General features: G+C 58.4%; 2 protein-coding genes across 5 annotated transcripts; one reads left to right on the top strand and one right to left on the bottom strand.

The window, feature by feature from the left end:
- The first annotated feature begins 524 nt into the window (after window positions 1–524).
- Window positions 525–1,726, top strand: LOC142073661 (twist-related protein 2-like). Its single transcript, XM_075133678.1, has one exon. The coding sequence runs from the start codon at window positions 1,239–1,241 to the stop codon at window positions 1,722–1,724; it is 486 nt and encodes a 161-aa protein (XP_074989779.1). The 5' UTR covers window positions 525–1,238; the 3' UTR covers window positions 1,725–1,726.
- Window positions 1,727–12,406: 10,680 nt separating this feature from the next.
- On the bottom strand, window positions 12,407–68,025 carry HDAC7 (histone deacetylase 7). 4 transcript variants are annotated; one of them, XM_075133977.1, is made up of 25 exons: window positions 67,968–68,025; window positions 28,481–28,677; window positions 26,687–26,777; window positions 24,492–24,603; window positions 23,916–24,031; window positions 23,623–23,745; window positions 23,020–23,129; window positions 22,507–22,623; window positions 22,089–22,287; window positions 21,012–21,220; window positions 20,495–20,704; window positions 19,514–19,739; window positions 18,900–19,033; window positions 18,140–18,260; window positions 17,840–17,889; window positions 16,590–16,697; window positions 16,306–16,361; window positions 15,984–16,071; window positions 15,548–15,667; window positions 15,015–15,112; window positions 14,802–14,920; window positions 14,479–14,612; window positions 14,286–14,370; window positions 13,900–14,038; window positions 12,407–13,284 (listed from the first exon to the last, which is right to left on the bottom strand). In XM_075133977.1, the coding sequence occupies exons 2-25, from the start codon at window positions 28,628–28,630 to the stop codon at window positions 13,239–13,241; spliced, it is 2,961 nt and encodes a 986-aa protein (XP_074990078.1). In that variant the 5' UTR covers window positions 28,631–28,677; window positions 67,968–68,025; the 3' UTR covers window positions 12,407–13,238. The 4 variants fall into 4 exon arrangements, with proteins under 4 accessions (XP_074990078.1, XP_074990074.1, XP_074990075.1 ...); XM_075133973.1 differs by lacking the exon at window positions 67,968–68,025 and adding an exon at window positions 59,146–59,690; XM_075133974.1 differs by lacking the exon at window positions 67,968–68,025 and adding an exon at window positions 35,611–35,750.
- Between the last annotated feature and the right edge of the window lie 965 nt (window positions 68,026–68,990).

Below are 68,990 nucleotides of genomic sequence, written 5' to 3'. Positions count from 1 at the left end.
GAGGCTTGAAAACTATCCAATATAGTTTTTTGGGCAGAATATTTTATGCCTTGGTAGTCCGACTCTGGACCTCCAGCCTTGGCTAAAAGAGGATGCAGCTCTCCCAGCATTTCTGCAGGGAGGAGAAAGTGGGTTTATTTGTAGGCAAGCTCAGGAGTGGTGTAAGGAAGCAAGAGTGGTTATAGTGCTTGATTTCCCAGGGAAATCAGGGGCAGGACTGGCGGTGGATCCACCCTCTCTACCTGCAATAGCTGCCATATTTATTTGAGAGGAATTTGATGGTGGATGAGGATCGGCTTCTATCTGTATAATGAGGGTTATTGTAGACTGCCAGAAATGTAGACAGAGGAGGAGAGATGGACGGATGGATGGATGGAGGAAGGGATGGATGGAGGAAGGGGTGGAGGGATGGATGGATGGAGGAAGGGATGGATGGAGGAAGGAGTGGAGGGATGGATGGAGGAAGGGATGGATGGAGGGATGGGTGGATGGAGGGATGGGTGACTGGGTGACTGGGCGGGTGGATGAATGGATGCAATCTCAAGTTCATACTGCCATTTCTCAAGAGCAGGATGGATGCCTATCACTGTTGCTTCTTCCTTTGGACTCAGAGAATACCCTGTATTGCTCATCGAAACATCCATTGCTCCACATTTCCACTTCAATCTCTCATAGATAAAAGTCTCCTATTCCAAACTGGACAAGTGAGTATTTCTGGCTGGTTTTTGCAGGGTCAACTGGGCATAAAAAAAAGAAAAAAAAGACTAAACCCCAAAAAAGCCTCCTCTGAACTCCATGGCTGGTGCTCACATTAGCATAGGCAATGTCCCCTGACATCCGGGCAGCAGGCAGGAGCATCTGTGCCGGAGGGCTTGGGGGTGTCGGTGGAGGAGGGAGGGAGGAAATCTGGAACCCATAAGCTCCACTGATGTTTGCGTTACCTTGCACGGCTGCATTGGTCTGTGTCTGGTCCGCCCACGGTCCTCCTCGCCCTATCAGCAAGAGCCATTCCCCAAAGTTATTCGAACGCCCTCCTCTCCGTAGCCCAAAGGAAAAACCAACCGAGCTCCTTGGAGGGCTCCGCAAGGCTTGGGAAGTTTGGGGAAGCTGAAGGGTGGATGCTCCGGGCTGCACCTCTTGAGCGGGCGCTGGCTGCTCTCCAGGCCGCCTTGCCCATGTGCTGTGGCCGTCGCATCTCGTGAGACCCCAGAGCCCTTCGCCTGCAAGGTGCCGAGAAGATGAAGGAGGAAAGCATGTGCCCGGACTCCCCCGAAGGCAGCCTGGTCACCAGCGAGGAGGAAGGCGAGCGGCTGCACAAGAAATGCCTCCGCAAGCGTGGCCAGGGGGGCAAGCCGGCGGAGGACTGCGGTGCCCCCTCGCCGCAGGGCAAGCGGAGCAAGCGCAGCCCCGTCCCGCAATCCTTCGAGGACGTGCACACGCAGCGCGTGATCGCCAACGTGCGGGAACGCCAGCGGACCCAGTCGCTCAACGACGCCTTCGCGGAGCTGCGGAAGATCATCCCGACGCTGCCTTCCGACAAGCTGAGCAAGATCCAAACCCTCAAGCTGGCCGCCCGCTACATAGACTTCTTGTACCAGGTCCTGCAGAGCGATGAGCTGGACCACAAGATCACCAGCTGCAACTACCTGGCCCATGAGAGGCTCAGCTACGCCTTCTCTGTCTGGAGGATGGAAGGGGCTTGGTCCATGTCCGCGTCCCACTGAGCCGGGGTACGTATCGCCACCTCCCCGCCGACACCTCCGCACATCCCTCGCTCCGGCATCCTCCACGCATCTCCCCAGCTCGGTCCCGCGGGGGAAAACGCACAGCAGCCGCCCCCTCCTCACGCTCCACGTGCAAGCGATTTGCTTTAACGAACCCCAGACGCTGCCAAGGCCGGCGGTCGGAGGAGGTGGCGGTTCCCAGCCTCGCCGGGGCCGGTAGGACGTTGCAGGGGGCCGAGCCGCGGAGCCCTAAGGCAACCGATCTCATTTAGCGGGGTCTGGTCCGGGGCAGGCTAGTGAAAGGTTTAAAACGAGGGCTTAAAAATCTGATTTATCCTCCCAGGGTAAGCCGGGAGGGCGCGTAAATCAGCAGACACCCTCCTGAATGTGCTGGGGTTACCGAGGTGTCAAAACCACACGAGCGAGACCAGCGGCAGCCCCGCAGCCGCCGCTGCTGCCGCCCCCACCGTGCGAAGAGCCCAGCCCTGTCCTCGCCGCCCCGGCGACACCCGGCAGCCGTTCCCCGGCGCCGTTGGGTGGCCCTGGGGCCTCCGGCCCGCCGGGCTTCCTCCCATCCCTCTCCCAAAGCGCTGCAGGTACGATGGGATCCGTCATCCCTTCAGATCTGCAGGCATCCTGCGCTGCAGGGAATAAAATATTGAGTGAGGATGCTGGGGCAGCGAGGTTTGCACCCCTTGTTTGGTGTGCTCAGCACCATCCAGCCACCGCCTGAGCACCCTTTCAATCGCTGGCAAAGCTGCTGAGAGGGGGATAATCCTGTTTTCAGTCCCTTCGGTCTCGTTGGGCTGGGGAAAGGGGGAACGGCGGGAGAAGGGTCAGCTACGTGCTAAGGTTTCCTGCAGCCCATGAGCAGGAGCAGAACGCTCCGGAGGACATTCCCAAGCCGTGGAGTTTGGGGACGCTTCATGGGAGCCCAGCCCAGCTCCCAAGAGTCCCCGTGTCCCCTAAACAGGGTGAGGGTTTCTGGCTTTCCTCGGGCACTGACTCTAACCCTTGCCTTGTGCCGGCCCCCGCGCTGGGGGTCAGAGACCGCCGGGTCCTCGGGGGAAGCCGACGGCAAAAGGACTCTCATTTTTCTTGCACCCACCACTAAGGGCTGCAATGTGGAAAACCCTTTGATTCTTATTTTCTGCCAGCTGTTGGGGTCAGCCTCGTGCAACCTCCTTACGTGCCATTTCTCCTCCTGGCCGGTCTTACTGAAGTCCCGATTCAGTGCAGGGACCCACGTGCCCGTGCCCACCCGTGGTCTCCCTGCAGGCAGAAGCAGCATATTTATAACACGAGACAGTCCAGACCCTGTGATGAGCAGTGCTGAGCGGGTGCAAGACCCTAATTAAAGCCGCGCTGAGCCCAGCTGGGGCAGCGAGCCGGTGCGATGCTGCAGCCCGACGTGCGACCCCCGGTCCCCGCCTCCTCGTGGGTGCAGCCTGGCGAGGACGAGGGGCTGCCGGTGCCTTCGCCTTCAGGGTATGTCTAGGGGGAAGCCATAGCGTAAAAAACAAATCTGCTCTCCACCCTGGTCTTATGTTTCGAAAAGCCAGAGGGAGTGGGAAAAGGAGGAAAGTGGCCTTTCTGAGACAAAATAAATCACAGCAAATCCCTGCAAAGTGGCCCGAGTGATGCCCGGGCAGGCAGGGACCCTCTGCCGTGGCCGGTGTCCCCCCCCGAGCACCGCTGACCCTCCTGCCTTTGGGTTTTGCCACTTCACAGCCCTGAATTTCAGGCCAGATCTGCAGATGTAGGTGCAGCCGCCGGCTAAAGATGTTGACCAGCTCCCAGGGGGATTTCATTTAAGGAGGTGCCACATTTAAACTCTTGTTTTCCTGCAAACCTTGCCAAGATCTCTTCTAACCAACAGAAAACCTGCCAGTTTTCTAAATCCGTGTACAGATTTCAATTATCTGGGGCAGACCCGGTTGTTTAAAAACTGATGAGAAAGACTTTCCTTGCGGGCAGCAGGGTTGCTGCCCCCGAGCCGTGGCTGGGTGCTGCCAGGGACACCTTCCCCTTCGGCACAGCCAGAAGCGAAGCGTGTGGTTACTTGTTCTCGCTTTGAGAAGCCAAAAAGCTGCCAGGGACAGTCGGGTTGCTGACCCCCCCGAGCAGAGCAAGCCCGTATCCCCCCCCGAACCCCCCGAACCCTCTTCTGGGCATCACATTTTTGCAGCCCTGTGAGTTTTGCGGTTTGCAGCTGGGTTACCTCTTTCGGGGGATGCGGGTGCTCCGTGCATGCTCCCAAAAGACGGGGGCTGCTCGGCACGGCTTTGCCCCGCTCCTAGGATCGCAAGAGAGGTGGAATCAGCCCGGCAGGAGCGTGGGTTTCCTTGGTGGATGGTTTTTAAGAGCTTCAGGACTGCGCTGACGAAGTCCGTGCTGACGAGCTGTGCACTTCGTTAAAGCCCCGCTGAAGGCATTGTCACCTTGGGGAGGTGTGAGGGTTTTGAGCCCCCTCCCCATCGCCCCCAGACTCGGGGCCGTTGCTCTCGGCGCGCGCGCGTCTGCTCCCGGGTGCGTGTGTGGGCTGACGCGCGGCTCTGCGTCCGGCCATTGACTTGTAGACCTGTTTATTTAAGCTGAGTGCTTGGCAGAAACTGTGTTCTCATGATAAACAGAGGAATTAAAGACCCTTAGCGATCTTAAAGACCTCTCTACTAAATGAAAAAGCCTCCGCGTAAAACCCCTCATGTCCTGTGAGCGTGGTACTCCCAGCGTGCTCATCTTTGCTGGTTAATATTCATCCCAAGCGGCTCTGGTGCTTGCCTGGAGGCAAAGCATCCTTCAGCTGAATAGATAATAATCTGCTTTGTGCCAACCTGCAGCGGTATTCGGTACCAATTAGCAACTCCCAGTTGGGCAGGGAAGTAATGGGAGGAGGATTTGCTAAGCAAAGACCAAAAAGAGGGAACAGCCACAGGGGAAGTGATGCCGGCGTTGGAAAGGCTGCGTCCCTCTCCCGTAAGTGAATTAACCCAGCGCTTGCAATGGGACTGTAATTTTATAATGTAAAGCAGCTAATGGCTGCTGCGAGCGCCGGCATACTGGTCTCCACTGGAACCCAGCCTATTAAATATCAAAGGGCGCTGGAATAGCTGGATGTGGATATGCCCTTGTTAACCAGGAGACATCATCCGGGGAAAGAGGGATTGAGCCCTCAGGCAAGAAAAATAATGTTTGAAGTCCCCCAAGCTCACGGTTTTTCAGCACAGTCTTGAGCACATTAAAATGGTTTCTTTTCCTGCTGGAGGAGAAAATGAGGCTGGAAGCTGAAACTGCTGGGGGGGGAAGACTGGTGGAGTTGTAAGGGGTGATATTCCTTGCCCTTCATTTGTCTCCCTGGATTTATTGTCTTTCTCGCGTTGCCCTCACTTAATTGTCTATCCTGAAAGACCTTGGATAAATCTTCCCTTTGGGGACTGTTGCTCTTGCTTGGAGTCTGCTTTGTCGGGTGGATGTTTCATTTTCTTTTATTTATAAATACGTCTCATTGCACAGTATTAAAGCACCAGGGTATTAAAGGAGCTTGGGGAGACCTCCCTTCCCTATTCAGATCTGCTCAGAAAATGCATTTAAAGCAGCATCTGCTTCAAAAAACTGAGATCCCTCTGCAGACTGGCAAGAAAGCACAGTCCCGTCTGGCTGAGCTGCCTTGCCAGCCCGGATCGGTCCTTCAAAAGCACCGAGAAGTGGGGCCATTCGCTCACTGCTGGTTAAACTGGTGGCCCAGGACCCCCGGGCTGGGTTAGGGCGAGCCCAGGCGCTGGGCTCCTCCTCAGCCAGGTCCAGCGGGCGAGGAGTTGCTGCAGGAACCACCTGGCTTTCACTTTTGGTTTGAGCTCCCAGAAGAGACGAGGAGTTGCCCAAATCCTGGGAAATCAGTGCCTGGGTGATTTTCCTGCTTTCCATTCGGGTCAAGGGCTAAGTACCAGCCCTGCTCCGTGCTCCCATCCACGCGCACTAGCAGGATTCTTCTGGGATTTGCTCCTGGCTCTGCCGTGGAGCAGGTTTAGGGGCCAGAAGTTTCCTCCAAAGGCTGCTGTCTTCCCCCACTGAGCTGGGGTGGCATTGGCCACGGCGTCTGTAGGGTGGACAGGCAGAAGAAGAGATGTTTGGTGCCTTGAAGGCTCCAGCTTTGGTGCCCCGGGGCAGGAGGAGCTGCCCTGGATGAGGGATGCGGGACGTTCCCCAAAATCCCAGGGCTGATCTCACGCGCTGGCTCTGGGTAAGGACGCGGGACCATCGGGGCTGGGGATGCTCAGCCCACCCCGTGCCGGGGGTGCAAGGGGTGGCATCACCTTGATGTCCCGGAGCTGCAGTTCCCGGAGCCCAGCCCGGAGCAGGGAGAGCCGCAGGCCCAGCCACCCCTCTCCAGGTCCCTTGGCTCGAGAGCATCAGGCACAAGGACGTGTCAAAGGGCGACTGGGGCTGCCGTTAATTTTGCTGTTAGAAAAGCCTTTTTCCAGCAAAAACTTCCACTTTTCTATTAAAGAGAGAAGAACTCAACACCGAACCTGCCCGGGGGGAGCGGGTTCTTCTCCATCGCAGGCAGGCAGGTTCTCAGCACTACCCAGGATTAGTTAAAATTAAAACAGAGATAAAATTACAGAGCCGGCCCTCGCGAGCATTAAAATGTCTGCCGGTTTACGATCCCCGCGAGGAGACGGGCTCGCTGGATCTCAGCTGCGTTCGGTTAGCCCAGAGGAATGCCTTTGAAACGAGCCTGTATTTCATCGCCGAATGTCACGGGAATGCACCTGGGAGCTGCGGGGGAACGAAGGAGATGCGTTAACGAGACGGGCTTTGCATTTAATTTCCTTTTATAGGGCTGTACCTGAGCAGAGGCGAGGGTGTTAATGCAGCGGAGGGAGGGGAGGGCCGCTGCCAGCCGGGGCGGTGAGGACGGGCTCGCAGAGCGATGCCTCTCCCCGGCTCCGTGGTCGGGTCCACGCCAGCCCCGTGGGCGTCCGTCCCCAAGCCCTGCACGCTCGGAGCAGGGCTGCGCTCCTCTGGAGGCTCCCGCAGCCCTTCGGCAGCCGACGAAATGGTGCCGCGAGGGCGTTATTTGGCGTTAGACCTCGTTGGCTTGAGACATGGCTGTGCCGTGAGGCAAGGGGAGGTGATTAACTTGTATACGGGCTGGGTGGGGATGCTCGTGCCTGTGCTTCCCCCAAGCCAGGACGTCCCCGTGCCATGCCGGTTGGACGCCAGCCTTTTTGGTTGCCCTTTGTGCCAGGCACCGTTGCCCTTGAGCACTGTGGATGTGCACAGCGCCCATCACAGACCTTTCGGACCACGGTCCCAAAGGGACAGCGATGGGACACATCGGGCTTTGGGGACTTTTTCCCTCGGGCAGGCTCTGTCCTGCCTGCAGGGAGGGTGGGCAGGGGCTGCCCCCAGCAGCCTGCGGCCCCCGTCTGCATTACCTCAGCCGGTGCCCAGGGATGAATTATTGGAGGGTTTGATTTATTCCTCTCCAGGCTCCTCTCCAGAGAGTTAAAGGTCTCGGCTATTGCGCAAGGAAGGACTAGAAACGCAGGAGGCAAAGCAGGGGGGGATGAAATAAAACCAGAGACCTGGGGGTGATGGGGAGGAAGCCCAGAGAGCACCAGGGCCTGCAAAATGAAGGCATTGCCCCACAGGGCTTGGTTCCCCTCGGCCCCCCCGTGCCCGGTCCCTCAAGACCTGCTGGAGCCGTTTCTAATCTCCTCCAGCCCTTGCAGGAGACGTTTCCCCCTGCCCAAGGTCCGGCTCAGGCTGCCGGCTCGGCTGGCCCCGCTCTTGGCTCGGTTCACCCGCACCGCGGCCCCCGGCTCCAGGCTGGCGTCCGGCGTCGGCTGGAGGCGCCCGGCGGCTCCGCGGGGTCCCCTCCAGCGTCACCCCCCTGGGGACAGCCTGGCGTGCTCCGGGCTGGAGAGGGACAGTTCATCACAGGATAACGCAGGGGAGGGAAGGAGAGACGAGCGGTTCGGCTGCTTTCCTTCTCCATCCTCCCAGAGAAGCGTATTTGGGGTAAAAGCTGTGATTTTTTTCCATGCTCAACGGTCCCGGGCTCAGGTGCGGGGCCGTTTCCCAGCGCGTCCCATGCAAAGTCTTGCGGCTACGGGGAAGTCTGCGAATGCGAAGCACGAAGGCTCAGGAGCCAGCGACCGAACACGCTCTTCCCCCCGCTGGCTTCCCAGCCGAGCGCCGGATTTTACATGATTTTGGGAAGCCTGGACTGGCCGTGCCGAGCCAAAACCTCGGTGACTTGGCAGCCGGGCTGACCCTGCCTGTCTCCCCTTAGGTCTTACGCCTCCGCCTCGATGGAAACAAGCAGCAGCTCGCCAGCGCCCGGGCACCCAGACCCAGCCACCCCGCTCTCCTCCAGCACCCGAAAAACGACAGCAGCCTCCCCGGCGAGCAGGAGAGCACGAGCCCCGTCCCATCCCACCAGCCCGGGGCTGCTCTGACCCCCTCCAAACCCCGGGGCTGGGGCAGACGGACCCGAACCGGGTGGTTTTGCTTGGAACGAGCTTGGTTGGATGCTGCGTATGAAACTCTTTAGGGTGTAATTTATTTTTGACTCGCAGGTAAGAAATAGTCGAGTTCTCTACGCGGGTACCAGCCGCCTGCTTCCCGAGCCTGCAGGGAACCCGATGTCCCCGGCTCAGCGGGCTCGGTCCTCCCCACATCCCCCCGCAGCCAGGACGTGCAGGCAGCTGCCTCTGCCAGGACCAGGCAGGACAATTGGGAAGGGGGGATGGGAAGGGCTCGAGCCGACCCTCGCTGGGCTCCTCACTGCTTCCTACAGCCCCCCCCGGGGATGCAGCGACCAAGGGTTTGGCCAAGGACCCAGCACGGCTCCGCTTTTATCCTGCTCTGGAGGTCTGCAGCGTAACGGCACCACGGTTTGCACCGCTGCCCGGCACGCAGGGCGGATTTTGGGGGGCTGCTGAAGCCCTCAACGCACCCCGAGGCTCACGACGCCCTCCGCTCACTCGTATCCCATGGACGTGCCTCAAAATCACCCGCTTTGTTGGAACAACCCAATTTCTTCGAAATTGTTGGAAAATAAGGCTGGAGAGGATGGACGCAGCCCTTCCCTCTTCCCCGCAAGAGTGGGAGAGTTTGGGGACGTCTCGGGAGCGGTGCTGCTCTGGGGGGGGTTCAGGCTCTTTTGGGGGGACGCAGAGATGCTGGGGGGATGACGGAGGGGTATCGGGGTTTCCGGACGATCCCAATAAAGTCCAGGGGGAATTTTCCAAGGTTCAATCCTTTTGTTTCCTAAGGAAATGGTGCTGTCGTAAGCACGAGGCGGCGCGGCCGCGTGCCCACCCCTGCACCCTCCGTCAGCGCTGGTGCTCGGCCAGTTTTATTTAAATTGGGCAAAAAAGAATCAGGTTTTTTTGCTCATTATAGCAGAGAAAGGGAGGAAAAAAGTCCCTGTAAGTGAGGCTGCAACAAGCGTGCAACCCAAAATAATCCACGTGGGAGAGAAGTGTTACGAATGACTCAACAGCAGAGTTTCAATTAGTGATCACGCTTTATTACACACCAGAGAATCCAACGAGAAGCGACAGCAAGGCTCAGACTACCTTTTTCTATATAATCCTCAATTTTTATGTACACCGTGAGTGGATTCCCTGCTCCGGGGAGCTGACCGCAGCCTTTAAAAAGACCTGAACGTGCTTAAAAAAATAAAAATTCCATTAAAATAGGGTTGTGGATGGCTTCGTTAACTGCATCAGAGGAAGTATTTTACACGTGAAAAATGAAACCACCTTTAGAAATATAAATTTTCTTTCAAAAAAATAAAATGTGCTTTAAAAATAAAGGGGAAATACCTCTTTGTGGAGACTCAGGCTTCCAACCCCAATTTTAAAAAAAGGGTGAAGTATCTTTTAAAAAATGATTTTAAAAGTAACATTTTGTTGAGTCTTTTTTAAAAAATCCTTATATTGACTTTTTTAAAATGAGCAAAACACCAGCCTGAAGGAAAGAACAAGAATTGGAACCAAGGCCCTGGGGTTTTTCAACGCTCACAGCCATGATCGTGGTGGTTGTTACCAAAGACACAGAAGGGGGGGGGGCAAGGAGGGATGGATCTGGAGCTGTTCTGGCCCTCAGCACCTTCACCAGTCTTGGGGGAAAACCCCCACTAAGCCCCGTCCCGAGGGACGGCCGCCCCAGCACGGCGTCGGGCGTCCCCCGGCGTCCTCTGCCGCAGGCAGCCGCGGTGCCGCGGCTTCCCTTGCCCTGCCAACGAACCATCCCATCAGCTGGAGAGCACGAGGGACTTCTGCGGGACCCGGTGCCCGTTTTGGAGGTCCCATCCTCCCCGTGCCACTGGCTGGAGCGTGCCTCACGGGGTGCACGGGCGCGGCAGCAGGGGTGGCTGCAGAGGGGAGCTCCTCCCCGGAGCTAGAGGAGGTGTCCACCATCAGCTTCCCGGTGGGACTCCTCTGCGTGATGTTCAGCTGTTAAAATCAGGCCGATGGGAGCTCGGTGAGGTCCCTCCCTCCACCCTAACCAAGAAGCAGTGGGAGCACCCGGGCAGCGACGCACCCACCCAGACCTGGGCTTCAGCATCACCATGGTAGGACCTCCACCCATGGGACCCCCCACCGCCTCCAGCCTCCGCGCTCAGCAGACACCACTGAAAGGGGTGCTTAGGGGGGACCTGGGGATGGGGGGGAGGATGCTTCCAAGCAAGCACATAACTCTGCTAGAAAAAAAGGTACTCGCAGGAACGCCCACGCGTCGCTGCCGCGTTGTTTGGCCCCGTCTTCGGGGTTGAAACCACAAGCGACCGGTTGGCAAATGGGGCCGGCGCTTCCGTGAGCCGTGCGGGGTGATGCACCCGGGGAGCGAAGGCAGAGGGGCTGTTCGGGGTTTTGGCTCCAGTTTGGGCTGACCTACCACGTGGGGTGCAAAGGATGATGACCCACCCGGGCTGGGGGTGCTCAAGGTCTTGCTGGGTGCTCCTAGCCAGACCTGCTAGGCTGGGAAGGGCCAGCCCTTGAATTCATGAGCTTTATTCATCACAGCTTTTTTTCCTTTGGTATCTTGCCCTGGTAGACCCGGAGATAACCTGAAAACGTTAAATACTGCAGAAGTTAAGAAAGAAGCCGTTTGCTTGGGGCACGTCCCTCTGTAGCAGCCACCACAGCTGAGCTCGCCCAGCTGCAACCACAGCTTTCTCCTGGAGGAAACTGGGGCACAAACCCTCCTTCGATGTGGAGCTTTGGGCTTCCTCGGAGGTGAGGAGCAGCCGTGGGCCACGTCGCATCAGGACAGCTCCTGCGTGGCATGAGTCCAGCTGGGACCCACTGGGAGAAATGGGAGTGAGGTTGGGACTGAGCAGGGAAGGGAAACTGAGGCCGACGGAGGGAGAGGTGGTGGCACCGGAGGAGCCATGGCATGGGGGCCGCGGGGTGGCCGGCTCAGCCGAGGGAAGGGGCCGCAGGGGTTGGCACTGGGGGAAGGGCTGGCAGCACCAGCCTCGGCTCAGGAACCCAGAAACGCTCAAGCACCCCAAGGCTGGAGGAGCAGCAGGTCCGTCCCACCACCCCCCAGCCCACCTGGGGGGGACCCACAGGATGGAGGGACAGCACCTACAAATGCCAGGCTCTGGAGAAGACAGAGAGACAGGTTTTGGGGTGCTTTTTAACCCCTTTGTGCCCAAGCCGTCCCACTGCAATGTGATGCCCTCTCCTGTCCAGCAAGAGGCTGCTGGGGAGGGTGCCCACCCCAGGACCAGCTGCAGGGCGAGCGGGGTACCCGAGCCCCGGGAGCAGGGAGGCAGCCATCAGGGGGGTGCGGGCAGCGCTGCAGCGTGGCCACGACTTCTCCTCTGCGTGTCACCCGGCCGTAAAGGAACTCACCCCCTCCCCGGTCTCTGTGCCGCTGGCCGGCGCTGCTGGACCCCAGCTCTGGGCAGTCTGAGACACAGAAATGCTTTATTCTTCCAAGGTCCTTTTTTTTTTTTTTTTTTTTCTCCTTTGTTACGTTTGGGTTTTTTTTGTTGTTTTTGTTTTTTTGTACAAAATCTCCTCCCTGTGCCTGCAGAGGGACCTGGCCACCTCCCGAGCTCAGCCAGGTCTCAGTGTCCCGTCCATCCCCTCCGCCCCAGCCTGGCTGTCCCCAAATCCCGCTGCAGCCCAGCACCGTGACACCCGAGCGGGGGGACCTGTCCTTGCGGGGCACCCACGGGACACAGGGAAGACACGGGGAAGGCTCTCGGGGTGAGGAGCCACACGATGCCCTGTTGCAGTATGAGATGGGAAGAAGGCAAATCTAGACGGACACCTCATTTTGGGGGACCTGACCCTGCCTCTGGCACCCCAAGAGAGCCTGGACAGAGACAGGCACCGTACTGCTGGGGCTTTGGGCATCCCCTGGGGGAGCCGAGCACCAAGCAGGGGGCAACAGCACTCGATTTGATCTCATCTGGAGAAGAGGAGCCCATCGGGGTGCTGGGGGGGGCTGGGGTGCAGCCGCAGGGTGGGCGCAGGGGGGTGACTGGAAGAGAGCTGGGCTGCCCCTGCTTTAGGGATTACGGGGGTCTACAGCGACACGGATCCTCAGGTCAGCGGGTGGCTGGAAAGGGCTCAAGGCACCTTGGTAACGTCCACACGAAGAGGTGTTTGTTCCCGAGGTTCCCATGGAAAGAAGAGTACGTAAGGTTCACATTAGCACACGTCAATTGTATATAGTGCAAATCAGAGCCCCGGACCAGAGGGTTCACGCTCTGGTTAGTGGTTAGGATGTCCCACGGGTGCAATCCGGGCACTGCAGACGCTCCAGCCCTTGCTCTTCCCCGACTGCAAGGCGACGGGCGCATCACGCACAGCCGTCCAAACCCTTCTCGTGCGGAACGAGGTCAGACCCCACCTCGCTGTCGCGCTCACTCCCTCCTTGTGCCCCTCCAGAGGAAGGGGAGCCAGGAAACCTTCGCGAGAAGGCACAGAGAGCCTGTCCCTCCCGAGCAAAACACAGGGCTGCTTCTCAAAGGCATCGCTGCCTGGCCGGAGGGGAGCTCTGGGTGCAGTCCCGAAGGCGGCTCTAACCACCCGCAGCACGGCCACAACACCCACCCCAACACCCACCCCCTTCCCCAAGGGTGAGGAAGATCCCAGGAGAAGGGCAGGTCTGCGTCTGGCCGCCAGCGCAGCAGGGGGGCGGAGGCCTCTCACGCATGTCCCCGGAGGGGTTTCAGGTCCCGAAGGTCGGGGACTGATTGCAGGCACGGTCTAGGGTTGCAAGGCCAGGCCGTGCAGAGGGAGTTTGTGGTTTTCCATCGGTCCCGAGCAGGAGGACGTCTTCCAGGTGGCTGCAGGAGCATCCTTTCTGGGAGACCTGCAGAGGCGGCAGCCAAAGGTCCAGGCCATTTCAGGACCGTTCTCAGGGAGTGAGGATGACGTGGCAAACGGGAAGCCAGGAGTGAAGAGCGAGCGCTGGGCTCAGCGGAGTCCAGCCACGTCCTGGAAGGGGGGGAGCAGAGAACGTCACCGCTCATCACTGGTTCATGGGCTCCTCTTCCTCCATCGGCTCGTCTTGTGGCCTGAAATGGAGAAATACGACACATGAGATGAGGAGAAGACCCGTGTGACAGAACGCATCCCTCTCAGCATCGAGGGGCCTTCTGGCAAGTCCAGCATCTACACAAGAAGCCTCCCAGTGCTTCCTGCTCCACCAAGACCTACGTAGACTCTGGCTGAGTCCTGGTGAGGATGAGAAAAGGTGGTGGGCAGGTGGGACCCTGCTGAAAGGAGGTGATGAACCCCCACACCTCCAGCCTCCAAGGAAGGAAAGAGGATTTGGTCTCGGTTTCATCTTGTTTGGGAAGAGCCCAGCACTGAATCCCCCAGAAGTCAATCCAGATCCTGACCACGTGGATGCACGACCTCATCCCACCACCCACCGATGCCGAACGCCGGGGCCAAGTCTGCCGGGAGGTGAGGGTTGCAGGACCAGAGCTCTCGGTGGGGAGGACGGTTGTATTTTCTATCTCCCACAGCCCAAGACCTGCTTAAAGCCAGCACCGTCCTGACCTCCCAGAAGCTCATCTGGCTGTGGGACATGGCCCTTGTCTGCTGCCACCCCCAGCAAGGCTCGGACCCAGGCACACAGGGAGCGAGGGGCACCCACATCTCCCAGGATCAATTAAGAGCATCACCTCTTCTCCACCATCACGGCCACCGAAAGGGAGGCCAAGGCTGTGACCGTCTCCACCTCTTCTGCCTCGTGGTGCTGTGCCTCCAGGAAGGAGCAGCCCAGCTTGGAGGCAAAGCGCTGCACGGCCACCCAGTATTTACCTGCAGGAGAAGCAAAAATCAGGAGGTGCCAGGATAGGGGTGCCCCAGGTCTCCGGGCTTCCCTTGCAGCGAGTGCACACGTAGGGAATCACCCTCCCATGAGGAGGATGATGATGGCGGGCTCCACTGGGGTCTTTTATGCCAAGTGTCCCCGTGGAGGTCACGGGGTTTACTGGAGAGGGGAGGAAATGCTAACGCTTGGCCCTTCCATGTTAATTAACTGAGCCCCCGGCCCTGGGACACTCACTCTGGACCTGGATCACCGTTTCCAAGGAGCGCACAGCGTTGGGGTTTGGTTTCTGCCTCATGCTTTCTTCTGGGAGAGGGTCCAGCTGCCGAAGGAAGACGCAGGGGGTCAACAGGAGGGAGCCGTGCCCAGGGCTCGGCTCGCAGCATCAGTACGGCCCCACAGCCGCAACCCGCCGGCCCCCAGCTCTCACCTCGTTGCCCAGCAAGGCGGACACGCAGGCCTCGGATGCATCGCAGATGGCCGTAAGGTCATGGCCACCTTCTAGCGCGAGGACGATGGCTCCGCCAGCCAGGCTCATCAGCTGCTTTGTCATGTAGCCAAAGCCTGGAGGAGAAGCCCGAGGGGTGGTTGTCAGCCTCCCCGCCCAAAACGCTGGCCCTTGATGGGCTGGCACAACCCCAAAGATCTCCCCCAGCTCCCTGGAGAGCTGCCACCCCTACGCCACCGTCCCAGCCTGGGTGGGCAGCAGGAACAACCCGCCCGGAGCCAGCGGTGCTGCTTCCACCTCCTTACATTTAGCAGAGACTTTGTAGCCGCCCAGGGGTGGCGGGTGGCCGTCAGCCGCGTCGAAGCCGGCCGACACCAGCACCACATCGGGGGAGAATTCGTGTGCAATCGGCATCACCACCGTCCTGCGTGGGTAAAAAACAATTAAGAGGTGTTAAGTGCTGGCTCAGCCTGACTCCGAGGGAAAGAGGAGATGAGCAGAAACACAAGGAACAGTACCTGAAAGCAGCCAGATACTCAGGGTCACCCATGGGGGGGTCGAGCCCTCCAGTCCAGGCTACGTTGACATTAAATCCCTCGCCAGGGCCAGCACCAACCTGTGAGAGAGCAAGGACAGCAGTGAAGGCCTGGATGTGGCCTGCAGGGATGCTGGGGCAGTGCCCTGAGCAGGCTCCATCGCCGCCAGGCTCCGCGGAGGCAGGGCTGGTGTCCCAGACCCCTTGCCCTGCGTCAGGGAGATGGGAGCCAGGGGGGCTCGCAAGGCTTGCTGAAGAGCAGCAGAAGCCGCGGCGTTTTCCTGACGTCTCCCAAACGTCCCCGTGCCGCTGGCTGCAGGCTGGGACGAAGCCTCGGCTCTGCAGGCAGCTGGGTGAACCAGGCAGGATCAGGCGTCAACGGGCAAGGCACCGAGACAAAACTATCCTCTGCTCAAACCCGGCAGTGCCCTGTTCTGCTGGCTGTCGCCTTCGCCACCAGCGCTGCCGTCCCCGGGCAGAGCTGCACAGACTTCGCAGCCTGTTGGTGCTTTTTACCTCGTCAGCGGCCCCGCTGCCGGGGAAGAAGTTGCCATCATCGTGACGATGCAAAGAGATGTAGAGAACGTCAGGGTCTCTGTAGAAGATCTGCTGGGTCCCATTGCCGTGGTGAACATCCTAGAGGGAGGGCGAGATTGGGAGAGCGCTCTTTTTTTCGGCCTTGAGGGTGGCCCAATGGCCTAACGGAGCTAAAAGCAACTGGATCTCTACCCTGCTCCAGGGCTTGGTCGCCCATTCCCAGGCTCTGCTCCTGCTCCCCCATCCTGACATGCCGGGGGGTTCCCAGCCGTGCTCCTGCAGCTGGTCCCCAAAGGAGGAGGTTTCGCTGCTCTCTGGTCAGCTCCAAGCCAGAGCTGGGAGGAGGCGCAGACACCCGCTTTTGGGGACGTCCTGGGGAGGAGCTGGGACACGCTGGGGGACAAAGGGGACTTACCCAGTCCACAATGAGGATCTTGCCGAGTTTCCCTTTCTGCTGCAGCTGCCTGGCGGCAATGGCCACCGAGTTAAAGAAGCAGAATCCCCTGCAAAGAGGGAGTTGGAGCTGGTTAACGCTCGGGCCCTTCCTGAGCACCCTTTCCTCCTGGCTCACGTGTTCCCCAAAGGGCAGGCTCTCCCTCCCCTCCCCCTCTGGCCTGGATACAGGGGATCCGGGGGAGGTTAGTCTGGAGCGATCCGTGATTTTGAGCCAAGGAGATGTTTTCTGGGGCTTCCCACGTGCCAGCCCAAAGCCCTGCGGCTTGGGAAGGGGCCCTTACATGGCGGTGGAAGGATCCGCGTGATGTCCGGGTGGCCGCACCACAGCGAAGCCGTTCTGGGGACAAAACAAAGGTGAGGTGATCAGAGCTGCTGCCCCCAGCGTCACGCACCACCTCCACACCCCAGCTGGCCGGTCCTGCCGCGCGGGGAGAGCCGGGGATGGAGCCCGCAGCAGCGCAGGGCTGGGAGCACCCAGTGCCAGCTGGCGAGACCCCACAGCCCCGCTCCTTGCCGGCCACGGGGCGACGCACGGCTCTGGGACCTCCACGAGAAGCCAGCCTACCTTCAGCTCCCTGGTGGCCACCTTGAAGGCCAGCTCGGTGACGCTGCCCGCGGCCCAGCGGGCAGCGTTGGAGGAATGCAGCTCGTTCCAGATGGTATCGCTGTCCACCTGGAAGCAAGGAGAACGGTCAGACGGGGACAAGGCACCGGTGGAGGGGATCTCAGTCACGGGCCCCACGCTCTCTGCCAGCCACCCTGCTCGGGGCCGGGGGTTGAAGTCCTGCGCAGGCTGGGCACCGTGGAGCCGGACCACCTTGCACGCAATGGGGCAAGCTCCCCAGCGGCTCCTGGTGCTGCTGGCCAGGGTGGCAGCTCCTCCGCCTGCCGTCAGCCCCAGCCCCCAGCCGCAGAGAGCATCTCACCCTGCACCCAGGGGCTGGAAGGAGTGACTGAGAAAACGCTCGTTACCTTCTTTATCTTATTTTATTGTTTAACCAAACATCTTGGTTTGATCAGGATCACGTCAAGGGCCGAGCCAGAGCCGGAAAACTCAAGTCTCTTCTGATCAACGCCATGTGTGCAACTCAAAGGCTCCCCTCTGCCCACGGAGAGGGGCAGCTCCGGCCCCCCCGCCTTCGGGGCACGGGCGAGAGGAGGGCAGGGAGGGGGAGGCAGAGCGGGGAAAGTAGATGCAAACGGGGCTGAGAAGAGCTGGTGCCCAGCAGCGGGGGCAAGGAGAGGAGAAGAACCAGAAGAGGCAGCAGGAAGGCATGGAGTGAGACCCTTCCTGAAAGAGAGAGAGAAGGACAGAGACAGGGGGGAGAGAAGAAGAGAGGAGAACGCAATGAATGGAGAGAAACCAGGACGGCAAGCTGTGAAAGGAGAGGGCACAGAAGTGTCTGGAGAGGAGTGGCGAGCTGCTGTCCCCACGACACGGCTCCCCTCCCTCAACGGAGACCACGGCTTGCGGCTTCCCCCAGCCGCCCGTCAGCTCGCTCCCTTCTAACATCCCGGGCTCTTAAAAATGGCTGTGAGGGGCTTCTGGTTCAGGGGCCCCTTGGAGTAAGGAGGCATAAAGGATCCCCTCTCAGGGGTGGGATGCTTAGGACCGTCCCAAGGACAGGGGGAAGCTCCGATACGATGACACCTTGCCCACAGATGGAGTGCTCCCACCTGAGGCTACCCAACCTGGGCAGCCCAAAGGCTTCGGGAGCTCCCTGTCCACTCAAGCCCATGAGGAGACCCTCGCTGGGGACAGAAGAAAGCAACAACCCCGTCCAAAACCGGCCAGAGCTGAGATCGAGCACTTACCCCCACGCCTCCGCAGGGCAGCATGACAAACATCCGCTGCGACAGGATCCCTGCAGAGAGAGGGGACAGCGAGGACTTCAGAGCTGAGGAACTGGGGACTGGTGGGGGACAGGGCGCACGGCACAGGGGTCCCACGGAGGGAGGTTTGGCCTGGCTGCTCGGCCAGAATTAGGACCAGCCTCCAGGGGAGCCGCTTGGTGCGGTCGAGGCTGCTTCAAGACCCGGTGTGGATGCGCGGGCAGGGACAGGCAGAAGGCGAGGGCACTGCTGCCCGAGGGAGCGGTGTGGATGTGGACTCACCTGCCAGCTTCCCGTTGTCCAGTTTCAGGCGGTTGAGGGGATTGGTGCCGTAGAGGAAGACGTGGCGCTCGGTGTGGACACACTGCAGCTCTTCCAGGGTGGCCTTGCGTCCCCGCAGACACTGTGGCAGACAGGGGCTGTGAGCAAGCTGCTCCAGGAGGGAGACGCGGGCTCTCCCACCCACGCACACCAGCCTCCGAGGGCGGAGGGGGCACGTCTTGATGTACGAGCACAGCCAGACCTCACGTCACAGCTGGGGAGGCAGCTGCAAGGCTGAGCGTTGTGCTTCTTGCATTGGATTTGAACTTGAGCACGCCTCATTTGCGGGCAGAGATCAGGCAGGACATGCCAGCACCACCTTCCTACAACTGCAGAGCCCTGCGTGGACCAGTCAGCCCAGCTAGACCAGAGCAAGGTTTCTAACAGACTGGAACTGACACTGATGTTCCCCAAGTTGGCCAAACACCCTGTTTCAGCAGGGATCCCGCCTCTCCCTATTGCCCATCTTCCAGCACAGCGGACTCCTGCTGCCACCCGAAGCTGGAGATGGTCCCACCAGCATGCTCTGCCTTGGCGCTGCCAGCAACGGACAAGTCCGAGCCCTCTGGATAATGGTGGTTAACAGGCTCAGAAGATCTGGGAGCAAAAGGGACGGAAGTGGGAGCAGGATACCCTATCACACCATTAGCACGAGATCTGCTCATACCAGCATCCCCCGCCCGGACAGGCGTCCGGCTCCCACCCTGCCGCTCGCGCTCACCTCGCACTGGCTGCGCAGCCCTCTCTCCTGCAGACGGGACCAGATGCTCTGGATCCTGCCCGCGTGCTCTGGGTGGTTGCTGTTGTCACCGCAGGAACACTGGTGTTTGAGCATCACCGAGTCGTAAACCAGCCCTGCAACGCACAAGGAGAGCTGCTGTCCCGAGACTGGACTGGACCCCAGGTCTCGACGGTGCTGACCCTAATTCAGCTCCTTTTCAGGGGCTGGACGAGAACCTAAACGCCCGTAACTATTTGGTTTGACCGAAATGCCTCCCTCAAACCATGGGAACCTCTGTCCCAACGTGCTTGAAGCAAATCCTGCCTTAGATATGTAAGAGAGCTGAACCTTGCCAGCATCACTGGACCAGGATGGCAGACAAGGGGCCAGATGGGCAAGTCCTGCTTGGAAAAGCCACCTTAGATAAGGAGAAGGGGCTCCTCATGGCTTGCTCTGCTCTTTTTGCAGCCAGCCAGAGCACTCCCAAGCGTTTATGAGTCCGGGAGTGACTGGGACTGATGCTAAGCTGCCCCTGGGCATCCCCACCTCCCTTCCAGCTCTCGTCCCCAGTCCCTGCTGCTGCTCCAGCGGCGACAGCCCCGCACAGGCCGTACCTGTTGTGAAGTGCGGCTTGGCTGGCTGCTCCTGCACAGGCAGGGAGAGCGTCTTGGAGGCCGTGTCCTGGGCAGGAAGGGAGACGGTCGCGGTGGCAGGAGATGACTGGGCCCTGGAGAGGGGCCTGTGCCCCGCATGGATGGTGGGGACCATGGGGGAGTCGGCCAAGGGCTGCCGCTTGAGGAGCTGCTGCTGCACGCGCTGGTAGGAATCCCAGAGATAGGCCTGATGGAGAGAGGCGGCGGTGAGCACGGCATCCAGAGCAAGGCACCAGGGCGGTGGAAGCAGCATCACCTTGGCCCAGGGAAGGGAGCTCTGCACTGTGCACCCTCCCAGGGTCTGGACACGACAGCCCCCTCCACGCTGGGGGGCTCGGAGGCGGTTTGCAGGAGCTGGGACACGTCACGCAGCATCTGCTGCTCTCTGCTGGCTCAGCCCCGCAGTGCTGGGCAGCCCTGCTGCAAGGCGCAGCGATTTGGGGACGATGCCCAGCCTTGCTGACACCAGGGGTGGCTGCAGCTCTCGACCCTGTCCTAACAAACTGGCCCAGGCCGGAGGAAGGTACAGACGTGGTGTCTTTATGGAGGTCTGATCTGAATCCTCCCAGGCTCAGAATGCTACCAGCTTTGCTGGGTTTGTGCAAAGCCTCAAACAGGAGACACCAAGAGATGAATTAAAAATTGCTCCAAATCGCAGGGCAGGGATCTCTGCACGCTGCCTGCACAGAACTAATGCTCAAAGCAATTAAGCCACGACTGGAGACAGGGAAAAGGCTGGGAACTCCACCTCTTACAGCCCACACCTGAGCCTGTATGAAGGCTCCAAATCACCCCAAGGGCTCCGTGCAGCTTGTGACAGCCGGAGAAGCCATCGTCCCTTTTCCCCATGGGCTCCTTGCGCCCAGAAGGGAGAGGGCTGCTTCAGGCTGGCAGCCCGCACCCCTCCCCAGGGCTCTCCCATCCCTGCCAGCCCTCGGGTACCTGCTGTAGGACAAGCTCCTCTTGAGGCTGCATCATCTTCTGCGTCCTCTCGGGCTCCTTCACGCTGCTCCCCGGCCGTGTGGGCTCCACGCGTGCCCTCGCTGGGTCACTGCTCTCAGCCCCGGCCTCTGGAAGCGTCCCCTCAGCCTCCATGTCCTCCGAGGAGGGGATCTGCCGCAGACGGGGCTTCTCGCTGGATTTAGCCATGCGCTGCAGCCGGAGGGGTCACAAATGAGCACAGAGAGGTGGCAGGGGACAGGCCAGGCTGAGGAGGTCATGGGGGGTGGCAGGGGATCTCAGGGCAGAAGCAGGACGGATGTGGGAGCCAAGGAAGCCACGCAGGTACCCTCAGCTCGCTGCTACGAGTCTGGGGAAGGCAGCATCTCGCATGCCTGCCTCTGGCTTTGCCCTGGACATCTGGTACTCTCTGCCCAGCAGGGCGGGTGCCATCTTGCACCCTTCTGGCATCTGTCTCCCATTGCCTCCTACACGCCTGTGCCGGGCCTCCACGACTCACCTTGCCCAGATGCGTCTGCTGCTTGAGCCTCTCCAGGAACTGAGTGTGGTGCTGCTGGAACACCAGTTGCTGCTGGATGGCCTTGGGGTTCTGGGGCAGGGGCTCCGAGCGGGTCCTGCCCAGCGGTTTATGGTGGCCTGGGAGCGACAGGCGCTCTGCCGAGATGAGCGAGGGGGCGAAGGAGAAGGGGACCGTTCCCAGACCTGGCACTGCAGGGGAGATGAAGGAGAGGTGAGGGGTGGCACTGTCTGCTGGGCAGACGTGACACGCTGCAGAGCTGGGCATGGCAAGCAGCGGTGCTGTCTGTACCCACGCAGACTATCTCCAGACAGCCCTAAAAATGACACTGAGCCAGCCCTGGAGCCCAGTATCTGGTAGGCTAGGATGGACAGGCTGTGTCTTTACGGCTCCCCTCCTTCTGTCCCCATGGCTTTGGCATCACACAGCCCACAGGGGCCTGGGGACAGGATCTGGCCGATCCTCAATCATCTCAGCTTCATCCTTACTGGGAGAAGCTTCCTTCTCTGCAGGTATCACAGGGTAGGGAGAGATGGAGCCAGGAACCAGCACAAATTCTTCTGCTACAATTAGAGTGGATTACCTAGAGGGTTTGGGGGAGTAAGGCAGCTAGAGGCACAACCAAGAGGTCTGAGCTGCCCTGCTCAACACAGGGTCTGTAGTGAAATCTGCTGGAACAAGAGCCTAGGAAGAGGCAGGAAAGACCCCGTGGAGGGGGGCTTCTGGGCTGCAGGAAAGGTGAACGGCTCCGTACCAGCCCAGCTCAGGCCGGGCAAGGGGCAGCTGGAGGGAAGAGCCAAAGCTGTGGCTCTCTCTGCATGGCTGAGGCCATGGTGCATGCAGAACTCTGGTTTCACCCCTGGCAAGGACATGCTTACTGGCTAGCCAGAACCAGGGTCAAGATCTTCCATTCCCTCGGTCCCAGCTCACAGAAGAGTCATGGAAAAATCAAGGCCACTGGGCTTTCCTGGCACCCAATAAACCTGCCAGCCCCGAGCGGAGCTCCACGCTGAGCCCTGCCTGCCTGCCTCAGTGCCTGTCACCGAGCTCGACGCTTACCTGCCACCAGCGGAGCGTGGGTGACCGAGGGCTCGAGGATGATGACAGGCTGGAGCCGAGGGGACAAGGGGCTCCCAGCCTCGTGCTGCTCCAAGCCAGCTGGTATGAACATGGGCGAGTGTGTGCCCGTGAGGACAGGTCCGTTCAGCACGGGCACCCGGTGTGCCAGGCTGGAGAGGGGACGGCGATCTGCCTCTCCCTGCAGAGAGGAGGGGGACTGGGTTAGCAACCCCCCGGGACACAGCACGGGGAGGGGACGGCACGTCCTCCCCATGCCCACGGGCAGCGCCTGTGAATACTCAGAGCCGGTGCACGCCTGGCATTACCCCAGGAACCCCAGGCCCAAAGGAGAGGGCTTCCCCTGCCCCGCGGGAACCCTCTGCCCAGTTCTGGGACCACCTACAACCTGGCTACCTACCCTGGCGCTAGTGGTAGCCGGCAATCCCAGCGTGATGGCCGGAAGGGAGGCTGCACTCTGCAGGGCAAACTGGGCCAGTGAGCTCTCCTGCATCATCAGGCGCTGGGCCAGGGGCGTCTGCACCAAACACAATTCATTAGTCTCCTGCTCTGGCAGCGGCAGAGCTCAGCGCGGGACAAGCAGCTTGGGCGCGGGCAGCAGAAGAGGGTGGCTGAGCCCCAGCTGCCTGGAGGAACACCTCGGGCCAGGGCAAGGGGCACGGGGGCCCAGTGGGGAGTAGGAGACAAGAAAGGCACAACTGCAAAGGAAGGCAGTGTGTCAGGAGCAGCGCTGGGCCGGACAGAAGATCCCAGCGTGCAGGGAGAGCAGGGCTAAGGGCAGTTCCTGGGCAGCGGGGTTCAGGGCTGGGGTCCCCGGGGGTGGATGCTACCTTTGCCTGAGCCTAGGGTGGGAGTGGGAGATCAGGAAGCCCCAACCCAGGAGACCTCTGGCTGCGAGGCCGTCGGAGCTCACCTCGTGGGCCATGCCGGAGGCAGCGGGGAGGGCTCCGTGCTCGGCGGGGAGGCTGTCGTTGGGAGAGCTGCAGCCGGACACAGGAGTGCTGCTACTGCTCGGGGAGGAGTCTGCACAAGGAAGAGAAATGGGGGTGATGGGCACAAGCACCCAGAGAAGGGCTGCACAGCCCCTGCCCCAGCCCTTCATAGCCCTCCCTCCCTCTAACAGCCGCCCACCGCCCTCCGAGGGCCAAACCTCCCTCTGGCTGCTCGGCACGGTGGAGACGGAGCCGCCCTGCCAGCATGGCACCACACCACAGCGAGGAAGCCTGACCAGCCGCATTTGCTCAGGGCCTTGGACCCTTTCAGCCTTGTAGGTTCATCCTGGGCCCGAAAAGCAGCAGCAACATCCTTTCCTGGCTCATCTACCCCTGCACCATCATGGCAGAGCGCTCCCTCCATGGGCTGTGCCCCGAGGAGGGCACCGATAACGCGCTGAGCCCCGCAGACACGACCCCCAAGCAGATGCGGCGCAGGATCCTGGGCAGACCGTAGCTGCTCCAGCCTGGCCCCAAGGTCTCTCCAAACCCCCGAGGTATCACCGTCCAGGCAAAGTCCTCACCGATCGCCTCGGGCGGCCGCCTCTTCAGCGAGGGGGGAGCGCTCTCCTTCCGCGTCAGGGGATTCTTGCGTCGGTCAAGGCACTTCCTGGGCTTGCAACGCACCTTCAGGTTGGGCTCAGACGCTGGAGCGGACAAGGTGGTTAGTCCCGGCCCCACTGCCGACAGGGGCAAAGCTGGACTGGCTTCGTGGGGCCAGGCCGCCCCGCGTCTCAGCTCCAGCCATCCCCTGCGAGCGGGCTGCGAGGGCGTCACGGCGGGAGGGAGACGGCGTTATCCCCAAGTATTTCCTTACCTGTCTTCCGCAGCGGAAAATGCTCTGGGGGATCAAGAGAAGTGCTGGGGACAGGGGGCAGGAAGGTGCTGAGCACAGGAGGGGAAGGGCCCTCGGGATCCAGAGGCTCCAGAGACCTACGGGGAGAAGCCACCTTGTTAGAGACCTCTCCCCGTTGGCAGCCATACGCCACCCACGCTACGCCCTCCAACGCAAGGGTGACCCATGGGGCATTGCCTTTCCTGAGCGTGTGCTAGCTCCTCTGCCAGTGGCCAGAAAGGCTTGTCCTGTCCACTACCACAAGCACCTATAGAAGGGATCCAGCTGCTGGTTTTGCCTTGTCTTGGGACAAAAGACAAGAAGCCTGACAGTACTTTTTGGGTCAGGAGTGGGACAAGCCATCAAAGTCCAACAAGGTCAGGGAAAACTATGTGGGAGCTTCATCCGCCTCCTGCAAGCACTTAACAGAACCGAGTTACCTCACCCCAACAGGCGTTAGCTAAACAATATCTGTAAAGACCAGGAAGCAGAAGAGAACAGCAAGATCCTGCCCAAGATAAACAGCTCGGGGCAGGCCAAAGAATGCCCTTGTTTTACCTGTACGGCATGGCTGAAGGGTTGGGATTGCTGGTCCTCTCCAAAGCTGCCTGCTGCTTCTTCAGGATGACCTCAGCCAGCTTCTGCTTCACCACTGTGCTGGCCACAGCACCTGCAGAAAGACCAGCAGTGACCACACAGGGCTGGGAGCTGACACAGAGCACTTTAATGGATCCCTGCAGACATGAGCGTGGCCCCACGGCTCCGCGAGTAATGCCAGGACGGCTGGAGACCCCCTGCAAGCACACAGACACTGAGAAAACCCTGCAGAGGTGCTTGGTGCAGTTCTCAGGTCAAGGTTGGCTCAGGGAGAGAAAGGCCAGCTGGGGCAACCGGAGTTTCCGAGACGGTCAAGGAAGCATCCCTCTCCCACCCTCAGCTCTCCCACATCATCTCAGGAGCCTGATCTTTTTGCGTGCGCCTCGTTGAGCATTGGGAGCGTGGCTGGTGAGAGGCAGAGCATCGCCAGAGGCGATTCTCAGCTGCAGATCTGCCTGCTTCATCCGAGCCAGAGAGAGCAGGTATAAGCCGACACCCACAGAATAAAGAGGGCATGAAAGCACAACGTGACTCGTACAGCAGCGACAAAACTCCCACGGGTGCATGGGATCCTTCTGAAGCCTCTCCAGAGGCACCATGCCCTGGGGCTCTAAGCCCGTGTTACGTACTGATAATTCCAGTCGATGGCATACAGCTCAGCCTGTCCTGCACCTCAGCCCCCCACGCAGCCACACTCTGCCCCCAAAACAGAGCTTGCATGAGAGACAGCAAGAAAAAGAAAGCACCTCCAAACAGTTCAGGCGATAGCTTTGAGGCTCCTGAATCTCCCGATGGAGCTGCGCTCTTCCAGAAGGGCCTGAGACTTACCACAACCCGCTGGCAAACAAACAGCAGCGACCCACGTTCAACACCTGGCTCCACCGCGGTGGTGAAACACCCCCACGCAGAGGTCTGACTGCTGCAGGGTGCTGCAATCCCCAGCCCCCGGCTGCCGTGAGCCGCCCATGTGGTTTCCCACCTCGGACTAGGGCCCGTTCCCATGCTCCTACTCATGCCAGGCCATATCCCCCTTCGTCCGCTCCAGCAGGAACGCTCTGTGGTTACAACGGGGATGCTCCACGCTTCTGTGCCAGCGTTCGGCACCTCTGAGCACAAGTTACTTAATTAGTTTATATGATTAACTCCCCGATTGCATAAAGGGGCTGTGTGTAGGCTGTCACGCTTAGCCATGCCAAGCTGACCGTGTTTGCAGGAGCTGTTTGCTCAGGAATGGCACGGAAAGGGCACGCACCGTGGTTTCAGCATTGCAATTAGCCCCATCAACCCTGTGCTCCGCAGCCACGTGGGAGCTAAGGGAAAATACCAGCACCCCGGCAGAGCTCAGACTGGACGGGCAGGCGGCCGGTAGGCTCACGGACACTGGGACGGGCGCATCCGATGCACGCTGCAGCTGCATCTTTGGGTTGTGATGCAGAGCTCTGCAGATCCAAAAGCTCAGAGCAAGCTCCCTGCGAGCTCCCTGCAGCGACTGGCACTAGATGGCGCAGGGAGATCGCAGCCGGACAGGGTTTGCAAACCTTTCTGCCCAGCCTGGGGGGACCCACTAACCTCTCCCCACTGCCACGGGTGCTCCAGCCTGGGGCTTGCAAGTTCAAGAGACAAATTCATACCCTGCCCCGTGCAGTCACAAGCACCGTCAGCTCGGGTAACACCGCTGCAGCGGCCTTAGGGCACGATGCAACGTTAGCATGGAGATCTGCTGTGACCACCTGGTTGGCATCGCTAGGAAGGACATGAAGGACAAACACCAGCCAGGCCAGGGCCAACAAATCTCTTGCCAGCTGCTAAGTGCAACTTACTGGCATCGCTGCTCGCTGCTCAGAAGGATCGGACTTCCCCGCGGACACTAAGCTGTTCTCTTGGCCCCAGGCAGGCACAGAGCACGGCTCAGTGTGATGCACAGGACAGAGATGCTCAGTGGCGTGGCTGCTATCACACGCCTTTAGACCACGAGAAGGCAGAGCTTGGTCTGGATAAGGGCGCAACCACCTGCTGAGCGCCCTTCTAAAAGCCACTCTGATCTCACTCCCTCTGTGAGTCCCTCCCTCTCTGTGTCCCCGGTTTTGGGGACGTGGCTCCTCGGGCAGAGATGCACACCCAGTGCCACGTGCCGGCAGACGCACGGAGGCTCTTACTTCGCTTGCTCTTGTCCTTGTTGAGGATCTGCCGCAGCTCCTGCTCCTGCTGCCCAGGCTCAGCTTCGCGGTGTGGGGACTCCATGGTGACCTGCGAGAGGAGAGGGACATCAGCACCAGGAGACCCCAGCCTCGCCCAACACAGACTGAAGCCCTCTTACCTCCTCCCCAAGCCCAAGGCACGACTACGCAGCGGTGGAGCGTGTCTGAAACGGCCCTTTCTGTCATTTTTGGAAACCTGATGGGCAGCCCTGGCCGACAAGAACGCGTTAAGTTGTTTCATCACGGCAAACCGGATGCGTCTTTGTCTCCAGAGATGCTCTCCCCAGGGACATTGTAAAACTCAAACCAGTCTGTTTCAGCTTGCTGCCTTTCATGGTGTTTTGACATATCTGTAGCGAGGGCATGTTGTAATACAACAAAAAAATAAAAATCATAGTTGACTAAAAAGGGGAAAAAAGAAAAAAAAAAAACTATTCTACTAGTCTTAAAAGTTTGGATCTCGGTGTCTTCCAGAGCTGAGGTTTTCAGAGATGATCCCATCTCACAGGGAGGTCAGAAAGCATCACGTCTGCACAAATGCCTCTAAGCACCCATCAGTCATGGCAGCAGCATCTCAAACTCTCCTTGTGCGGACCAAGCTGATGCTCAGCCTCTCCCAGAAAGCCTCAGTGCGATTCCCCCAGGGCTTCCAGACAAGGCTACTGGGACCAGTGAGCCTGTGCCAGCCACCGAGAGCGGGGCTGGTGCTCAGGGGCAGAGCACGCGGGACGTGAGAGAAGCTGATGAGGCTGGGCTCGTTTAGTCCAGAGGAGAGGGGGTACAACTGCATCTTCCACCACGCAAAGCGGGTTACAGAGCAGACGGAGCCAGGGTCCTCCAAGGAGCGCAGCAAAAGGATGAGCAGCAACGGGACAGACGAGGGAAATCCCATCTGGATACATGGAACCGATCCCTGCCCGGAGCACGGTGCAGCCCTGCGACTGGGACACGCAGGGGGTGATCTCTGTGCTTAGAGATGGTCACAACTTGCCTGGACGTGGTCCCCCGCAACCTGCCCTGCCTCTGAAGTTGGCCCCGCTCTCAGCGGGGGCCTCCAGAGCAACCATCCAAGCTAAATCTTGCTGTAATTTTGTGACAATGCAGAGTCTGGCAGCAGAGGCTGCGCAGGGCAGGGGTGCTATTCTGGGTGACACTAGAGAATTTCAGTGAAGACTTCCCAGAAAAGCAAATTAGCTTGTAAAGTGAGTAAGCCGTGCCTTTAGGGCAGAGAAACAGCGGTGGCCAAGCGGAGTGGCAGATCACAGACACCAGGCATCCTGTCCAGTCGCTCTGGCTCCTCACTCAGCACACATGGTATGCAGCTGAAAACATTTCCCCGCTTCGCACATCCCAGGAGGCCCCAGCCCCCCCGCTGGCCTTGGCAGGATGGAGATTTGGCCTGAAAGTAAGACACGAAACCCCCCCACCTGACTCCCTAACCGGCCTCCTTGCGTCAGAGAGGTCTCCGGGCTGGCTAAAAGGCACTACAGACTCTCCACCTCAGGGGAAAGAAGGAATTCACCTGGGAAGGTTATTTTGGGGTTGGGATTTCCAGCCTCTTCCTCTTGATCCCTGCCAGAGACGGGAGCTCGGACAAAGCCAGCCCCGACGCAGGGCGCTGCTGGCAGACGCGCACGGTGCCACGGGCTACGTGCTTTGGGGGCAAAATTAATTCTTCGAAGTGCCCAGTCCTCACCCAGCTGCTACCGAAAGCGGGCGCAGGTCCCCCCCCGCACCCCGGGGTGTCCGTACCCTCACGTGCTGGTGGGCGAGCTGCTCCACTTGCTGCTGGTGCAGGCTGGCGAGGAAGAGCTGGTGCTGCAGCTGCTGCGTGTGCTTCAGAGCCAGCAAGGTGGTGTCAGAGCCGGGCTTGACGACACGCTGCCCGATCCGCAGGTCCATGGGCGCGGTTTGGGGCACCCGCGGGGAGGTGCACGGGTTCACAGCAGCTGTCGAGACACAAAGCGGGGCACAGCTCAGTCCCTGTCTGGCCCAGACCACCCTGCTGGGTAGGTAGGGAAAGCAGGATGGGGCCCGGGTATACCCCAACGCACAGGCGGGCATGGGAGGAACACGCCCTGCCATTGAGAAGGGCTCGCCACGCACCATCTTCCGCCTGCATCATCTGGGAAAAAAATCCTGTAAATCATACACCCTTGGAGAGTCTCCAAGGTGCTGCAGGCATCTCTCCCTGACACCACGGCTGAGAATTGCTTTGCAAACTTAAGACGCTCCCACCCTGCCTGGATGCACAGCCTCCCCGCGTGGTGAACCCCCCATCCTCATGGGAACACCTAAAATAGTCCCAGTTACAGAGTGTTGGAGCACCCACCGCGGCAGGGGATTTTCACCAACCACCTCCAAAGCCTTGCTTGATTTATCCTGCACGTGCCATGGGCCAGCGCAGAGCAGAGCTGGTTGCCTCCAGCTGCAGCAAACAGAAGACAAACCTGCAGAAGAGCCACCCAGCCAAGGGATGCCTGCAGCTGCAGCGCTCCTCCTGCACCTCTGCAGCGGGATGCTCCAAACAACACAGCGAGAAGGCAGCGAGCCGGCCAGGCACGGGCAGAAAGGGGATGAGCCAGCACAGCGGCAACTGAAGGATGCACGGACAAGCCCCGCAATGACCCACAAACCAAATGCAAGGCAGCCGTGGCCACTGCAGCTTCACGCTTCGCCACGGGCATTGCAGCACGGGGGAAGCTGGAAACAGGCAGGTGGGCAGGAAATTCAGCACGAAAAGACACTGCAAGGGGGGTGCTCTTGCAGGACGCAGGGCCAAGGCCACTGCAGCCCGAGAGCTAATTGTTTTCCAAAAGCAGTTTCAATTAAAAAAAAACCCCAAATGCAAATGTTACTTTATAGACAGAGAACCACACCCTGCGCTGTTCAAACCTCAGCCTCAACGGCATCAGGGAGCTTGTGCTGATGACTGCAATATTGCAGGAGAAATCTCTGCAGGCTCCTGCCCTGTAATGCAGCATTCGCACAGCTCTTCCAGGGGGAAACCCAGCAAACTCCCGCCCCGGCCCTCGCCTCCCTGCAAGGAAAAAGAGCACAAGCGTGTTCACCCAAGGAGGGCACGGGGACTACTAATTACCGCAGGCACAGATCCGTGCAGACGACGGGGTGCACAGCCCTGCTGCAATAGGGCCAGCTCTGGCTTTCCTGCGTGGCCCAGGCAGGAAAAATTCCCTCTGGTCAAGGGCAAACGCTTCTCGGCACCAGCTCAATTCTCCAGGACAGAAATGTCCCTGACCTCAGCCTATGTCGGAGAAGGACCTGATGTTCCCAGGAAACCCCATTGCAGGGTTTATCCCGTTCTCCCTCCATCTTGCTGATAACTGCCTGGGATTTAATTTGTCTCTGGCTAATTGGCTTTAATTGCTACACCCTGCCTGCCCCACTGTAACCGGCATGATACAGAGGTTGAGGAAGATTAACAGCCGCAGCCTGAAAGCCGCTGAGCTCCTCTGCCCCGTTATCACCGAGGCCTCGGGGCTGGACGTGGCGCGATGCCACGAGATGGGCAGGATGAGCCCCACAGCCCCTTCGGGGGTCAGGCGTGGCAAAAGCAGATGAGCACGTTTCAGCTGCATTTTTACGAGCGAAGAAGAGTCCAAGCGAAGTTACCCTAAGCGAGAAGACCCCAAGTCTTCTCTCTATGGGCCCTTCAACACCTGCAAGAAGCCAGGGGTCCCAAAAAGGCTGACGTCCTCCACGGGGCTGACAATTCATCCCAGCGCTACCCGAGAGGCTGCAGCGCTTGGTCCCGTCTCCTTGCAGCACGGTGCCAGCACCGGCGCCCTGGGAGGCCGTACCTGCCTGCTGCTCCAGAAACCTCCCAGCTTCAGCAATCCCCAAAGGGCCTCGGATCTTGCTACACATCAGTGATTTTGAAGGATGCAAGCGATAAGTCGGGCTGTCACCTCCTGCTTCTCGGCTTACGTGTGTTCCCACCTCCCAGTGAGGAGGAGGATGCCAGAGGGATGGGCAAGCCCCTCGGGGATGCTCGGCGGGAGGAAGGCTGGAGGGAGGCCGCGGCACGGCGTGTGTAGCGCTACCCGACGTGCCGGGCTGCTGGCAGCCACACAAGGACAGACTGTAACGAGCAAATCTCGGGATGGGAAACAGGGACTTCTGACAGCTCCCAGCTGAGCCAAATCCCCGCCACGTGACGTTGCCTATCTGCAGGAGCTCGCTGAAGCTCAGCCATCCCTCGGTCCCCTCCAGCCAAATGTCACCGTCCTGCTGTATACCACGAAGGGAATACGCAGTGGGGAAACGCAGCGGGGCTGCTGGGGGACCACGGCCGTCGGGCTCAGCTTCAAGACACTGAGAAGGGCTGCTTACCTGCAGGAGCATCGTTCGGAGGGGAAAGCAGGGGTACAAGGAGGAAGGGACCAGCCCACCAAGCCACAGCCTCCATCCTCGGAGCTGATGGCATCCAGAGAAGAGTTGTCACAGCCGCCTTCTGCTTGCAATGCTAAAAACGCCCACGGGGAGCTCCCACCAGCCAACGCTCAGCAGCAGCGGGCTTCTTCTCACCTCCCCATCGGCAGCATCCTCAGGCCCGAGGCTGCCCTCCAGCACCTCCCCGGGGCAAAAAGGGGCGAGAAGGTCTAGGGGGAACTGCAGGCGCAGGAGGGGGTATCACAGGCACCTCCGGGGATGGAGGGGGAGACACGGACGGCGGCACAGAGCCGAGGGGGACGGCACCGGCGGGGTCTCTGGGAATCTCTCTACCTCATTTGTTTTAGTCTTTTTAAAAACAAACTCCGAAGCAGCGGAAGAGGAGAAGTGGGAGGGAACGCATGTGCTGGGGGAGAGGGAGACGGGCAGGCCAGCGGCCAGCAGCCAGAAAAACAACTCCTCACCGCTCGCCCGGAGCCAGGAAAAAGGCTGTCGAGCATCCCCACGGCCAAAAGGCACCAGAGCCAGGGAGAGCGGCCGCCGGCAGAGGCTGTGCGGACCCTCCTCCCGCCACGGCCCCCCAGCTCTGCACATCGATGGCGCATGGAGCACCCCGCTACGCCGGGCCCTGCTCAGCTGGGGACGTTTTGGCAAAACGGGGCTGTTCAGGAGGCGGGAGAGAGGGAAGATGGGATGAAAACAAGGTACCATGGGAGCACGGACTGGCCTGAAGTGCCCCGGGGCGACACGGGCGTCCCAGCCTGCGCAAAACCCCGACTTGCAGCTTTGCACCCGGCCAGCGCAGGCTAAAGCCACAAAACTCAGGGCGGTTTTCCAGAGCTTAGAAACACGACGCTTGACATGCCGAGCGCCAGGGAGGCGAGGGACGAGGACCGGCCAGGGGCAGCGGTGCTGGGAGCGCAGCCCAGCCCCTGGGCAGGAGCCTCGGCCACCGTCCCCATGCTGGGACCCCTCCGTCGCGTGGCACCTGCATGTGGCAACTCCCTGGGGATGCCCCGCGTCCCTCCTGCTCCAGCCCGGGCTCCAGCAGCTCTGGACCCCTTTGCAAAGCCCTTCCTGCCCTGGGAGCTGTTTGTTTCAGCCGTGACCTCCCGTTGCAGCTTGAATTCATTTGGGGTTTCATGCCGGGACCTCCGCCAAGAGTTACAGTAAACAACTCCCCTCCCCGGCAGCCTCCGATGCTCACACATGATTCAGGGGGCAGGCAGCCAGGCGAGCAGCTCCTCCTCTTCCCCTCACCCAAAGAAGGCCAAAAGCACAGCCCCATGACGGCTCCTGGGGGGTCTGCCCCTTTCCCCAACCCAGCCCGGGTCCTGCCGGTTCCTAGGGGACCCTCCTAAGCCACCAGCACCACGACACGTGGCCACAGAGGGGCTGGGACCGGGATGCACGGGCTGAGACCGGGATGCTCCGCTGGCCCCGTGCAGCCTCAGGGGGCCGAATCCATCGTCCTTCCCTCCTCACCCGCATGGCCAGGAGCGGGGCCGAGCGCCGGGACAGGGAGAAGCGAGCTGCGAGCACCTACCCAGGGAAAAGGCGGAAGGTTTCTGGGACAGGCTCCTCTCCCGGCTGGATGTCCGGCTGCCAACATTTTTGCGAATTATTTTTAGTTCGCAAGAACATTCGCATGGGAAGGCCGGCGCTGGTGGCAAGCTCGTCTTCACACGAGTGCTGGGGCTGGCAGGGGCTCAGCAGCCCCCATGTCACCAGCAGCAGCGTGGGGGGACCAGGGCAGCACTCGCAGAGCAAACGGCTTTGCAAATGACCCTGCCATTAAAACACAGCAAAACTCAGCCTCTTTGCAAAGACGTCCCTCTCCTCCCTGCTTCTGCCAAATAAACCATCAACTGCAAAGCTTATCTGCTCAGCCCAAACAACTCAGGATGTATTTGGGGTGTGAAGCAAGGCAGCACCAGCCCCTCTCCTGGACAGGGGGTGAGGGTGGCTGCGGGGATCACTTGCTGCCTTGTCCCCCCTTGCACCACACGGCCCGGCATTAAAGCAGAAGCACCGGGGCCGTCACGTCACCAAGCGGTTGTTTTTCTGGGTCACCTTGCGCAGCCAGGTCACCGGCAGGAAAACACGCCGCTACGCCAGCGCGCCGGGAGGAAGCCGAGGAGAACCACGCCGCGGTCCCGGCGCGCGGAGGCGACCGCCCGGGGCTGCCGAGCCCATTGCACAAACCGCTCCGCACCTGGGCAGGTAGCAGCCGCTGCAGCTCCACCCTTCCTCCACGGGAAGGGGAGATTGCAACACAAGGAGAGGAGCTTCGGCGCAGAGTCTCTCCCCGGCGTGCCCTGGGAAAGCCTTTGGCAGTACAAGCATGAATGCAAGCTCTGTGCTCAACAACCCGGCACGGGTTACCAGCATTTTCCAGGCTGCCGGCACGGCACAGCGCAGGGAAAACAGCCGAAGCGCTCCAAGGGCCCGTGTGCTCGCCGGCAAGGTGGGGAGAGACACGGAGCAAGCGTGCAGCCGGCGACGGGCTCCCCACTTTGCAAACAGTCGAGTGCCTCCCGGACTCCTGCTAAGCTTTTGGCCAGGGTGAAATCTGGTGGCAGCGAGTTTCCCAGGCTGGGGGTGGTAATCCGGTGCTTGTGTCGCTCGCTCCCCAAAGGGGAAATCACTGGTCACGCTGCTGCTCTCGGCCAGCCATCTCCCCCCAAAAAAGCAGCAGAAATCTTTGCTTTGGCATTTCCTGATCTTTTTAAAGAGGCAAGGTCAGCCATCAGCGAAGAGCTGCACTTACATAAGAGGGAAATAAAGCAAGAAGCAAACAAAGAAGGGCAGGCAGATTATTAAGGAGCAAACCAGTCGCATCTGAGCTACGCCTTTCCGTGCATCCCTGCCTTCAGCCCTGCCTGCCATGAAGGCAGGCTGCCGGGTTTTGCGGCGCGGTGCAGCCGTGCCGTGTGCCAGCGCTGCCCGCAAGGCGATCGCACATGGCGAAGAGCTTTGTCTGAGGCTGAGCAGCAGTTAAAGGCAGGTTTTTTTTTTTAAAACCGTTTCCCATCTTATGTTGATTAGCTGTGAAAGGTTCAGAGTTCAGCCGGGTTGAAGAATGCGTGTGATTAAAAACATTCCTCCTTAATAAAAGGAAAAGGTCTTCTCCAGAGCCACGCACAAGTAACAAAAATTAGCTGGAGGGAATTTGTTCAAATTAAAAACACTTAAATAAGAAACCACACAAAAAGGACTCTGTTGAAATAACATTAAGATCACAAAGCCAGAACTCGAGAAATAGGAAATCCCGGAGTCGGGGTACCTCGCATAACCTCACCCTGGCCCCTGGGGTGTAGGCACCAAGATGCTGGTTTTAATTACGGGACCAAACACTATGCTCCCCTCAAAGGCAAGCAAAAAATGACAAAACCAGCATCACCCCGGTATCTCTGCCCAGCTACCCCAGGAGTGGGGACACAGGCACTGCCGTTGGGTCTCGCGGCTCTCGGGGGGATAGTGGGAACCCCGAGCCAGTGCTCCACGCACCCCTCTGCTCCCCCTACCTCCATCTGCTCGCGCGTCCCCGGGGGGCTTCCTCGCAGGACCCCGCGAAATCTGAGCGTTTGGGGCATTTTCCTCCTTCCTCGCCTTGCCGGGCGGCGGCCGGGGCAGCGCAGGGGAGCCGCCGCGCAGCTCCGGGGAAGGCAGCTCCGGGGAAAGCCCTGCGCCGCCGCAGCTGTCCCCGAGCGGAGAGGCCGTACGCAGCGTCCCGCATGAGCCATAAGAGAACAGATGATGCTCAGGGAAGATGTAATGTTTGGAGCGGTCGGTTGCCAAATTCTGATAACTCTTTATGGAGCATGTTAACTGGGAGTTTCAAGGGCTTTATGAATTGGCCAGATGTGGGTGGATCCCTCTCCTCCCTACCAGACATCAAATTCCTGCTCCAAAACAAGAAGAGGCTGATGCTTCTCTATGAAAAGCCCCCAAGAGTTTTTCCACAAAGGTAAAACCATATTTTTCTACTCTGATTCTTGCAAAGTTTTTTCTGCAGAAAGTTTTCAGAAAAAAATTGAGACAGACGATGATTAAAGTTTGGCAAAGTCACATGTGCATCACAAAACCCTTTCCGCAACCGAAGTCATGAACCAGGATTAAAAGCAACACACCTGAAGTCACCCAGACTACGCACTTGCACCTGTGAGCAAAGCACATTATTTAGTATTTCAAGCACATAAATCAGAAAATACTCTGTTCCAGCCTGTAAACGAGATCCACATCAGGCCTCGGGAAGCAGATCAGGGCGAGATACTTCCCCTGATTACTCTCACTGGTTATTTGTGGCTTGTGACCTTTGAGTCAGACATTTAATAGCCCTCCCCGGAATTTTCTCCCCACAAATGTGCGTAGTTACATTTTGAAACTCATGACTCCGGGACCCAAAAATCCCACGGTGCGTCGAGGCCAGCCTGCGCTATAAGGACACGGAGCAAAAAGCTTTGTACCTGGATCCGCTGCTATTTTTAATGCTCTGTGTTTCAACCCACACGCCGATATCGGTGTTCCCATCCAGGCTCATCAGAGACAAGGGATCACGCTATACGTTCCCACAGCATCCAGACAGAGCAGAAGGCAGGACTCCGCTGCCAAAGGAAGAGGTATAGTGAACACTTCAGGACTAAATAAAACATTCGTGGAAGTGGTCCGGCTGCACCCGCAGTGGAAATAACGGGGGCCTGTGCTCTCCCTCACCAGCGAGCCCCCTCCTCGCTGGCCCAGGTCTGCGTGCGGGCCCCGGGCTGCCCCGCGGATGCGGTCGGTGGGGGAGCAGATCCACACAGGTGTGTTTAGGTGCCTGTTCCAAGGCAGGTTTTCCACGTGCTCTCAAATCCACATGTTCAGATTGGCCTTGAAAGCATTTTGCCTGCAGGGCGAAGCTGGTCAAGAGGATCCCAAGGTAACTGCATCATGCTAAGTCGCCCCAAAGCCCCAAACCTTAGTATCGGACCCGAACTTCGCCACGGGCAGTACTTAAACCGCCAGACAACTTCCTTCGTGCTCACGTACAGCTCCCAGAGGAGCTGGAGCAACCTGCAAACGTGCCAGGGGCTGAGCTCCCTGGATGCTGCCCCTCTCCCTGGGATGAGTTTTTAAAGCCTTCGAAACACCCAACCATGAATGTGCAGAGGAAGAACCTGCACAGCAAAACCTGGCGATAGGTTTCAAGTCTAAATTTGAGATCATTCGGTCCCAGGGACACACAGGTACTAAGCCACAGAAAGAGCTGGGCACAGGCAGGATTGAATCACACCACAGGCAAGCAACACAGCGGCTGCGGTTTCGCAAATAGCTGCTTACGATCCCAGCGTAAGGCATCCCCGTCCCTGCCGGCTGTTCCTCGGTCATGCCCTGATATATGGCACCATCAGGGTATATGGGCAGGTATATGTGTGCTTGTGCGCGTCTAAAGCAAGTAAGTAAATAAATAGTGGTTTTACCAGTTTCTTTGCAGAAGGATTAGGTCCCTGAGCCACACGGTTTGAGCGTGGGCAGCCCGAGGTGCAAGGTGGGACTGAAAAGCTCATCTCCTGCAACCGCAGCCGGGACATGGGACCGGAGGGACAGCAAGTGGGCTCCATCCCCGCCACGGCTCTGGCACAGCTGGAAACCTCTGGCAGTCATTTCCTGCCAGCAGTTGCATCCTCCCACCCCCACCGGTCGTAAACCCCGTCCCAAATAGCAGCACAAGGCCCCTGGGGGAGGATGCTGTGCGGAGGAGTGCAAGGTATCCCCAGGAAACCTCGCAACAACCGCCATTTCCTCCGAAACAGAGGGAAATTCATGACCAAAGGGCTCTGTTGAAGGAAAGCCAAGGTTGCCTGGCGGCGCCTCGTGCTCCCCAGAACAGCGTAGGCAGCTTCTGCTCACGGAAACTCCCGAGATTCAGGAAAAGTCTCCCCTCCCAAAAGGGAAACATCCCCCAATAGTGCAGCCCACCCCGCTGGATTCCTTCCCCTCTGACCATCCTCACCTGGTCGCACAGCCCGGACGGGGTCTGCCGGCTACTCCCTGCTCGAGAGCCACCCGCGGCGGGTCGGCGTAGCCCCGCACATCGTGCTATCCCGAGTCACGCGATGGAGAGGCAGTGCCGTTCCTCCGGGTCCTCCCCCGAAGCCTTTCTCCGCAGCAGGCTGACGCTGAGCTCCACCGCTCCGCCTGCCCCGCCAGCCCTGCGAACGCACCCCGCCGAGGGCTGCTACGCATCTTCACCGCCCATGCCCTCTCCTTGCGGACACAGCTACAGGAGCAGCCGGAGAAGGGGCGAGGGTTTGCGGTGTGCTCCTGAAAGCTTAAATACTGCCAAGGCCCACAGGCAAAGATGAACGCAGATGATAGGCGGCAGCTCCAAGCCAGCAAGTCCCCCGGCTCTGCCTGCGCTGGAGCAGCCCGGTGTCTTCTAACAGCCCCATCCTCTCCCTCGACCAGGCTGCTGGCAAGAAGCGACAGTCCAGACTAGAGCCTCAGCATCACCTCCCTCCCTACAGCCAGCACAGATCTTCCTTAGACCTTCTGTCCCGGCAAGATAAGCTCCTCTGGGTCTCTGTTCTCCAAGCAGGTAGATGCCAACAGAGGCAGAGCCGCGCGGCGGCCGAGCACTCCCGGGAAGCGAGCGAGCACCCTCTCGGCGCAGGACGCTTCGTCTTCCCGCGCCGGCTTTGATTACATCAGCACGAGAGGATGCGGCCTCCGTGCCAAGGGAAGCACAGGAGAGATCAAACGATTATACGAACCTCTCCTCAATTACCAGCCGTTTGCATAAGCGGAGGAGAGCGTTCCCAACCGGTTTGGACAGCACGCCGATGGGCTCGTCAGCACCTCTGCCCCGCACCACGCTGCTGCCCGCAGCCTGTCCGGGGGCCGCTGGAGGAGGGTCCTCGCTGCTGTCACCCCCTGCGTGCACAAAGCCGCTGTTGGGAGCATCCCGCCGTGGCACGGAGCGCCCCGTGGGCACGGCACGCAGCAACGCCTCCGTCCACTGGGCTCAAACCTACAACCTGCTTCGCCTCGCACCGCCTGCGAAGGGTCACCACTGCACGGGGGCTGCTGTCACCAACGCTACAGCTCAGCATACATATTTATTTTTTTTAATTGCTGCATGCAGCACGGCAAGAGCCCAGCTTGACTCACAAGCCCCCGGGGAAGGGCTCAGGGCTCCGAAGCGGTGCTTGCTTGATCTGGAAGTGCTGAGACAAAAAGCCTGGACTCCCACAATACCCACTCTCATCGAGTGACTACTCAAGGGGACCTGCCCATTAATTGGAGCCTTTCTGCGTGCTGCAGAGAAGGAAATCCCTTTGGCAAACGCTGGCCGAGGTTCAAGGCTGGGCTGGAAGGCAGATTCGGTCATGAAAAGAAAATTAAAAAAAAAACCTCAGGCCCCATACAATGCAGAGAGCAGGAGAACAAGGAGCTGGGAGAAACACCGGCAGCCTCAGCTCCATGGGAATAAGATGCATCCCAGGGAAAGAGGCGCAAACAAAATCCCCCGTGCGGATCTACAGACTGCTCAACCGCCATCAGCAAAGTTACAACTGGAGTTCACCCCAAACCTTGCTCCAGTGCTGACTGTCAGGTGTTTGAACAAGGAGGCTCTGCTCTGCGAGGCCAGGGGACAGCACGTGGTGGTCCCCAACCCCTGCCCACCCCGTCTCAGCGTCCCCTCGAGCCAGTGCCGGAGATTACCAGCACGCAGAGCGGAGACTTGGGTTTTAGGGCGAGAGCTATTTATGTCAGAGGAAGGAAGCCGCAACATTTTCAGTTTCCTGCACAAATACACTTCTGGTATCCTTCGCTGTGGGGCTGTCTGGCACTGCCTCCCGTACCTGGTGCTCCCGAAGAAGCTAGGAAAGCACCGCCTTTGGTTCAAAGTTGGCATCTCTGCAGCTGGGCAAAGTGCAGGCATCAAATCCTTAACGCAGAGGCTGAAACGTGCCTGGATCCAACAAGCCCTCTTGCCACACCACAGTGACAGCCGCCCTGGGGGGTAAATCTGGGTTAGCACTGGTGCATGCAAGCAGCTGGGGGAGATGCTGGGGAGAGCTCCATGATGCTGAAGCCGGGGAGTGCCACCCGGGCTGGAAAAGCTACAAGGAACGGCACAGCCAAGTCATCAGGCAGGATTTCTGGGTCTCTGTGAGAGCTGGGGGTGAAGAAATGCAAGGAGGACCCAGTGTCCTACATGCAGCTGGAGCCTGCCAGGGAAAAAGCAGGAGCAAACAGCAGTCGGCAGGGAGAAACCTCGGAGGAGGACGCAGGCCGGCTCCCAGCTGACGGCTGCAGAACGCGGGTGCCCCGAGGCAGCCAAAGCGCCTGGCAGGGACGGAGGGTGCGGTGGGGTGTGTGCGCTCCGCACTCATGTAGCAACACTTCCCAGGGTGTTTAACCCAGAAAGCAGGGTTAATCCTGCCGCTGAGCCGCTCAAGCACGGGGGAAAAAAGGAAAATAAATAAACAAACCAACCCCCAGTGAGCCCAGCGCAGCAGCGTTAACCTCAGACACTGAGGAATTAGTGCACGTGTTGGGATTTGAGCCCTTGGCACCTCTCAAGATCAGACCTGGTGTCAACTCAGCAAAACCACGTCCTCATCCAGGACCCTAAAACTCACTTTATGATCAAACAAGCAACGGCGCCTGGCTGGATGCACACTGCGGAGCTGAACTGGACCCAGCTGCAGAGGAAAGGATGCTCAAGGTGCACCTAATACAAACCCATCTTTATCAGACCCCTGTAATGCCTGCAAGGAATATTTCCCACCCGCTTGGCACGCTCACCTATAGATGTCATCGTGTTCCTCCAGGTCCTTGGGGTCAACACGCCCGTAGAGCTAAGCCCTGCAACGCGGGCTGGGCTGATGGCATCGGGCGAGCGGCACGACGACTGCGGCGAGGGGTGGCGGGAGCTCTCAGATCTTTTCTCCCCGTGGTTGCAAAGCCAGGCGCGGCCACGCACCACACCCTTGCAGTTCTCACGGGCAAGTACGAACCTTGGCAAAGCCCTCGGCTTGTTGGCAGCCAGCCCCATCAGACTCATTAAATGCAATTAAGCCAGAGTGGGTATTCCCCCCCCCAACCCGCTTTGGGGGATATTGCTTTTAGACAAAATAAACAGGGAGGCTTTGCGTGGGCTCGGGCAGGTGGCTGGCACCCAGGCCCCACGCAGCAGCAGGTGGAAACGCAGAGGTCTTTGTCGGGGAAGCAAAAGCCGCAGTGGAGCAGAGAGGATGGTCCACGATGCCAGCGCTGCTCCGGCACCCGTGCGTGCCCACTCCAACTCCCTTCACCGTGGCAGCTGCTGGAGACGAGCACAAGACCCTCTCTGCTTTGCAAACGGGAACGTGCAATAAGATAGACCATAACGAAGCTTACACCCCAACTTGCTCCTATTTTTTAAAAATGGGGAAAAACTTCTGCCTCAGCCTAAAGTGATATTTTATTGCATCAGCTCCCCCAGCATCATTTCTAAGCTGGTTTACAGAAGAATTGCTATTCTGCTGCGTCCTCCATGCTCACAGCCTCCCTACAACCACAAAACCACGGAGGAGGAAGGAGACAACTGAACTGCGCATCTCCTCCTCCTTCCACGCAACCTCTCCTCCCTCGTGTGCCCCACCGCAGGGTGGCCAACGCCAACACGTGCAACGGGACACGAGTGGCCAAAACATCAGGAAGGCTTAAACCGCCGAGGACACGCAGGCGAGGTCGTTACCCCGACCCCCCGGGGACAAACAGTACTTTCACAAGCCTGCAGATCGTTCACATTTTTCGCTAATGCAAAGAGCTGGCTCCGACAGCCGCCAAGTAATTGCTCCATCGCCCTGGCACTGCTGGACACCTCCTGTCAGCAGCGAGATCTGGGAGCTCCCGGTATTCCTGGCAGGTTATGCGGGCTGGCCCCGACCCTGGGCTTTGTCAGAAACGTTCAGCGGCTCCGAAGCGGGGTACGGAGGGTGTCCCTGAGAACGGCACGTGACGGGTACCACGCACGGTGGATGCCGTTCGAGGAGGACAAAACAGCCGCACTGCATCCCGATCCACTTCGGTATAAGCAAAGAAAAAAAGCCAAAAGGGATCCTTAAGGCTTTCCACTCCCCTACGGAAAATCGGCACTGCCGCTAAGTCCTGGGGCTGTCCCAGGACAGATTCAAGGCCAGCACATGTGAGACCTGAATTTGGACTCTTCTGGCTGTCCCGGAGTGATCCCAGCTGAACTGGGATCCAGTTTGGTAAGAGATGGGCTTCTCCCAGTTTGGCTGCTACCAGGAAGCGACAATCACCCCAGTAAAAACTGGTAAAACTCTCCCATACAGTCAAACCCTCAGAGATCTGTCACGGGCGACTTCTCCACCTCTGAACGGTCAGAGTGCGGCCACACCTCTCCCATCAAGACCTTTGCTTCAAATATTTGGGGTTTACTGGTGCTAAAGGGATTTAGCTGGAGCAAATTAAGATCATTTCCCATCTTAATTAATTCTGCTTTCACTTCTTGGCACGTGGGAGCCCAGCCTCCTCTGGCGCAGCGAGGAGCCTCGACTTTGCAGGGCCACAGCAGTTGGGAGATGTGCTAAAATGCAGGAAGGACTTTGCAGCGTCTCTTTGTCATCATCAGAGCCCTGTCCACACGATGAAGAACTAAAAACAGCCCCAAAAAAGCCAGCACCCCCTTTCATGGCCATATTTCTCCATCACAAAGCAAGAGGTGACCTTCCCCATTCCCTTTCTCCACCGCACGCTTCTTCTAACGCTTTCAGAGGCACCCGAAACCATCCCCGCCGAGGGGCCAGCGATTATCCTCCCACCCCCTGCAGCCCCACCACGACACCTCCACGCGCCCATCCCCACCGTGACACGGCGCTCAGGGCGTTTATAACATTAGGATCCCACTTTGCTTTCCCAAAATACCTTACGTTGAGCGCCAGCAACGTCACGACAGCCTCACCCCACCGCTGGGAACAAGGGATGCGGAGGCAGCAGCATCTCCCCCGGCATTGCTGGGCACCACGAGTCCGGCCACGTCTGCGTGTCCACTAAGAGCCACGTTACAGAAGCATCTCCTCCGACGGAGCTCCGAGCCCCCGCCTCGCACAGGAGGACGCGCCTGAGCCCACTGGCTGCCAGCGAGGACACGGGACAAGATGCATCTCCACTGCCAAGACTGTGCAGAGGAGGGGAGACCTCGGGGACGTCTCAGGCCGAGATGCATCACCCCCCTGACCTGGGCGGAGCGGGACGGTGCTTCGAATAGCAGTAATTGTGCCTATTGCACAACTGCCAGCGAGAAAAATCCTCTCCCCTCCCCTCCCCGCCCACCCCATATCCCTTTGAGGCAAAAAGGAAGAAGGCTGGAAACATCCTTCCTCTCCTCCGGACAATGCGATGGAAATAGCAAGGGAGGAGCGGCGGCGGAGGCAGCCTCGGCTCCGCGAGGATGCGGTGCCTGGCCAGCGGCAAGGAGCTGCGCGCGGCTCCCGGCTTCCTGCCATTGTCCCAGCCGGGGGCCAAGCCCCGCGCAGCCCTGTACGGCAAAACCAAAATTGCCTCTTTGCCCCAAAGGACCAGCCCCGAAATGCAAACCTGCCGCCCTGTCTAGGAGGGGCGGCCGCAGGCACAGCCTCCACCTTCACCTGGGACCCCCCAGGGACAACGGCCAGGTCTCGGATTTAATCCGAAATCCACTGGCAGCCACCAGCTGCCGTGGAAACACGGTGGTCGCTGTACGCGGTCCCGCAGAGGGGCTGGAAACCAGAGTCTTTGCAACAGGCACAAACACCGCGATAAAATCCGCTCCTGAGACCGGTGGGATTTTCCACTGCAGGGAAAAAAAAAAAAACCAAGACGGCAGAAGACACTTTCTCTGGACCCAGCCTGGAGGGCGAAACAAAGCCCCCAGGGAGCAAGTTCCACCCTAAATTCCTATTTTCTCCTCCAAATGGGAGGTGCACGTGTTCAGGCTCCTCCGGCACGCACGTCAGCAGCCGGAAAATCCTGCAAGGACCAACGCAAGCCCGTCCTGCCGGAGGATGGCTGCTGACGGCAGCCTGAGCAGATGAGGGTGGCAGAAGGACCTGGCCAGGGCAGAACCACTCAAAGTTATGAATCAGTCCCCAAACTTGGGATTGCAACTCAAGTCGGTGCCAGTTTTGTTATTCACCTCTTGTTTTGGAAGGGTTTGCAGGTTATCGCTTGCAGCCCTTTTTCATGATCAAGGTGGTGACAGAAACTGTTTTTCTTAAAAAAAAAAAAAAAATATATATATATATAAAAGATGCTTTTAGGACCCGAGCTGGGATTTCAGGGCTGACACCACCCAAACAAGCGTCACAGAGTCAGCAACAGAGCCAGACCCACAAACCCTTCAGCGCTCCCCACCACCTCCGCAGCCTCGAAGGGCCACAGCGGGGAAGAAGCAGGAGGAAGAGAAGGACGGACGATGCCACACGTCCCTGCTCCTCCCCACCACTGCCTAGCCCTGTCACCCTGAAGCACGGGCTCTGCTGAGCCCACCGGAGCAGGGAGACAAGCCCTGTGCAGACTGGCTTCTCTTTACCTGCCAAAAAGTGGGGCCAGGCGCTCCCAAAGGCCAGGCTGCTCGCTGAGCTGCTGGCGTCGCTCCCGAAGCCCGGCCGTGCAGGCAGCACTACGAGCAGAGCTGCTCCGCTCCCTGAAGGTTCCCAAGCAAGCATTTTTACTCTGCTGATGTGTTAAAAATAGAAAGCATCAGCATTATTGTCCTGCAAGCAAATATAGAAAGATTACACGCTCGCTGTTAAAAATCTATGCAACAGAGACCTATTCTAATACAGACACACAGGAAAGCTCTATTTCTGGAGCAAATAACTTGGGAAGTTAGCGCAACATCCTTAAGAGCATTCATTATATAGACGCACTGCGGCATTAAACACCAGTGGTAAACTTGCCTTCCCCCTCCTCTCCTCGCTTCCCTGGGTTTGGGGTTTTTTTTTCCAGGCTTTTACGCATCTGCCGCAGGCCGCCTGCCTGCGCTGGCCTCCGAGAAGGGTGCACAGGCTTGCACGACACTCCCACAGAAGAACATGCTGCCCCGGTGCTGCCCTCGCAGATGGGAAAGCAAGCGTGATCCAATTTGGGAGTGGTCTTGTCACCATCCTCACTTAACGCTTTCCAGCTCTAGATGAAGCGTTGCTGCAGGAACGCAGGGAACGCCGTCCCCACGGTGCGGGGAGAGGGGCTCCGCAGCGCGGGGAGCTGGAGGCAGGCCGACTCGCCATCCCAGCTCCGGTTCCCAACAGGTAAAAGCAGTTTGCACGCTCCTTCTGCAAAAGCGGTTTGCACGCTTCCCCCTAAAGGGAAAAGCCACCGGTGACCTCGGTGGCAGGAGACCGGCTGAGCTTCCCCGTCCCCCCTTCCCCGCTCCTGCCCGTCACCCCTGCTGACTCCGGAGGGAGGGGGGCCTCAGCCTGAACCTCATTCTTGGAAAGGGAAGATTTCTACGCAAGCTCGGCCTTTCCATGAGTGTTTGTGCTAACGCACTGGACCGCTCCCACCCAGCTGGGACCGGGCTCGAGATCCAATTTCATTTCTCAGGAAATCACACGGGAGATGAGAGGAATGTGTCGGGTCACTTCCAGCTCCAGGCGGGAACCCTGGTTTCTGCAAAAGCAGCCCTAGGAGAGAAAAAAAAAAAAACCCCCCACCATCGGCAAGGGCACGTCTGTCCTTCCAGCGGCTCCCTGGGGAGGTGCCTAACGTGGAGACGCACCACCAGGACCCACCATCCAACACCACGCCGGCTCTGCAGGCCGCCGCGCTCCGGACTCCGCAGCCGGCGGCGCTCGCCCCTCGCCCCGCAGGCGCCCAGATGCTGACCCAGGCGCAGCGCCGCAGGCGTTGCTTCAGGGATCGCTCAACTCCCAAACAAAACAGCCTTCACCCGCCTCGCCGGGGGCAGGAGCACCCCGCGGGAGGGTCTGGGGTTGAGAGGTCGCACCACCATCCCCAACGCACGGCAAACCTCTCCCACTCATCACCGCTGAGGCAGCGAGGCTGTAAATACGCTCCTGCAGATGCAGCGAACGGACCAAGCATAACTCACTTCACCCCCCTCCCCTTCTCCCCAAAACAAAACACACACCCAGAAACAGAAGGAAACCAGTCAGGAAAAACCCGACAGTAATTCAACAACTATTTCAAGTGTTTTCGTTCCCAGGAGGAGGCTGCTCTCTCCTCTGCCACATCCCCCCGCCGTGCCGGCGCTGCCCGGTGCCCCTTCGCCATCCCGTGCCAGGTGCCGGCGGGCCAGCCTGCCGGGGCCCTTCTCCCCTCAGTTAACACCGTGCGCATCTCAGCTGGCATTTCAGTGCGAAGGCAGCGCCAGATTTCTCTCTGCTGAGCCAATGCACTTGGAAATGCATGACGACTTCAGCAGATTAATTGGAAACACAGCCTGGGTGTTGCAATCCCAGGAATGACTCCAATTTCAGGAACAAATGTTTTCATCTCTAACTGGGAGCAGTCACCCAAGTGGAAGGGCGCATTTTTGTTGCTGTAGCTCACCCCTCCCCTGGTGCGCGGGCGGGGGGAAAAGCGCTGCATCTCACCCCGGCGGGGCCGCTGCGCCGGCGCTTGCGTCACCGGGGAGCTGCTGCTGCAGGGATTCCTTATGCTCCCAGCCGGCACCGGAGAGGGGCAGCCCAAGGTTTTCCTACGTCGATCTCCTTTTGCAGCACTGTGTCATTCCTGACGGGGGTCTGCAGCCTCCTCTGCCAACGGCAAGAGGTGGGAGAACAGGAGGGGACACGGCGGTCCCCTGCTGCAGGTCACCAGCTCCCCGTGGGGCCAGTGGAGCCAGCACCGCAGCTCTAGAGATCAGCAGCTAGCTCTTCCGCAAGGTCCCGCTGCAAATCCGCACACATCACGATGGCAACGTCTCCAGCTCTTGCACAGGTGGTTTCCCAAAAGGCTGTTGCCCCTACCCAAAGCCCCAGGAGGACCAGCTCCACTGCTCCCTCCGTCAAGGCTGGAAAAGATGTCCTGTCACTGCATGACTCTTCCATCTTCCACACTCACATGGAAACTCTCACCCTGAAGAGTCCCAAACTTTGCTCCTGCTGAAGGACACAGGCTTCGAGAGCTCAAGGATTCGACTTCTGTGCTCACAGTATCTAGAGGTGACTCTTCCGCTCTACGTCCAACGGGTGGTGACAGCCCGGACCCCCGGGCCACCGCGCCACCCACTCCCCAGCAGTGCTGGAGGAGACGCTGATGGCCAGCTCAACTCCGCTGGCAAGTCCAGCAGTTTAAGGCAGAAGGGACCTACTCCCACAGCAAAGGTCTTGGACTGAACTTGCCAGCGGCTGAAGATAAATCCCCGTAAGACCATTCGCTCCATCTAGTGGCAAGCCATCCCCTGCTTCCATATTATTTCCCCCCCCCTCTACAGCAACAACTCTCCCCTTTCCAGGAGTTTCAACATCAGTTGCCATTTCTTTGCTCAGCCGTGTTTGCTGCCAGCCTCCCATGCTCTCTCAGGTGGTCCCTCTGCAGCCATCACAACCCTTGATGTCCTCCCTTTGCTGCCAAAACCAAAAAGCTCTTCCAACGGCTCGGCAGCTGTGCAGCGGCTTCCCCGCTCCCGAAGCTTAAGGTGATAAGGGAAGGAGAAAAGCTGGTCTATCCACCCTCGGAGCCCTGGCAGGGAAGTCTGCTCCGATATCCTGCTGCCAGGGCTCCCGCAACCCAAGAAAAACTGTGTGGGCTGCGGAAAGGGCATGTGGCTGCTGCTGGAGAAACAAAAACGGCAAGCTGGGAGCCCAGGGACGGGCGCAGGGAGCAGCCAGCTCGCTGGGCTCCGGCGAGCCTGCACACGTGGGGCAGCAAGCACCCAAAAGGGAAGGAGGGACTGGCTCCGGAGGTGCTGCGGCAGCTTTTACCGATCCCCGTCTCGGCTGCAGACAGACATGGAGCAATGCCTGGGTAAATTCCCGATTTGGCAGAGCTGTAGCAGGAGACTCTCCTACAGCGAGCGGTAGGGATCTGGAGCTAACAGCGAGCAAGCACAGCCCCTGCCTTGCACAGCCTAGACGGAGGCCGTGATTTCAGCTAGATAAAAAGTATTTTAATCTTCCCAGATAAATCAGGCTCCTGCAGGCCTCATTTCTGCCAGCTTCACCTCCTCTCCCAGCTGTTTGGCCTCCCCTTTCAGCAAAGCCCTGCCAGAGCTGAAGCCTGACCCAGGAGCGGGCACATCCAGCGGCACAGACAGCCCTGAGCTGCACGAACCCTTCCCGCAACACCCCTGCCCCGCTCCAGGCTTAAATCCGCCGACCCCAGCCCCAGATCCAATTCCCTTCTGAGTCTGTGCCTCGCAGGGCTCTTTTTTTCTGCGTGAAAGTCACAACTCCCAGCCAGACCTTTGGGTTGTGATTTCTATTCCCTGCCATAAAGTTCCTAACCCTTTTCTTATTCAGCGCAGCAAGAATTTCTAGACACGGAGGAGCTGCAAACACCACCGCCCACTAAGACACCACCGTCCCCTGCTCGTGACCGTAGGCACCGTGCGGTGCCGCTCGCTGCTCTCACCCAGGTCTCCTGCTCCCACATCAGCCACCTTCCAGCCACGGCAATTTCAGCGCGCTCTTCAGTTCAGGCTCGTGAAGACAACGTGTCAAATGGCTTCCTAAAACACAAATCTGCTGGAAACTATTCACCCGTGACCAAACCCTCGCCTCAAAGTCACGTAAGTCATAGCCTTTCTGCCATTAATTTAGATATTCTGACAAAATAAAACCACCAGGTTTTGTAATCAGATGCCACTTATGGAGCTTTGCTCATCCCAGAGCCTGCTGTGAGATCTTTATTGGGGGTACCCCCATCTCTCCGACTGGGAGATCTGTATGCTAATGCTAAGTACATCAGAAAAGCAACCAGCGGCACGTAACTGGGAACGTCTCTTCTGAACTGGGCTATTGGTATCAGACTGGTCGGTAGGTGGGTGAGCTCTGGCAAAGCCTCATCTCTCATTCCAGGGTCAGGAATGCGCAAGAGCTGCTGCGAGGAGATGAACGTGGAAGCCACACGGACAGAGGGGAAAACCGTGGGGTTTTGCAAAGATCTCCTCCGGCAGGCAGCACTGTTGGGAGGCCTCCCCCACCGAGCCAGGAGATAAGATGGCAGAAGGGAGGACATGCAGATTTGTGCAGATACAGCACACACCCAAGCTCAAACCAGGCCTAACCCACAAATCCTTCTGCAAGTTTCTCTGTCCCACCTCCAGATGTGCCAGCACCCCATCCTACACCCTGCACCCCTCCCAGGCTTCTCCTCAGACACACCCTCCACCTTCTTCGCTCGCTTGGCACATTGTCCCAGACACGTCCACGTGGTGTGAAACGGCCTCTCCGTGCCAGCATCCCAACCTCTCCAGCGGGGAAGCAGCCAAGCGCTATCACTTGTTCCCATCGCCGTCACAGGCTATCATCCAGTCTGGGCTCCTGCAGAAGAGAGAGTGAACCTCCACCCAACCAGCACAGTTACTCATGAGTAAGCTAGACCCAACAAGACATCCAAGCCTAACAGCAAGGTCCCACCAAGGGAAAAAAAAACACAAAACAAAACCAAAAACCTCCCAGTTCCTTGATCTTGACAGATCTTTCAAGGGTTCGTCATCATCACTGTTACAAATCCACACCTCAAAACACAAACAAAAAAGGCAGCCAATAAAACTGACAGGAACCGCAAACAAGACTTGTAGATCTTTGGCCAAGGAAGGAGCAGACTCCAGACATTTCCCCAGGCGCTCCCTTCTGCTGTGATTTGACATGAGAAGAGATCAGATGTGGCATTGCTGGGATTGTTCACATAAGATGGACAGGGCCAACACAGAAACCGCAGGCTAACCTCTGCCTCCAACACATCATTGTTTTGGTCCATCAGCCAAAGGAGCTGATGCCTTCCGTCTCCTTTGCCGAGATAACCAGCCCGAGCTTCATCATCATCTCTCCCTGCAAGGCAGATCCTACAGTTCTGTAGTTTTTGAGTCTTTTCCTTTGAGTCACTGCCCTTTCTGAAGTAGAGAACACAGTGCTGGCCACAGCATTAAGACCACTCAAGAGTCATGAACTGCAGAGGTGATGACACTCTTACTTGATGCTTCTTGGCATCCCTCGAGAAACACAGACTCGGTGGAGCCTTCAGCCCTGTTCAGTTATTTTTGAGGACTCGGAGCACAGCCACCATGGCATTGCCTGAGCGGGACCAGCATCATCTCTCTCCTGACAGCTCAGTTCCTGCTCATGGATATGGGTGCTGTTAATCCTTGACAAATAAACCTCTACTAGCAAAACCAGCAAGAAGTACACACAGTCCCGCACGCGTAGGGAGACAGAGGGCAAAGGATGCCCAGGAGAGACAAGCTGCAGGCACATCTTTACTGCTCCGTTGCATCCACATCAGGAGCACTTTGCAGCTACGGACCACCAACTCAGTGCTCCTAGTCTTCAAAGTCTAAAGACTAGTTTATCCTCCCAAGGAAGAAGGTTACCATTCACCTGCAGTATTTACAAACAAAAATAAAAAGCGCAGAGCTGATGCCTAGCTGCCCGACTCTCTGCAAGGCTCCTACCTGTCAGTGCAGGGTTCTTCAGGTTGCTGCTCGCCCCAGAATTGAGGGTGCATTGCAGCAAGCGCTCTCAGTGACAGATGAGACACAGAACCGCCACCTCCTGCTTGGTTACAACCCACTGTTGGTATTTATTCTAATCAGAGTAACCACATGGTGCGACCGAAGTGCCAAAGCATGTCTCAAGAGCCCCTACAATTAGCATGGCAAGCTGGGGGGGCAGAAACGGCCTCTGCAGGATATGCTGGGAGGTGTCTGCAGAGCAGCACGCGCAGGGCTGACCATCACCAGAACCCCCAACGCCCCTTATCTCATCTGGGATACACGGGACGGTGCCCTAACTATTTCCCAGTCAGTCCTGAAAAATAAAACTCTGGAGCCTGACTTCAGGGTAAGATCCAAATCCACCAGCTACAGCTGTGATTCATCTGCCGGAGTCGACATTTCAGTGCAGATGTCTGAGCTGGCTGCAGAGACACCAGCCATAATCCCGTCATGAACATCCTAAAACGGCGCGGTTTGTCTGCCCCAGCAGCTCTTCCGCCTGCCCAGAGCGCGGCAACACGTGGTCCAGGCTCAGATGTAAATGCCACCACTGCAGACACCTAAAACTCAGGGGTTAAACCCATCCTGCATGCTCCCAAGAACTGAGCAGCAGCTCCGTCGGCTGCGCAGATCTGCTCTCCCCCAAACCTAAGCGAAGCCCAGATGCCCGGCTCAGCTCCCTTTACAGAAGCCAGAAAGCAGGGTCCCCAAAACGCGTGTTGAAATCCCCCACGAAGCATTCCTACTGCGGCGAGGCCGTGCCAGCAACAGTTTCATTTGTGCCAATTTCACAACTTCTCCGAGACACGAGGAGTTTAACAAAAACCCTTCCCGCAATTTAAAGGAACTTTTTAAGGCTCCAGTTGTGCGTGGAGGCTACCCGAGAGCTACTGGAAAACTGAATTCATAGCCTAAAGGTGACAGCATCCTCCAGGCATGCAAAACCCTGGGGTATAACAGCACTTGGGTCTGAGCAGAAAGATGCTCTGAGCATCTTTGAAAGCTGCAGCCAACTCAATGCACAGATGACATCAAACCCCGCCTGTTCTCTCTCCCTGAGCATCCCCAGATTTTGGGGCACCACGCAGCCCTAAACGTGATTTTTCTAGCACAAACCCAGGTCCGGTGCTGGTCCGGCAAGCGCCGAACACCCGCCTGGCTCAGCTGTGCCACCCCGGGAGGACGGGCACAGCCGCGCAGCGAGTGTTTGCAGGTGCTCCGTGTCCATACAGGCGTACGACTTGGATGTTTGCCTTCCTGGGTGTTTGTCTCCAGGCTGTGTCTGCACACAAACTTATCTCCGAGGGGAGGGAGACACTCCTGCACACACCGTTATCCCGAGGGATGTGGGCCTTCCTCCGAGGCGAACGCCGCGTGGGTGAGCTTACCCGCAGGTCCTGTGGCTTGGTACCCGCGCCGGCCTCGGCAACCCGGCTGCCGGCAGCGGTGCTGGGGCCCGCAGGAGTGCTCCTGCTCCTCTCCATCCCTCCCGCCCTCTCCCTAGCTCAGCCCCAGTCCTCTTTTTACCACCCAAGCAGGTGGCACTGGAAAGTGCCGCAGCTCTTACAAGGAGGGGAAGGGAGGGAGACGTGGGAAGGGCAGAGCAGGGAGGATGGAGGGATGGTGGGGTCCTAACGGAGGAGCACTGAGCCCATCTGGATGTGTCTGGGGTCTCCTCGCAACTTCTCTTGACAGAACAACCTCAGGAAGAGCCCCATTTCTTCATCACCTCAGCCCAACCCTCTAGTTCACAGAGGGGACAATTAACTCGGCCATTCCCAACGTTCATCTAACGTGGCCAAACCCCCCAGAGAAACCTCCCAGCACACCCTCACCACTGGATCTGTCCGGGCCCAGAGGGGTCTGCCTGCTGCAGCCCAAGGCCATCCCTGCCCCGGGAAGGGAATAACTTGCTCTCACACCACCGCAGCATCATCTGGAGACTCGGTCTCCTGTGCACGCACTGGCACTGCTTGGCTTCGCGGGGTCCAGCCCTACCACACCAGCTCTGTGGTCCCTCTGGCACTTCTCAATCGCTCCACGACTTTCCCAAACACCCAGAACAAGCCGTGGCAGAGGCTCCCGCAGCTCCCGCAGCGCAGCGGGGGGAAGGATGGCTCCGAGCCTCCCAGACAGCGCTCTCGGCGGTGCCCCGGGACGTTTGCTTTTTTCACAACACCAGGATATTGAGTCACGGTCAGCCTCCCCGTAGCCTGCGCTCGCCCGTTGCAATCGCCCAGCTGCTGGGGCGCACGTCGGCGCTCGTCTGACCCAAAACACGGCTCCGTCTCCAGGCTCCCCCCACACACACTCGACCCTCTCCCTGGGCTCAGCGGCTCTGAACCTGCTGAAACGGGGAAACTGGGAAACTCCTCTCCTGGTAGAGCTCCCGAGCGAACACAGCTTGTGTATTCGTTGCCTCAGATCTACCCGGTCTCCTCTAATTTGCCCAAGAGCCCTTGGTCTCTTACGCCCGCAAATTCAGCTGTCACGGGCTGTGGGAAACCTCAGCTTTGGAAATGCTGCATTTACAGTGATGCAACTTGGGAGACATTCGTCGTCCGAGGTTGTTTTTAAGGGGACGAAGGAGATTAACCAGCCTGGTTTAGGAATTGACCCTTGATGCAGACGGCAGCAGCCAACGGCCCGCGTTGCAGCCTACGTGAGCTGTAACCCTGCCTCCCTTCCTCTCCCTCCCCCACAGCCCCAGTCCCTTTGCCCACACGGTTCCTGCAATTCCTGGCCCTCGGCTTCGATGCATTGCACAGCTTCCGCCACCATCTGGGCTCCATTTAGGGGAGCTGATGTTTTTCGCAGGGCTGTAATCTAAACTTTGGTATTGAGTTTACATCTTGCATACCAGCGTCTCACCACTGAGCCTGGCCGCGCAGAAGGGGTGTCTCGGCTGCCAGGCTCTGTCCTACCGCAGGATGCGGCGTGTCGGCGGCTCCGCGTACCTGGGAATCGCGCTGCCGTGAACGCGGAAGACAGCTGAGAACTGGGGATCCATACGCACAAACTGCCTATAGATCCAGTGAGGCACTAACCCTGCCACTAGGCATGAGCTGGGAAATCCCAGCAAGCTGGGAATCAGGTCAGCTTCCCCTGGGAGCCCGGGGAGGCTGCAGATGGGAGTCGAAGCCCTAAACCAGCATTATCCAGGCTCCGTCTCTAGCAGCAGGAAATTCTCCTAATTTTTGGCCTTAAACCCCACCCTTAATCTCCATCCAGATACTGCAGAGTCTTTCAGAAGTGTCAGGTCCTGCAAGCAGTGATGGAGGTTGCTCTTTGGAGGGGCGCTTCTTTTGTGGAGGCATGGAACGGACACCAAGAGCCACTGGGAGCAGACAAGTGTCCAGTGTAGCATCACAGGCCTGCTGCTGCTCTCCTTGACCCAGACCGAGCAGCTACAGCCTTTGAAGCCAAGTTCTACCTCTTATCTCCACCAGCAGCAATCCCAGCTTGCCCACAGCCTGCTGCCTGAGCCCCTGCAAGCCATGCCTGTGGAGCAAGCAAGGAAGATGAGACACAAAGAGATGGTCCACTCCCACCACCATTTCTGACCAGCTTCGAGCTTCCCCTTCTGACACACAGGCACGTTTGACCTCTCCAACTGCAAACGGACAACCCAGAGCATGGCTGCCAACTCTTTTGAAGCAAAGTTTGATTATAAATTTGGCCGAGTTAAAGAGGTTTGAAAAACCACGAGTGTCCCCCAGTTATGCATCACATCAGATCATGCTATGAGCAAACACCACATCACCTACCTCTTCACTGGGAGATGGGGGTTGGACATCCCCTTGCTACCGCCACCTCCCCAGCACCCTGCCTCCTCTCCCCACCCCGATTTCTCACCTCCCGCACCATAGGCTCCTCAGCTCTGTCCCTGCAGCCCTCGCCAGGCGGCAGGGGTCCAGGCTCGTGCTGAGCTCCTCTGGGTCCGAGGGGGGTGGACCCACGCACCACCTCGAAGGGCTGGAGCTTATGGAGGAGGAGAGCAGACACCCATTTTATGTTATCTCTGCTGGCCAACTGGGAAACCAAGCTTTGCAAGGGCTATTCTGGGTGGAGGAGAAGAGGGGTACACTTGGGAAATCCTGGGGAGCTGGGAGCACAGGAAGCAGAGCAAGGGCAGGGATGCGCAGTGGCTCCTGCATTGCCTGGTCCATCACTGCTGGCATTCAAAGCACAGCACAGATACAATCAGGCCAAGCAGGCTACAAGCTGCTGTGCTGTTTAGAGAAGGAAGTGGCCTCCGCTGGGGCAGGGCCCAGAGCCAGGGGTCTTTCAGCAGCACCGCTGAGTCTGCAGGCACCTGCTCTGGCAGCAGCCTATACTGCAGGTGCGACGCGTTGGATGTTTCGGGCAGCAAGATCCACGCTCCCAGGAGCACTCCAGGACACCTACTTGGGCTGGGCTACTATAGACTGCTCTCCACCCTCTTAGGCTGCTGCTCCAGCGTATATTAAACAGACATCAAAACGCACAAAGAGTCTTCAGCACAGAGCTGCTCCGAGCTGTCATTTCCCAGACCAGTGCCCTATTAAACATTAGCGTCTCGCATCTCATATCCACCTATTCCCTACGAACTGATAGCAGAGCCAGTCAGCCAGGCTACGACAGGACGACGGACCCACCGCACGGTTCAACCAGGCTCCCGACCCAGCTCCAGGCAGGCAGGGCTGCCCGCAAGCAGGCGACCGGCCACCGTCCCAACACGGGATGTCGGAGCAGCAAGCAAATGAGGGCAGCACACAGAAACCCCGGCTGCACACAGGCCCCCGCCATGGGAGCGCACGCAAGAGAAAAGCTAGCTTAAAAGCCAAAAAACGCAGGCAAGGTGCTGCATTTGCACAGGGGCTGGCACGACAGCTCCTCAACGAGACACCGGCCCGGCTCTCCAGCCCCCACAGTTATTTATGAACTGCGAGGGCTTGCAGCCGCAGCACCGCCCTCCAGCCCTCCTGCCAACACACTTTGCCAATGGGCACAACAATTTTTGCAAGAGTGCTGCTAGCAGATCCCGGGCTGTAAGGCCGGTCCGAGCGCCGCTGGGGCAGCGGCAGCCCGCAGGCACCTCCTCGTGCCCCAAGCTCCCCCCAGCCCCCCAACACGTCCGCACCAGCCTTCCTCCACCCTCCTCCGCCAGCTGCAAGGTGGGCAGAGCCCCAGCCAGCATGCAGAGGGGCGGCTCTGCTATCCCGCCGGGCAGCCAAGATGGCTCGATCCCAGCAATCCACGAGGCTCAGCCAAAACCAAAAAATAATGTTTTCATACTTTGACTTTTCAGGCAGGATTTAGTCATTTGTGGACACGAGGGCTTGGCAGGACGGTGCTGCCTCCACTTACCTACTCCAGTAAGCAGCTGTTTACGACAGCAGAGCCTTGAAGATGGAAGGAGAGAGACGACTTGTGATTTAATCCAGGTGAATTATTCCTGTTCCCTTTATGGAGCATCCAGCTGATGAGGAAGGGGGGATTCAGCATCCGTGCACGCCCGTTGCAGCCGGTGCACGGCCAGGGACGGACCCGCCGCACGAGACAAGGCGTTGCAACACAACCAACCTCCAACAGCTCCGCAATGAGCCGCTTGGACAAATCCAGCGGGGACTTTTGCCCCGTCTACCTAATGGCTAAAAAATTAGTTATAGGCAGAAAAGCCAAACCCTCTCTGAGTACACTTGCTTTAAAAAGGCAGAGTGGCTGAGACCTGGTCTGTCATACTAGAAAAGCAGGTTCCAGCCCTGGCTTTGTAAGGGTTGTACAAGCCCTGTTTGCTTACCCCGGCACTGGGGCACTCGGAGTCTGCCCGACACGGGCAGGGAGATCAGAAGTTAAGCGGTCATCGATCAGGTATCCCTCAGAAATCCTCCAAACCCTTGGATACGGGTTTGGTCCCAAACTGCCCCAGCCTGGGCCTGATGGGCAGGTTACAGAGCCAGCCTAATGCATAGGAAGCTTTCAGAAAGGCTAAAAAAATCCAATTTTGAAAAGAAACTGTGTTGGCTGAGGAGTCGGCGCTGCTGTGTCCTCCTGCCCTGGCTCTCCCTTCTCGGTGCCACCTTTGTGCTCTCCTCCTCCACGCCGCAGCTCTTCGGGCTCAGAGCAAGACCTCCCTCACGTCTTGGGAGCCAGTCTTTGTGTTCGCAATAGCAAGGTTTGCCTCCCTACCCCCCGTTCAAGACCCCTCTCCCACCAAGTCCCTGGGTCCGCCCATCCCGTGCTGGAAACCAAAGCATGGAAGAAGAGCCTTCTGCCAATGACCGAGCTTGATATGCCACCTCCACGCCAGACAAAGATACAGATAATAGCCAAGCTCACCATGCACAGCGTGGCTGTCCCATCTCAGCGTCCTGCAGACTCCTTCCGAAATTCCGTATTTAAGGTGGAACGGGTCTCTGGGTTGTTCTCCCCAACCCCAAATACGCAGCCCTGCATCTCCCCACTCTACTCAAGCTCCCAGGCCAGGTCACAAGCACAGGCGGGTGCCTCCAAGCTCCGGAGAAGAAAGGGATGCAGTTTATCCATTGGGGTTTGCAGGAAAGAGCTCACATGGAACTACGGAAACAGCTTCTGCCATGATGCAACCTTATTCTGCCACCACTGTTATGAGCACATTTGGTTCCTCACCCAGGACCTTACCTTAGTCCTAAAATCACCTTCCAAGCATCCCAAGAGCCTTGGCCATCGCTGCTTCAGAGCCAGCCCAGCTCCAGGGAGCCATAGGGAATTCACCACCAAGGCAGGAGAAGACCTTGCTGACAACCCGCGATCCTCTGCACACCTCAACACGCTCCGCTGGGGCTACAAGCCCAGCTCTGAGCAGCTGGGACAGCCTGCAGATCTTCTATGGAGGAGTCTGAGTGCCAAGAGCCCTTGCACTCAGGAGCCAAGGTCTGCTTTGATCTGCTAATTCTTATCGAGTCAACAGCGAGGTTTGCGACTGCTACCAAGCAAAGGGCAGAGCCATCTTCACCTTCCAAGGCCTGGCCCACTGGGAAGGATGGACTTCTATCTCGCCAACGTGTCCTCAATGCCTTGCAGGACCGAAGCCACCAAGCCACCACGTCCCTCTCTCGGTGTCAATACACGGCTTTGGGCGCGGGATGAGACAAACTGGGGAGGCAGGTTACAAACGCGTGAAGGAAGCTCCACTAAAGCCTCCAGTTTGCAAGAGCACGGTGGCTCCCAGCATCGCAACAGGCAAATGGTTTATCCAGCCGCAGAGCCAAACCTCCCTGCAGCCTCTGCGGAGGGTGCAGAGAGATGGGCAGGCTCTGCAGCACATACTCTCTGAAGAATTTTAAAAAAAAAAAAAAAAGGGAAATTGCAAGAAGCTACAAGGACTTTGCCACCACTGAGTCACGTGTCTAAGCCTGCTGCTTCTTCTTCTTCTTCTGATGAGCTCTGACGACCGAAGGACACGAGCTGGGAGAAGGACTAGGCTGCAGGAGGGCGGGCGAGCCTCGCCATGCGCCGGCACTTCCTCCAAACCACTAAGCAACGCCAGATCTGCTGGTGAGACCATTACCGTTAGTCAGGGTGCCTCTCTGCATAGAAATGGGATAAACCAAGTCTAATCTAGAGTGCCAGAACAGGACAGCAGGAGGAGGAGGGAAGGGGAGAAAAAACTGTCCTGTTCATCTCAGCAAAATATTAGCTCTGGTGCAACTCCCTACCTTAATGTCAGATTAAAACCTTTCAGGCACGAGCCCAAGGTTTATCTGCTGCTCCCCTCCCTTCTCCCACATTTCTGTTATTAAACCGACTACTTATCTACAAATCCTGCCTCTTAAACCAGCAAAGCCACACCACGGTTCCTGCAGTGTTGACACTCCGCCGTGTCCCTTTGCTTAAGTGGAGAGCCCAAGGGGATGCCAACAGCTCACTCCCCACGAACCACGCACCGGCGGCCTTCAAAGCTACGCGGGTCCCACCACGATGCTCTGCAGCCAGCATCCGCAATTCCACACAGTGCTCAAACCACTCAAAGCATCCCGAAGGCTGAATTTCCGCAGGAGCCTATAGCAAAGCCGGCGTGGAGCAAGTCTTCGAGGAAAGGGAGTTATTCCCGAGTTCTGCTTCGTAACCGAGCGCGGGATAGAGCTCGGAGAGGCACACAGAATTCACCCAGGCAGCGCACGGATCGGCAGCACAAACCCATTAAGCCCTGGCCATTGGCAGGAGAAGTTCTTCGCGAGGAGCCTCTGTGCCCTCCAGGCAGACTCCGCACAGCAGTTGTACAGCTGTCCCGAATTTGAAAGACAGATAAGGCTCAAATGATTCATTCAGTGTAAACCTTTATTTGTTCTTGCTTACCCAGAAGGAGCCAGCAGCTGCTAATGCTAAACTGGGCCAGCTCCCAAGCGCAGACAAAGGCCTGCAAAAATGGGTTTAAGGAGGAACTGATTGTTCAAAAAGCAATCCTAGAAGAGGGAGTTAGAAAGAGGGAGCGCAGTGCAGCGCAGGAGAAAGAGGAAGCCAGAGAGCACCTAAAAATAAGTTTTAAAAAAAGCAGTCAGGCACAGGACAAAGGCCTCGTCTGCACGTGACCGTTACCCGCAGCGTAGGCAGGATGCGAACTCGGTACACAACACTCGCTCCCCAGCAACCCCACGTAGAGCCTCAACCCCCTCGCAGCACACAGCAAAAGCCACAGCCGGCACCTTTCGCGCCCAGGACGGGCTCGTTTCTCCTGTGCCATAAATGCCTCAGATGCAGGATGCTGCTCCTGCCCATGCCCTAACCACAGCACGCTGTGCCTGACCCACTCCTGCGTGGAAATCCGTCCAGGACCAGCAGAGCTGGCATCAGACAGCTTCAACAACAGTTTGAAAAAGTTAAAGGAATTTAAATGAAGTCTGGAAAACAAGATCTCTCCCCAAACGCACTCTCAAAAACAGCTAAGTCCTGCTGAAGGACTAGCGAGGGGTCCCTCTGCATCCATCCAGGCAGCACCTTCATCAGATCTGAGCAAAAGCTGGTGGGTAAATGGTGAGTTCCCAATGAAACAGCCAGAAATGGCTGAGCAGATAAGAGATGAGCCTGTCCTGTGTTTGCTGGTACAACTGGGACTGATGCTGTCTGCTCCTCTCCCAGGGCTACAGAGCTGGGACCCTGCGTACGGGCGATCAAAACCACAAAGCCCTTAACCTGCCCCCGTGGTGGCTGTGTCCACCAGACGCAGATTAGAGCTTCAGTCCAGGCCCATGTGTGAACCGTTCTCCATGTGCCGTACAGAAGGATGCTCCTGTGTGCACCTTTAGCCAGACCACCCGACTAGTCGGGATTCACAGCCGTGCAAGGAAGGAAAAAATCCCCCAGGGATGGGAAAGGCACTTACAGGACGGGCTGAACATCACCAGCGCAGCAGATATCTTCAGCCGTGGTGCAACACTCTGAGAACATCCAGCGAGTTCCACTCCCGGGAAGCCACCGCTCCGCATCCCACATTCACTTCTGCTTCACTCCTGCCACGCACGTATCTGGTCATCAGTGCAGCAGTAAGACGCATCTGATAAGGCTGCTCGTAGATGGGTCAGATGCAATGGGCCACTTAACAGACTCTGCTATACTGAGTCATCCCGTCTCCCGAGCCGTCTGCCTCCTCCGGAGCGCGTACCCGCTCCGGCAACTCTTATTTCATATTCACATACATGTGGCTCTTGTTTTGAGCACGCAAGTCTGAGGCTGCTGGGTAGGGCTGTGCCCAAGCCATCCCTTCAAAGCTGCCATGCAATGCAAACAAAACTCCTGCATGGCATAAGTTTGCTCGTCTTTACCCTACGGTCCTTGAACTCATGACTACTGAGTAACGCGGCTTGCTCAGCTAACCAGCAAGCTAAGAATAGAGACCTTGAAGTGAAACCTACTGGGATTGGCAGCTATTTTGAGCGCACTCAGCCGGCGGGGCAGCGTGACATAAGAGGATATAAAGAGGAAACTCTGCACAACAACTCTCACCTCACCAAGAAAGATTTGGGTAACAGAAGGTAGAGCCATCGCGCATGCTTTTGAGGCAAAGTAAACGCTGTGACGAATCCCCACGGCCATCTCCACACCACCGTGCCAGCTCATTCCTCAAAATCCAAGACACAGTCTCTGTGTTTGCAGCAGCATGGTACCAAGCGGGTCGTCCTCTGGCACAGCACCAGCCCCGCGGTGCCCTGAGCATCCCCAGGACCGGCTGAGCCCACCAAGAACTGCACAGCTGGACCCCAGTGGGCACCAGCCCGGTGTGGCCATTGCTCCTCCCTGCCCGGGATCCGGCAAAACCCCAGCAAACCGCCTCCCGTGCTGCCCGCACCTCCGCCGCGCAGCCCACGTCGAGCAGCGCGTGTTGCCACAGGTTCAGCCTGCCCAGGCACCTTCGGGGAGCAGGGCTGCCAGAAATCCTGCTGCGACCAAGCACTGACACGCGGCCAAGCCGAGCCTCAAAGGGAGCCGACACGACCAAAGCGATCAGACAGAGCACCCACAAACCCCAAACCTTGTCTTTGCTTTCTAACCTCAAGCAGACCCTTGCAACTCTTCAGCGTAGCACACCCTTAGAAGAAAGGGTTGCGATCGTGCCCAGTCGCTGGATGTGTTTAGGAAAGATCTGGTCTCGGTTAGCAACCAACATTAAGATTAATGTAGGGAAATTTAAATGGCAAAACTCGGAGCGTATTTGATTTCAACCCTTAGATACTGGGAAAACAAACATACAAGCTACGGTTTCTGGAAATTAAACTCGCCACCTGAAACTGGTCCCTGCAGCAGCTCTCTGCTAGTTCATAGCGCATCCACCTCGTCAGCATGTGCATTTGAATACTCGTGATGCCAGTATACTCTGCCAGCTTACTCAAAACCTAAAAATATATTTTCTACTGTTTTTTGGACAGGAGTAAGTCATAAGCAGGGACTGACAGTTTACAGTGCTACATAACTGAATTCCCCAAACCCACCAGCTTAGTCTGTTATAAAAACATCCTCCAAAACTTACACGGGGCATCCGAGGGAACACGGCACCTCCAATTCCAGCCGCCATCCAGACAGCAACTGCTTATTAAGGCCTCTGTCAGACCGCCTGTATTAAACCACTGTTTCAAAGAGGCTGAGCACTCTGAATAAAGATCACCAGCAGATTTGCTTAACGCTGCAGTTCAATTATTACAGTGGCGTGAGCCAGCGCTGCTGCCCTCTCTGCCCGCCCCATGCCAGCAGGTGACAGCCACGTGGCTGCAGGGACCCAGACAAAACCCAGCCACCCTGGCACTGCGGCAGGGACTGTTCCCCAGCGTGGGGAACCCCTCTTCTGGGACGCTGCCACTGGCTGGTGGCAGCTCTGTTCTGCAGCTGTGCTGTGGGGATAGAAGTGCCACCAACCCGGGCAGGGAGGATCCGGCTGTCTCAGTCCCAGCGCAGAGGGGAGCAGCAAGGCCACGAAGGGGGCTGACCACAGGCACACGAGGAGCGCCCGGTAGTTTCGTCAGGCTTCGATGCATCCCCAAGGCGTGGAGAACTGCACCCACTCTTAGGCTTGGCCTCTGTGGCAGCAGTTCTCAAGGCATATGGACCATACTGCACGTCTGCCCACCAGCACCTCCACACCCTCACTTGGGGACCCCTCTGCCGCTGCAGCGAGGAATTGGTGCAGTCTTGGGAGAAGGAAAAGGAGGAGGCAGGCGTGATCCTGAGCTCAGCAGAAGCCAGGAGATGAGCCCCAAGACAGGCAGAGGTTCCTGCATCCAGGTGCTCTGTAGCGTCTGCAGGAACAGTCAACCCTCCATCCTCGACATCCCTGGGTCAGCAAGGAGCCATGTGCCAGTGCCTGCCTCAGCCCTGGGACAAGGACAGCGAGGCCAGAGGACCAAGGGTGAGCCCACACGGGGGGCAGAAAGGATATGGCAAAACTTGTGTCTGAGCAAGGCAAAGGAAGTGGGAGAACGGTGCTTCTCCTCTGCTCTGGGCTGTCGAGGGGAGGGAGGGAGCAGGGACACACCCCCACCTCGGAGACAGCCTCTCTGCTGTGAATATTCCCACCCTACAGCCACTAGAAAATAATACTGGAAAGCAGGCGCTTTCACTGGCCTCTTAAGTGTTGCTGAAGGCAGCTAGATGAAGAAAAGAGTCTATGGCAGGAACAGAAGAGACTATTTTCACTTGTTAGTTGCACCCCGAGGCTCTGTATGGAAACATATCCTCTGCAATGTAAGTGCATCAAGCCGTGAGCAAACCTGGAGAATTTACATAAGCCTTGAAGTTTAGGATACGCATAAAGGAAGAAATTCAGAGAGCAATCCTCACTTTGTCTTGAGCCATCGTTAGGAAGTGACGTTCTCCACATTTTCTGTGCTGCCCAAGGCTTTGCTCTTACGCAACAGCGGCTTTTCAAAAAGCAGCCTCAGCATCAACACTGTTTTCCCCTCCCTTGCTTAAGAGATTCTACTTCCGTGAAGGCTCAACAACATCCCCCAGTGAACCGCTCCCAGCACCAGTCCCGACTCCGTCCTGCAGCATCAGGCAGTCCACTCCTCCCCAGCGGCTGCCCCGGTGCCCTGCTCCCACCCGCCGCGGAGCTGAACTCCGAGGCACTTGCAGGACCGCAGGATGCTCCAGAGGCTCCGTGGACACGCTGCTCTCTTCCGGAGAAGGAGAGGACCCAAGTGACAGGCTGATATCCTTCCAGCTCCAACTGGAACACAAACCAGATCAGGGCACCTTCCTATTTTATTTCTATAAACGCCTACCACGCTCCTCGCAGAGGGGGAGTTGCGGGAGAACTGGGCGTACTCGAGTAAAAGGGAAGGTGGAGAAAGGGAATAAAAGAGGCAAAGTAGGAGAGGAAGATGGGAGAGCAGATGGACGAAAAGTCCAGGATCACCTAACGTGATCCAATGAACCAGTACAGGCGAGAGCAATCTTGTCAAGAAGCCCAAATGCACCGGGAAGCCCTACCTGCTTATTTCACGCCTTATAACATCAGTTGAGTCATTTCTAAAATAAGCAAAGGTTTGGGTCTTGGTTCTGAGGTATTACTTTAGGATAGCTACAGTAAACCAGTAGACCTTTTTTGATCCTAAGTTACACACTGGGATGCACAAACAGCCCAGAAGAGCAATCAGCTAACAGTGCCAAAAGCTAGGAGCCACGCACGGCCAGCAGCAATTCCCACTCCTGTCTCACTCGCCAGTAAATGCTGGGAGGATGCTCCAGGCAGGCACCGCTGACGGGGACACCCTGCACATGTAAAAAATTTCTCCATCAAGAGAAACGAGTCTCCTCTGGAGGCCAGCGTGAGGTACAGTAGTTGGGGAAAGAGCTGGAAACTGAGAGTATCTCCCTCCTCCTGTTCCCTACCTTTAGCACCCACCTTTCCGACGCAGAGCCGCCGTCCCCCTGAAGCACACGCCGGCGAGCGTGACTGCGTGCCAGACCAGCAGCAGTGTTTGTTTCGCACGATGTGAGCAGTATTTTGATCCAACTGTGCAATGCAACCCCGTGGAAGAGCTAATTCTCCTGCTGGCATGCGTTCCTACTCCTGGATACAAACACGTCACGGGATGAAGCCTCATGCCTGCGAGTGAGCGGCGTGGTTTGTTACTGTGCTGAGACGCAAAAAGCAAGCCAGCCAGCCACCGAGGGAGACTCCATCCTTAGAGACACCTTCACAATTCTGGCATTGACAACAGAGAGCACCATCCACCACACTTAGCCTTGAATGTGGACGGACTGAACTTCTAGGATGAGGGGAGACGAACAGATACAGGCGATGGATGTGCTAAGGCGTTGAAGTGTAACAGATAGCCGCTATCTCGCTCCAGCCCCTCCTTGGGGTCAGGACCTCCGGGGAGATCCGCACTTAGGACATTCCCTCCCTGCTGAAGACCTCTCTGGGTGACAGCATAGCACTGACTCAAGGCTCTTTCCTCAGCATCCTCAGATATTGCCCAACAGGGCCCGCAGCGACACGGACATACGGCGCTCATACCAACTCTGCCACCTCATCGACTCGCTTACGGGTACTTCTGCATCATGCTGAGTGTTCGCCGCCTTCAGGCCCACTCTGCCAAGGGCTGATGTGCCTTGGCACGAATTCCTCCTCCAAGGTGAGTCTGGGAAATTTCCAAAGTCAGTTCAACAAGCACTTGGGCTCCGTTTGCTATTTATAGTTTGACAACTGGGACAACGCCACCCAAGCATACCAGCTTCGCTTGCTCTGGCTAAACTCAAACCCAAACGATGGCATCCTGCACAACATACAGCAGCCTCAGAGCTGCCTAAATTCAGCACGCATTCATTCAGTGTTAGCAACTGCTGCTGCATCTAGAAGACAGTTTCAAGGGAAGACGGAGCTCTCCAAGGCAGAGAAAGAAAACAAATCCTTTGCATACATTCTGCAGGACAGCACTGCTCTCCTAAACTTCCTCAGCTTGGTTTAACAAGACGCAAGCTTTTCTGCTAAAAAGTCAACTTTAGCAGCACTAGCAACTCACACCGCACCCCACCAGCCCCTGCACGCCTCCTGAACACTGTACATCCCCAGTACATTGGGGGTAAAGCTTCACGACACCATCACATTGCACACCAAATGTACCAACTCAGACCTTCTTTGAGTGACAAAATTGTCCCCAACACACGTCAGGCTCAGCCCCGCTCTTCAAGGGAAGGCAATTCAGCAGAGCTGCCCGTATGCGTCCAAAGAGGTGGGAGCGGGGCGGCCAGAAACAGACCACATACGTTAAGGCACCAACAAAGGCAGGAAAACGTTACAGCCACTCAGCGAGGCTGCAGGCGGCAGGGGTTTCTGCAGTATTTTTAGGGCAGTCTCGCCCTCAGAGCGGCAGACGAGAGACCAGCCGTGCCAGCCGGGAGCTGAACGGCGCGGGGCTCTCAAAGCCTCAGTCACAGAGGGCTGCTCAAGTCTGACACAAGCCCACCCAACTGCAACCGGACTGTTCAAACTCAGCAAGGCCAGGACACGCTTCTCTGGCTGTCTGTCATCTCCCCCATTTTACCAACGACACAAAAATCAGCAAAGAAGCTGTTAACAGGAAGCCGGCAAAGCCTGAACCAGGGAAGGATGCATTCCTGCCTTCAGGGAGCATAGCAAGGTAGTGAGACACAGACACCGGGAAGGACTCAGCAGCTCGCAGGACTGACTCACCTACCCATCCTGCGCTGTCCCGTCCCTCTGCAGCAGAGAGCAGCTACGGGGCTGGATGGAGATCAAAAGGTAATAAATCAGATCAGAAAAACTAAGGGCTGGATGTCTGAACCAGAGATGGAAGAGCAGATTCGCACACCTCCCCTGCGAGAGTCAGGCAGCGGGGCAGAAGGAGCTGCCTTGTTTCGGAGCACTGCCAACACACTTATTTGTTTTTTCCCCTCCCCAAGGTCCCAGCTGTTAAATACATGATTGCAGGATCTCCCAGACTCTCTTAAAAAGCACGTATACCATTGCATCCCGCTATTTGAACAGGAAAAAGCCTGAAAATCTGAGCCACAGACTCCAAATACACAACGTCTCCTTACTACTGACATTTTCAAACCTCATTTTTTCTTTCAACTGTTTCTAAACAGTTAGGGTTTTGCAGCACTGGCTTTCAGTTTCCCAAGAGTTGTTCCTATCCCAGCGCCCCATGTTGGGAGAACCGTTTGGCTTAAGCCACGTATCCCAAAGCCATCGGTGCGGCCACCCACATTCCTAGAGCTACGTGCCTCAAAAGACTTTAAGCAACCAGCCTCCCTTCCCAACACCAGGCATAACCTGGGTCTTTACTCCAATCCCCAGCCCAGTGAAGTGTGAACACAGAAACCAGGGCCAGAGTCGTGACACGCGTGCTCCGGCCACCGCAGGCCTGAATTCCCCATCTCTGCCAGAAGCACAACACAAATCCAGACCCACAATCTCAGGAGGACACGAGGTTTATCACTTTGCTAGTCCAGATATAACACTGTGTCGCATTGAAACGCCTCTACCAGACCAGAACTGCACTGGACAACACTTAGCTGTCCCAAAGCAGCCCACAAACCCAAAGCACAAGCCGCTCCCTGCCCTGGGGAGGTTCCCATCCGAGCCCCAGCAGGATGCGACAAAGCTGTTTATTAAACTACAGGAAAAGACACACTCACATGCACTCGCGCAGCACCTCCGTCTTCCTGCTGTCCCAGGACAAGATACGTGCCTGCAAAGACGGTCCCGAGCATTGTGACTTGTCCATTCCCAAATGACACGTCCAAAAGGTTTAGGACCCTGTTCAGGACAGGTCTAACCTCCTCGCCATCCCACGCGCTTACGCCTCCTCAGCTCCCAGCCTCGCTGCAAGCACTTTTGCTGCCATTTTCATGCTCCCACTTCCTGCTCACATCAGGCAGCCGAGTAGGAAGTGCTGAAATCCTCCGATCCTCGCTGCAAACCAGGAAGCGCTGGAGATCTCCTGAGAAAGGCTGCGATTTCCAGGCTGCAAACGCTCTGCAAACATCTGGTCAGAGGTATTGCATCCGGACCCTCAGAGAGCGGGGCCCACTCTCCCTATCCTCCCAGAGCGTGCTGCTTTGACCGTCTGCTAGAACAAACACAGGGCAGAAACCACTTACAGATCACCCAGTTGGGCAAAAACTACTGCACAGCCCAAATCCTCGGGCCATTCGCTTCCCTTCCTCTCCCACGACACGCGACACCTCGTCTCTCCTGCACACCCGCCACCGAGCCAAGTCCAGCCCGGGCGCACATCTCAACACCGCCTCTGCAGGAGCCTCCCGACGTCCCATTACTCAGCAGAGCCTCGTAACATGCCCAAACCCTGGATAATACCTTTACCATGGAAAAAGGTGTGGGAAGATCTGCTTTTCGGGAGCCCGGAGATTGCCAGCAAAGGGCAAATCTTGGACGACTCACAGATCTGTGGGCTGCATTGGCTCATGTGCTCAGTCTCCAGACAGATCCGGGCTGCTCGGGATATCGACAGCTCTTTTCCCAGCGCAGCTGCTCACATCCTTTCTCAACGAGGTATTTAGCGAGAAAGAGAGATGCCGTGTCAGTAAATACACCCCAGAAGGATGCAACCCAGCAGAGCTGTTAGTGCCGTCGCTCCTCTGCCCTTAAAGCCTCGCTTCCTGCAAGCGCCAGCTGGCCTTCAGACAGGAAAAACGACAGGATTAGAACAAAAACCTTCCAGCAAGCAACAGGCTCGGGTTTACCGTATCTAAACACCCGCCCTCGAAGGCGGCCACAGGTCTGCAGACCTCATTCGACTCCTGAGCCCGAAGTCTCCCCCTCAGCTCCAGCGGCTTGTCTGGGCTTACACCCACAGCCACACGCACGGGACATCGTCTCCTCTCGGGGTGGATCAGCTGCTCTCGAAGCCACCGTCACCTGATGCTTCCCCAGGCACCAGCACCAGCCCAGGCTCTCCGCCGCGGCCGGGGCCATCTGTGTGCCGGGCCCTGGGATGCTCCCTTGCCCGGAGCCTGGCACGCCACGTACGCCAACACCCGGGGTGAAAGCGCTGCCAGCGACCCTCCATCGATATGGGGTGCACCAGCACCCCCAGCCCAGCCCTGGCTGGCGGCTGTGCACCCCGAGGCAGGCGCCGCAGGGCTCCAGCGCCCCTGGGAGTGAACCCCCCCGCCCCGAATCCAGACCAGCGGGCCCCCTGCTGCGGAGGGGGCTCGTGGATCCCGCTGCAACGGGGGGAGGCCGGGCTTCAGGGCACCCCTTCGCAGGAGCCTGCCAGCCCCGGGGGGCTTTGGGGAGCAGGGGGTGCAAGGCCTGGGGAGGGGGGCGAGCAGAGCCCTTCAGGGGGCTTGGCCGGGGCTGCCCCGGGGGGAGGCATCTCCCCCCTGGGAGTGGGGGGGAAATGGGGCCAGGCCTGGCCCAGGGGCCCCCTGCATGGGGAAGGGGGGGTTCGGCCCGGGGGAGGCCTCTAACCCCCCCGGGGATGGGGGGCCCGGCCCGGGGGAGGCCTCTAACCGCTCCCGGGGATGAGGGGGCCCGGCCCGGAGGAAGCCTCTAACCGCCCCCGGGGATGGGGGGGCCCGGCCCGGGGGAGGCCTCTAACGGCCCCCGGGGATGGGGGGGCCCGGCCCGGGGGAGGCCTCTAACCCCGCCGGGGGTGACAGACCCGCGCCCGCCCCAGGCCGCGGTGGAAGCGTCCCCGCCGCCGCCGCTCCGGTGCCTACCTCGGGCGGGGGCCGGGCTGAGGCCGGCGGCGGGGCCAGGCGGGGACAAAGGCGAGGCCGGTGCGTCCGCGGGCTCAGGCGGCGGCGGAGCGGGGGGCGGCCCCCGGCCGGGCCGCGCCGGGCGGCGGGGCGCGGGGCGCCATGGGCTGGGCGGCGGGCGCGGGGCTCCGCGGGCGGCTCGGCTCCACCTGCGCCGCCGCCGCCGCCGCACCGGAACCGGGCGGGGAGGAGCGGCCCGGCCCGGCCCGGCCCACGGCGCGTTGTCTGCGGGCGGCGCCGCCCCGCGGCCGCGGCCAATGGCGCCGCCGCCGCCCCCCGGGCTGGGCCGGGCCGAACCGCGCCCGCCGCCGGCATCGCCCCCCGGGGCCAACCGGGGCCGGAGCGGGTCCGTGCGGCTGGGCAGCGGGGTGCACGCGTGGGGCGACGGGGGTGCGTGCACCCGGGACCAGCCGGGGTTCAAACACTTGGGACCAGCCTGGGGGTCGAACACTTCGGACCAGCCTGGGTTCAAACAAACACTTCGGACCAGCCTGGGTTCAAGCACTCAGGACCAGCCTGGGGGTTCAAACACTCAGGACCAGCCTGGGTTCAAGCACTCAGGACCAGCCTGGGGGTTCAAGCACTCAGGACCAGCCTGGGTTCAAACACTCAGGACCAGCCTGGGGGTTCAAACACTCAGGACCAGCCTGGGTTCAAGCACTCAGGACCAGCCTGGGTTCAAACACTTAGGACCAGCCTGGTTCAAACACTCAGGACCAGCCTGGGTTCAAGCACTCAGGACCAGCCTGGTTCAAACACTCAGGACCAGCCTCGGTTCAAACACTTAGGACCAGCCTGGGGGTTCAAGCACTCGGACCAGCCTGGGGAGCCTGCACTTCTGGGCAAAACCAGGATTCGGGTGCTTAGGCCAAAACAGGGCTCCTTGAGCTGTCCTCTGCAGCCTGATGTGGGTGTGCAAACCCCCAGCCAGCACCGGGTGGGTTCCCCGGGCTGGAAGAGCACCTGCCACCCACTGAGATCCCG

The sequence above is a fragment of the Calonectris borealis genome, chromosome 30 (genome assembly GCF_964195595.1).
Source record: "Calonectris borealis chromosome 30, bCalBor7.hap1.2, whole genome shotgun sequence".
NCBI classification, from domain to species: Eukaryota; Metazoa; Chordata; class Aves; order Procellariiformes; family Procellariidae; genus Calonectris; species Calonectris borealis.
Note: the sequence above shows the minus strand (reverse complement) of the source record. Positions and strands in the feature narration are given on the sequence as shown.

Coding starts and splice junctions, on each gene's coding strand:
- HDAC7 (XM_075133973.1), bottom strand. CDS start 59,248: ATGCGGAGCGGTGGCTTCCCGGGAGTGGAACTCGCTGGATGTTCTCAG. Junction 26,778..28,480: donor TCGCCCACCAGCACGTGAGG/GTACGGACACCC, acceptor CTCCTCTCGCAG/GTCACCATGGAGTCCCCACA. Junction 20,705..21,011: donor AGCAGACGCATCTGGGCAAG/GTGAGTCGTGGA, acceptor CTCCGGCTGCAG/CGCATGGCTAAATCCAGCGA.
- LOC142073661 (XM_075133678.1), top strand. CDS start 1,239: ATGAAGGAGGAAAGCATGTGCCCGGACTCCCCCGAAGGCAGCCTGGTC.